Genomic DNA, 72,089 nt, shown 5'->3' on the forward strand with positions numbered 1-72,089 from the left:
GCCTTTATAATTAGATTCGAGCTTCTCATCTCATGAATGTACATCTAAACAAATGAGGTTCACCTCCTCCTAAATGCTACAATACAGTTTAAGATTCGGACATTCTTCACATCCTCGATGTCGCCACTAGGGAGTCTTTGTAAGTTCTAATGTGAATTCAAGTTAACGACGTAACCGAAGCAACCCGAATTTTCAGCGCGACTCCAGACATTCTGAAGTGCCGGACACCTGGACAGGCCACCCTGGGGGAGCACAACCTCACGGTGACGTTTGACCGCATGAACTTGACCGGTCCGCCCGTTACCTACATCCCCAACCCCGTCATCGCAGAAATACACCCAACTGTTTCAATTGCTAGGTAAGAAAATACAGTTGTGTTATCACCAAAGTTTGATGTTATCGTGCAGTTTCTATCATTCTATGTGCATTCTATCATTTGTGTGGTTACTTTGCTGTATTTATTATCGATAGAATGCAACACTCCAACCTCGATTTGATCATGACTTTAATTCCGAGTTGTGACATCTTATACTTCATTTTATGGTGCACACAATGAATCGTTTTCCTCTCAGCGGGGGTATCCTGGTAACGGTCAGCGGACAGTGGTTGGCAGGACTAGGTGCTGGACTCGGTCTGGTTGTCAATGCCGAAAGCGGCCAAATATTGACGGTACATTATTGATAATAAATCGTACATTACTTATGTGTATTGTTATTGTTTTGTTCTATTCAGTACACTACAGTGGAACTTTTATAAAAAAACGTTTTTTGTATATTATACAGACGAACGGAAAGTGTGCACATAAGGATGATGTGTTGGTATGCCACACCGGAAGTGCCGCTGTAGACCGACTTCCGGCAACAGCAATCGCGGTTTTGATGAACCCGTATGCCGCCGAAAACAATTTAAGCGTCATAACCATCCGGAATGACCCGGAACTTGGTCATGTGAACTATACACTTTCCATAATGAAGGATACCGATATTGAAATAAAAGTAAGTACCGCTATCAAGCATTGATATGGCTAAAAACTGACTCGGCAGGTCTAGCGGCTGGCGTCTGCATTTTTATTTACTTTTCATGAGTAAAAACATCACTAAAACATATTCATGTACTTATAATGTTTTGTTCAGGGTAAAGGAATTACGGGTATTCCGCGAGAAAACTTCCACTTCCGGGCCGGTCTGTCGGCGATTTGCACCGTCACTCATAGGACAGGTGCTGCTGTGTGGTGCAGGGTTAAGCACAAAGATGTCCAGACAAGCAAAGGCCTGATACTGCCTTTCAAGGTCGGTCCGCAAACTCGTGTAAACATTTTAACTGAATATACATTGACCGTCAAATCCCATTGAGTATTACCGTGTCATGCGTTTGCTTATTACAAATTAACAATCGTTATGCCTTAATCGAATGACGGGAAATCACGAGCCTGTTAAAAAATTATGTGCTATTTTCCCGCTCTAGGGCACAGTGGGTAACAGACAGTATGAGCTTGGGACGGTACGAGTGGAGCCGCTTGCGTCAAACTTCGACACTTATCTCGTCATCGCCGGCTGCTCCCTCGGCAGTTTCATCATTGTGGTCGCCATCATCTGCCTCGCCACCAAATGCTACACGTGAATAACGGATTTGCTATTTCTAACTCTAATCACAGCATACGCATATTAAAAGTTGCAACTTAAGAAAGTTAATAACTCGAAGTTTAGAAGTTGAACGTCTATTATTTATTGTCATTTTAATTGGTAAACATACGTCTAGTTTGCCACATTTCATCTCTTGAATTTCCTTCCCTGTCTTTTTACGGTATGTATACTGTCGATGTTCAATCGTATGTGAAAAGCTGGATGCAAACATTATTGACATATCTACTGCTGTATTTTATCACAAAAATTCACATCTAATCTGCCCATGCACACATCTGTACTGAGATAACCACATTTAATCTGCCCATGCACACATCTGTACTGAGATAACCACATCTAATCTGCCCATGCACACATCTGTACTGAGATAACCACATCTAAACTGCCCATGCACACCTCTGTACTGAGATAACCACATTTAATCTGCCCATGCACACATCTATACTGAGATAACCACATCTAAACTGCCAATGCACACATCAGTGCTGAGATAACCACATCTAAACTGCCCATGCACACATCTGTACTGAGATAACCACATCTAATCTGCCCATGCACACATCTGTACTGAGATAACCACATCTAATCTGCCCATGCACACATCTGTACTGAGATAACCACATCTAATCTGCCCATGCACACATCTGTACTGAGATAACCACATCTAAACTGCCCATGCACACATCTGTACTGAGATAACCACATCTAATCTGCCCATGCACACATCTGTACTGAGATAACCACATCTAATCTGCCCATGCACACATCTGTACTGAGATAACCACATCTAATCTGCCCATGCAAACATCTGTACTGAGATAACCACATCTGATCTGCCCATGCACACATCTGTATTGAGATAATCACATCTGATTTGCCCATGCACACATCTGTACTGAGATAACCACATCTAAACTGCCCATGCACACATCTGTACTGAGATAACCACATTTAATCTGCCCATGCACACATCTATACTGAGATAACCACATCTAATCTGCCCATGCACACCTCTGTACTGAGATAACCACATCTAATCTGCCCATGCACACATCTGTACTGAGATAACCACATCTAATCTGCCCATGCACACATCTGTACTGAGATAACCACATCTAAACTGCCCATGCACACATCTGTACTGAGATAACCACATCTAATCTGCCCATGCACACATCTGTACTGAGATAACCACATCTAATCTGCCCATGCACACATCTGTGCTGAGATAACCACATCTAATCTGCCCATGCACACATCTGTACCTTCATTTCAAGAATCTGCAATTGCTCACCTCTGCACCGCATTTTCTTATGTCTTATCTGCCACCTCTGTACTAAGATTACCATATATAACAGGGCTTTTTCTATAGTACCCACGGGTCCGACTATCTGACCCATTCCCAAAGCAAAATATAAGATATTTTTCCCAATCTTCAGAAAAAAATCCTAATCCAAATTTTTTTAGAAATTCTTTTAACCTGTTTTGGTTTATTTTCAACATTTTAATAAATTATGTTATGTTAATTTTTTTTTTGGTAATTGAACTCAGAATTCATTGATTTTCATCACCTTCAGAGATCTGAAATATGCAATATAATCTGTCATGATTTATTGCAATAGATATTTACACCCGAAGGATTGATATTTCAGCTATTGTGGGTCTTTTAAAGGGAAAATAAACTAATATTAAATCATTTCCTAATTTGCAGGAGACTAGACAGCTTTTTCTTTTAACTGTAAAATTTCTCAATTCCGGCATTTTCAAGACGCAAAATTTTCAAAAATGTCTAGGGTCTTTTTCCTAAAATGGGCAGAAAAAGCCCTGTATAATCTGTCCTTGAACACCACTGTACTGAGATAACCATATCTATCTAATCTGGCACCTCTGTACTGAGATTACTATATCTAATCTGGCACCTCTGTACTAAGATTACCATATCTAATCTGCCCTTGCACCCCTCTGTACTGAGATTACCATATCTAATCTGCCCTTGCAAATCTCTGTACTGAGATTACTATATCTAATCTGGCACCTCTGTACTGAGATTACTATATCTAATCTGGCACCTCTGTACTAAGATTACCATATCTAATCTGCCCTTGCACCCCTCTGTACTGAGATTACCATATCTAATCTGCCCTTGCAAATCTCTGTACTGAGATTACTATATCTAATCTGGCACCTCTGTACTGAGATTACTATATCTAATCTGGCACCTCTGTACTAAGATTACTATATCTAATCTGCCCTTGCACCCCTCTGTACTGAGATTACCATATCTAATCTGGCACCTCTGTACTAAGATTACTATATCTAATCTGGCACCTCTGTACTAAGATTACTATATCTAATCTGCCCTTGCAAACCTCTGTACTGAGATTACTATATCTAATCTGGCACCTCTGTACTAAGATTACTATATCTAATCTGCCCTTGCAAACCTCTGTACTGAGATTACTATATCTAATCTGGCACCTCTGTACTAAGATTACCATATCTAATCTGCCCTTGCACCCCTCTGTACTGAGATTACTATATCTAATCTGGCACCTCTGTACTGAGATTACTATATCTAATCTGGCACCTCTGTACTAAGATTACTATATCTAATCTGCCATTGCACCCCTCTGTACTGAGATTACTATATCTAATCTGGCACCTCTGTACTAAGATTACCATATCTAATCTGGCACCTCTGTACTAAGATTACTATATCTAATCTGGCACCTCTGTACTAAGATTACCATATCTAATCTGCCCTTGCAAACCTCTGTACTGAGATTACCACATCTAATCTGCCCTTGCACCCCTCTGTACTGAGATTACCATATCTAATCTGCCCTTGCACCCCTCTGTACTAAGATTACTATATCTAATCTGGCACCTCTGTACTAAGATTACCATATCTAATCTGCCCTTGCAAACCTCTGTACTGAGATTACTATATCTAATCTGGCACCTCTGTACTGAGATTACTATATCTAATCTGGCACCTCTGTACTAAGATTACTATATCTAATCTGCCCTTGCACCCCTCTGTACTGAGATTACCATATCTAATCTGCCCTTGCAAACCTCTGTACTGAAATTACCATATCTAATCTGCCCTTGCAAACCTCTGTACTGAAATGACCATATTTAATCTGCCCTTGCAACCTCTGTACTGACATTGACAACATCTTATCTGCCTCACACCGCTGCACTGACATCGCCAACATTTTTTCTGCCCTTGCACATCTCTGCACTGACATTCCCAACATTTGATCTGCCAATGCACACCTCTGTACTGACATTGCCAACATCTAATCTTGCCTTGCACACCTCTGTTCTGACATTGCCAACATCATATCTGCCTTGCACACCTCTGTATTGACATTGCAAACATCTTATCTGCCCTTACACATCTCTTCACTGACATTGCCAACATCGAATCTGCCTTTGGTCAGAACACCTCTACACTGCCATTGCACATCTCTACCCTGTCATTGCTCACGTTTAATCTGCCAAGGTACACCTCCGCGTTACCATTACTAACGTTACATCTGCAATTTTTACACCACTGTACCGCCATAGCACAAATTTAACCAGCCATTGCACGCATATGCACCGCTAATGCTCACATCAAATCTATCATTGCATGCACATGCATCGCAATTGTTCACATCTTATACGTTATTTGACATCTCTGTACCACAACTACTCTCATATAATCCTCCAATATTTCTCACAGTACCGCCATTGTTCACATTAAAAATATAATTTCTAATATCTGTACTTTCATTTTAATTTAAAGCCATAGCCCGTCTTTGTTCTACCGTTGCTCATATTTTATTTCAATCGCCTTTCTGTGTATCACCATCGCTCAAATATGCCACTTCTAGTTTATATACCGTCGTTGTGCACATTAAGCCTGCCTTTTTCCTAGTATGTTTTGTTTGCTTTATTGATATTGATCACAATGTATGATTGTCAGTGATAAATTATGGGACGAGCGGTACTGGCGGGGATTGGGTATTATCATAGACCACGATAGTCTGTAAAAGAACTTTGTATAGCATTGCACAACATTGATAAAGTGTAAGTGTTCTCGTTATATAGGCCCAATAAGAATGTTACGTACGAGCCTTACCGGGTGAGTTACCGAAGGGGGACGGCCGGAATCATGGACCTGGAGGGACTGTCTGAAAACCAAACATCCGAGACTGCGCAGAACAGGCAGAACGGTAGGAGGGTACATGGAAAAAATCGGATGCACAAAGAGTGGCCTTAGTCTGTTAATTAATCGATGTTGTCATACATTGTATCATTATTGTTTTGAGTCATTAACTTGAATATTTATTACTTGAGTCATACTGCATGTCATGTTAACTAAAGCTCTAACATCGTTTACGTTTAGTGTTTCCCTGATTAATGTTAAATCTAAGGGTATGGTGTAGTATTCGAAATACACGTTGTGATATTGAAGTTTCAGGGAATTTCATGTGTGTAGGATTTTTTTGTTTTAGATTACCAGAGACGTGTCGGAGAGCTACTTGGGGCGGACGGAGGCGCCTCCAAAGACACTACGCCGTTACTGCAAGTCTTTGATGACGTAACGTTGGCGACCCTCCTAGAGAAGGGCTTGCTGATTGATAGCGACCGCCTCGTGCTGGGGGAGATGGTGGGGCAAGGTGGGTTAACAGATCTAAGTGTTTCTAACAATGCGTATATAAAACAAGCTTCAAGATTACTTAATACAGATTAACATATGAATGTGTAAAACCATGCAACAGCGTCCACTCATGGTACATACATACACTAATTTAAATTATGCTTGTAACATATATATTGGTATGATCGTTAAATATGAACCAAATTATTCGGACCAGATTGATGCTTTATTGACAGGAAATTTTGGTCGAGTGTTCAGAGGGTACCTGCGTACAGTTGGAGATAAGGAAGACATGACGGTGGCGGCCAAGACTATGCACAGTAAGATATATTATAGCCATACATGCAAATTCTTCATAGCTAATACCCTCTTACTTCCGATACATGACCCATATGATTGACAACACAGATCTAAAAAGGAATTAGCTCTATTTATTCTAAAAAGCGTGATGCTTGTATTTAGGAACACGGTGTACTATTGACTCCAATCCGTTCATCCTTTTTGTCATGCCAGTCTTTGAATACTTTATCTTACGCAATGAAAGGTAAATACTCGTAAAGGGTCTGTGAGCTTTGAATGATCAGTTCCTTATAGAAAAGTCAAATGGGCACCAGACTTGACAACATAATCTAAACGTTTGGGTGCCCACTTAACGTTTTATAATATATCGTGCTATGGTACAAACGGCGGCAAAAACTTTACACCCGACATTATCTGTCGACAGGAAATAACCCACAGGACCTGGACGTGCAGATGTTTGTGAAGGAGGCGCTGATCATGAAGGACTTCCAGCACAAGAACGTGATGACGCTCATTGGGATCTGTTTTGGCATTGAGTGTCTCCCTCTGGTCGTGCTTCCCTTCCTGGAGAACGGCGACCTCCTAAGCTACATCCGGGACGTCAACAGGGTGAGTACGTAAGTGTCGCCGAGAGTTTGAACCACTGAGTATAAACGCTATTATCTGTCTTTAAAAGGTACTTGATATTTTAATTTTTGTGCACCCCATCAATTGAATTAGAGGGACTCGTTCATGGTTTTAAAGTGTTTTATTGCGAAATAAAGTGTGGCAAATAAGTAGGAATGTTAAAACTAAGATATTGACAGCTGTTAACCTTACAGCAAATGTTGAGATTTGCTCAAATATCGTCTTAGAAGACCACAATTTTCAAAAGCGATACTTACGGATTTCAGCGATTCAATGTTTGGTGACATTATCAATGATGTTATCAATGTATTTTTAAAAGGTTAAAATATACGCCGCCTTTGTATAAGTCCGTGTGGCATTGTGGTTTAAACGTCGGTTTTCTAAACAACATTCTTTCCAGCGTGGGTTCGCATTTTTTCTGCATTTTTGGTTTCATATTTGGAGTAAAGAAATTATAAAATAAGATTTTTGGATGCATTGTTTTTTGTCCAAAAACATAAGCGAGTCCCATAAACTGTCACTGGTACACGCACATGCGGACATCAATAAAACATCCGATACGAATAATATGCTAACTAGGTGTCCTCCGTTTATGTTTCAGGAGCCTACAGTCCGGGATCTGACGGTGTTTAGTGTTGATATTGTGAGCGGAATGGAGTATCTGGCTGACCTCAAGTTCGTGCATAGGGACCTTGCTGCGAGGAATTGCATGTGCGTAGCTGGGCCATCATTGGCCATACTCCTACTGTCGTAATATAGCCTGATAACGTTGGAGAATTGTTTCGTTATAACCGCTTCGTTTTCGCGATAATTATCTAATTTTCTATTTATAGATATCATAAGACTAAAAACAGGCTTGAAAGTCCCCAGAACTGCCACCTGTTACCTTTTCATACCGTACAACAATTGTGAATTTTGTGGTCTAACAGTGATAAAAACTTTCGTCGAATTTTCGTCCAGACGTTGACAATTTAAACAAAATTAATAGTAGTACGGGTGGGGTTCGAACCCACGCGGACATTCGTCCATTGGAACTTAAGTCCAACGCCTTAACCACTCGGCCACCGTACTGTTGACAGTAACCACTTGGCCACCGTACTCTTGTCAGCATAGAAGAGTATATAACAATACATATTTAGTGTGTCCGCGTATGTGTACGGAAATATTTTGTCGCGATCACAATCTAACATCAATCTGACGCCAGGTGTTTTCTGAGCAATAATGTCATATCTCACTGACACTGACAGCTTCACTCCATAAACAATGCGAGATGTGTGAGTAACACATGTTACAGTAGGCAAAATTAGATTTATCAGAGAAATGCTAAAAATGATGTTCTAAGCAGGGGCGCCTCAAGGATTTGACGTTATTGGGCAAATAGGCTCCTGGCGTGGTTGAGGGATGGTTGGTTGCTCCTCGCAGGTACATTTTGGCTTATTTTAGTATGAAGTGGTACATTTTGGTGTAATATATGCATACTTTTCTACCATTAAGAGGGGGAGGATTGCTAAGTGCTGTTGGTGAAATGTGCATTTTTGCAAGGCGGAACACGTATTTAAAATCTACCAACATACTTCGTTAAGATGCATACTGACAAAAAAGGCATATGTAACTTTATTGAAACTCAAGATTTAGTACGGTTGGGGAAGGAATCCACGCGGACATTCGTCCATTAGAACTTAAGTCCAGCGCCTTAACCACACGGTAATGCTGCGGTATAACGTATTTCAGCGATGTTTTGTAAATTTTATTGACTGTAATATTAATGCGCTACCGATCGATAAAAAATCAATTAATTCAAATATCCAAGTTTATTAGATACATTTTTTCATCTCCATTATTACGAAAACTCGTACATGTTTAACCAACATGTAAACCGTATAGAAAGGAATTCTACCGGGATTAATGATTTGAGAGTTATAGTAATTTTATTTATGTCTTAATATGTTAGAATGTATTGTTTTCATTTTATACACGTAAAGGTCATTCTTAATGAAGGTGTCTGACTTTAAATAGATATGCGCCGTCAATATTTCAATCTAACGTCAACTCAACGTCATATACGTCAGTCTAGTATCATACAACTATTGTCATATCTTGACTTCCCCAGGGTCGGGGACGACATGACGGTGCGGGTGTCCGACTTCGGCCTGTCACGCGACGTGTACGAGAAGGAATACTACAGTGCACGTGACAAGACAACTAAACTTCCGGTCAAGTGGATGAGCCCGGAGAGCCTCGAATTCGGACATTTCAGCTCCAAGTCAGACGTGGTAATGCCTCGAATAGTTAATAGTTTCTACTGTACTATCATACTATCTACGAAACCACTCAGTGTAGAATATTGAGTTTAAGGTTATATTTTATACTTCATTCTGATAGAGAAAGTTATTTCGCCTCATATTTTGTATGTGAATTGACGCTAAACCCACTCATGAGGTTTAGATTCGCTGTCCAGCTAAGGCGCTTTTTGTTAACCGTCAAAGAGTCGAACTGCATTATGACAAGATAAAGGAAAAAGACGGGATCTAACTTTCATATTCTTTATATTTGCACTAGAATAATCGATTGGTAGTTAAAGCCATTTTCTATTACATATACCAAATTTAAGCGTTTTGTATATTACAGTGGTCGTTCGGTGTGACACTGTGGGAGCTGTTGACGCGCGGGATGTGCCCGTATTCTGCCGTCGACAATTGGGACATGATGCGATTCATCAAGGATGGACGCCGCCTCGAGAAGCCGGACTTTTGCCCGGAGGAAATGTAAGATTTCAATGTTACATTTCGGGTGTCTGGTTCCAATTGTTGACCATTGTAAATCATTTAAAATCGTTATTGCGTTGGTAGGGTGCAAATAACTACAAAGTCACGTTAAGATTTTAAAAACAAACTATGATATGCATATTTACTTATTTTACAAAGTCCTTTATGTATACCTTATCCGGTCACCACCCACAGGTACCAGATCATGTTGCGGTGCTGGTCTTGGGAACCAGAGGCACGCCCTACATTCGCGGAGCTTGCAACAAACATCCCTGAACTCCTCCGTCGCCTGGAGAGGGCTTCAGAGAAGCGCCGTAGACTGGAGACCAGCCGCGAGTGAGGCCCAACACTTCATCTTCATAGCCAACCGCGAGTGAGGCCCAACACTTCATCTTCATAGCCAACCGCGATTGAGGCCCAACACTGCAGTGGCGACTAGTTAAAGCACTTATGAAACATACATGTAAATAATGTTTGATAGGCGTAAATGCCGACGTGACTATTGGTTTTGGTGTCATTGTGTCGGTTTTTAATTCAGTTTCAATCCACTGTATTTATCTAAAACACTGCATGATCTCAATAATGCTGCGCTTCACGACATATTCTGAATGGGCTGTAATAGTATCAAAATTCCCTATAGCAGACGTTAATACTTTGATAAATTCAACTGATTTTTCCCGAACTAATGTGACTTTTTGTACGAGTTACAGAAGTAAGTAGCTGTAACCTTTTTTGAACACATGGAATTTAATGTTAGTATCATGTCACGTGCAGTCCTTCAAAATCAAAAGGCAGTTATAATCTTGAATATGGGCATTAAGGCATGGGTATATTTTTATTTTCATAATCATCGTGTACATATGTTTATTTTTGAGGCGATTGTAGATACATTTTTCAAATTATACTTAAAAAAACATTTTTGGACATTAGCAGCTAGATGTATATATTAATGACTTTCAGAAAGCTCTTAACAAATTAGCTATTTATTTTAGAGAGTTTTTAACTTACAAAACTATCCTTTAAAAATCGAAATCAAATGGTCGAAACAACCGAGAGCTTTTGAATTTAAATATCTGGCACGCTACAAGCATACTACATTCACTATGGTCTGAACGATGAAGAAAACACATGTGTTGAAACGCATATCTAGATACAGGTAGTTAACAACTATAACAGACTGTACCCTCGTCTTCGGAGTCAGTAGGAACATTGTGTTTAGGGGCCTTGCTGACTGACAGTCAGTAGGAACATTGTGTTTAGGGGCCTTGCTGACTGACAGTCAGTAGGAACATTGTGTTTAGGGGCCTTGCTGACTGACAGTCAGTAGGAACATTGTGTTTAGGGGCCTTGCTGACTGACAGTCAGTAGGAACATTGTGTTTATGGGCCTTGCTGACTGACAGTCAGTAGGAACATTGTGTTTAGGAGCCTTGCTGACTGCCAGTCAGTAGGAACATTGTGTTTAGGGGCCTTGCTGACTAACAGTCAGTAGGAACATTGTGTTAAGGGGCCTTGCTGACTGACAAAGGGAATACTGGCTGAACTCCTCTAGGATTATTTCCCTTTCACAAAGACATATGAGGTCTGTTTTATTCAGAACCTATATTGGAAGATGAAATAAACAGCTAATAAACACTTGAATGGCACCATTAGTAGCATGTATATGTATAAATGTAGTAGTGAATAGAAAAATGTTAAGAGAAATGTTTCATAAGTATTTTGCTCTAGGAAGATTTTGGTTGAGTATAAAACAATTTAGTATCATAATTGGTAGAGATCGGGTTATCTTAACACGATACATAATTTGACAGTTTTATTTCGAATGCATCATATACTAATTAAAAGGAAAACTACAAATAAATCAAAGTATATGTGTAACTGTATGTAGGCACGATGAACTTACTGATTAACATTAATCACTAAACAAAAAATGAATATCACAAGACACAGAACAAGTCATATTGCACATAATGACCAGAAAAAATATTCAAGGGTACGAAATGAACAAGTAGCAAAATGAACATGTACATCTTGAGTATAAATGCGAAAAATGTCAAGTGAAATGTTTCATTATTATTTTGAAAAAAATACTAAGATTTTAGAGATGAGATTTATTGTAGGTACAAAACAGTTCTTTAAGCTTCATTATATCAGATCGTCTTTTGTACAAATTCTGCCATCGACCAAATTCAATTGGCAGTTTTTGGTTTCATGATATAAAAAGTATCAAATATTTTGTATAGCGAGACGGAAATTACTGATTATGATTAATTTTGCATTTAAAGCATTTGGGAAATATATGACGCAATCACTGACTACAACTGTGTCACCTGCATATTAAAGCATAAATAATTTAAGGTAAAGCCTTTAGCCATCAATTGTACTTGATTTATATAAAGTTTTCTCCTTTCCTGACGCCTGATGCACGTTTGAGAAACCCCTTCTGAAGTCATAAATTATGTTTTGGAAAATATTGATTATAAGTTTTAAAAAAGGTCAATTTATATTTGTATTGATTAATTTCTGCCATAAACTTACTCACCATACAAAGTAAAATGCCTGTTTGAAATCCACAGAATAGCTTTTTTTATCTAATCAAAATGCAGAATATCGTTCAGGCTCTTCAGTATGAACATGTCATGTACTGTTTAAAATTTGTTACGAAACCCTGCATGGTTCTCGATTATCAGTTAAGAGTTCTCTGAATAGATGTTAAATCTATTATTTAAAATGAATGTAAAAAGTTTGTCTAAGCAACTTAAAAGAGATATCAGATCTATAGTTTTCAGGGTGTTATTTTTTCGACTTTATTTTTTATATTTTTTTTACAAATTTGTTTAATAATGCCTTCCGTCCAACCATTTGGAAAGTATCCACTCCATATAATGTCATTAAAAATTCCACATAGACATGAAGCATAATGTGTACTATGGATTTATTGTGTTCATTAAGGATACTATCATCATCCGATACTTTACAATTAATTCCTGCTCAATAAATGACGCATTAACTTCTTCATTCATGTACTTTGGATAGTTGCATTTGCTTGCATGATTCTTTCACATTGCAAATTATCATTGTTTAAATTAGGATTACCATTGCAATTTATTCAATAAATGTCATCTAAGGAAGAAATAAGGTTACTTCTTTTAAATCAGAGTTAATGATTCTCCAAACGTTTCTAGGGTCAGATCTTTTTATGGCTTTTAATTGATTAATTTTATTTGAGTTAAACTTTTTTCTAACGGAATGCATCGCCGTCACATGTCTTTGGCGTTGACCCTGTGCCATTAAACTGGGTTAATGTTTAAACTTTTAACTACTGAACTTGTTTCTGTAGTTTATCATATAAATATATATATATATATATATATATATATTGCTTGCTTATATTTTAAGTAATGCTTATATACTTTAATGTTCCGTACTCTGTGGCATTCACCATTAAACCAGAGAATTTAGCGTGGTTCGTCAAAGAATTTCGGATACCTGTAGATATTCTTAACACGCCGTAGAATAAACACAGCATTGGCAAGTGTTGTTTTCTTAATTATTAAAAGTTTTTGCGACTTCTTGCCGCAAGGACAGTTTGTTATATTGTATAATTCATGAGTGTGTTGACGAGGTACCGGGTACTTAAATTGTACCTGGGTATCGGCCGAAATGAACATGGCACGCGCGGGCACCCAAGTACATGCCGCTGCTCTTCTTAGCTAAAAAACCCATACGGGTTATACTGGATAAAACAGTAGATCACTAGATCACAATAAAAAACCTTGTTAACACTCTAGAAGCTAAATGTGTACATGTACTTATAAATATATCTTTAAATTTTGACAGTAATCATAAGGCTTTTAACATCCAGTTCAAGTCTGAATGTCGGGTCAAAATGTGAACTTAAAGATGCACTCTTACTCCCAAATAAGATTTACCACAATTAATAACATTGATTAAATATTCCAAACAGGATGAATACATGTCGAAAACAATGGTTCTTATGAAGGCTATCGAGTTTAATTTGAAAGAAATGAGCATAACACGCGGTATTTCTACCTTATGAAACTATCGTAGACCACAGTAACTCTTATAGCATTCACCAATCATTTAATATTTTTTGCGCTTTCTGCTATTAAATACACGGTTTACGATCTTTTGTCAGTAATTAATATTAATATTCATAAAGTATTATTTAGTAAATAGTTAAATGTTTATCAGTCAAAATTGATGTTTGTTATTCATGTGTATTGATTTTGAGTAAGAGTGTCACTTTAAAGAATTAAAAATGTACACTGTTTAGGTCTACGTTAGCATATGTTTTATACAAAATATATGTCAAAATAAAGATGTGGCCATATCGTAGATTGTAGATGCTAATAGTTTTATGGAAAACATTTTTACACAATAAAGGACATAATGCATGACCTTGGTAAGAATATTTATTGCAATGGACTGTATACAAAAGTTGTTGTTATTCACAAGTGTGCGGAGGGAGCGCCGTGCTATGTACCATGAAACTAAAATCTTCTCATTCATTTAAAACTCTATTCAGTTTGCCATGTTTTAAGAGGTTTTCCACGAAAGGCAGAACTATATTCGGCTCTAAGTTATTTCCATAACAGTTGACATTAAACCAGGAATATATTGAAAAGAAATCATGAACAAGTAATGGGTCAATACAAAGTACCATCAAAAGTAATTGTTCTGAGGCACTTGTTAATTGTTTGATAATTAAAATTCGAGTACCTTGAAACGCGCAAGAGGATCATTTGGCGACCTTATTCTCATCCCCAATTTCACAATTCAATTTTGAACGGACAGACACCATTTAATATTTTTGTAACTGGATAAAAGCGATATCTGTATTAGTGCCTTTTACGTATGGGCTTTATAGGAAGTCAAATGTGACTCACAAATTGGTGTTGTAGCTTCAACTAAGAAGTGAGCTGTTGGTTGATTTACTCACTATTTAGGGTTACATTCATTGTAACATATGAGGATGGTCGCCAGCATGTGGTTCTTCATCGCCATATTAGTTTGGGCCGCGCTGTCTTGCGCCCGATATGTCCAATCTCAGAACGATGGCGAGATTTACTCTTTGTTGCTAGGCGACGATGGAACGGTTTATGTGGGAGAGAATAACGCCCTCGTGCAGTATAGGAACCACACTGTCACAAAGGAAAGTATCGTGACCTGGGTCAATATTACACGCATTGAAAGGCTCCCAAACTTCCCTTCCATATTTGACTTCGTTACCATTAGCGACATGACTTATCTTCTAGAATGTGGTTCGGGTTACAACCAAACATGTGTTCTAAGAAATCTAACAAACATTTCGTACGTCACCAAACTTTATAGTTTGAACGATGACAAATCAGAATATCTTGGAAGCCCGATTCCGTCAGTCGTGGTAGGTCGGCCTAATGATCACGATCCTGATCACGTAGAAATGTTTTCAGCGATTTCGTTTGACGTCGAACACCCATCTTCGTTTTATGCATTATCGAAAAGATTTATTTGGGTTAACGGTAGTCGATTTATCATTCAGCACGACCAACCCTTTGGCCACGGAGAATTTTACATTAAACCGAAACCGGGCTTTTCTTTGACTTTTATTCATGGATTCTATTCCGAGGAACCTGACAACCACCATTACGTGTACTTTATGAACATTCGGCGGACCACTCACGGCGGCGGCTACAGTGCATACATCAGTCAGATGTGCGCTAACGACACGTACTTCCGGTCTTACACCGAGGCGCGGCTGGAATGCAAGGGCTATACCAACCTGACGTCAGCGGTGACCATGGATACCGCAGATGGACATTTTCTCCTGGCGACGTTCGACGGCGACGACCGCCATCTAGGGTCTGTGTTGTGTATGTACAACGTCGCTAATATAGACGCGTTTTTCGAGGAACAGCATAGGAAATGCTTCCGCGATGCAGTTGGTTCCACGCCAGACTGGATACAGGGCACGGAGGAGGCTTGTACAGAAAAAATGGTAAGCAAGAAATTAATCTCCACGAGTCATCAAAATCCGTTATTGTTCTAGAAATTTATGTAAACGCTATGTCTTAAGAGATTGAACTTATTTTGACTCAGTCATTTTAAAAATAATTTTTTACTTAAATGCACATTGCTATACATTGGATCTAGCCAAAGCTTAACTGTTAAATTAACAGAACTGCTGAAATGCATCGCTCAGCCGAAATAGTCCTTTCATACGTAACGCTATCAGCATATCAGGATGGTGAAAAATGATCATATGATAAAATACTTACATAATATTATGAATTTGATTATATTAAAAATTCTCCTACCCACAATGAAACGTCCACTTTTAGCAATGGGTAATATTACCATGGCATGCAATAAGTATGGTGAAATGGGCTAAAGCTATAGAATGGTCGTAAAACCAGCCCCAGATCTTCTAAGGGGCATATCAGGATAGTGAAAATGATAAGATCATGTAATCTTATAATTATGAATGTGTTTATATTAAACAATCACAGCCTCTGACTTTGTACGTCCATCTTTAGCAATTGGTAATATAAATAATGACATAAAATATGTAAGATAAACCGGGTTACAGCTTTGTATAGAAGATACCTTGTTGTCCGAGTAGATTATTCGTGATATAAGACCCAGATCTTCAACTCCTACCCCGGAGTATTCTACACTAACATTCTTAAGTTATGGTATACGTGCAGTCATAAGGTTTGCTTGACTGTGTATGATGTCTGCACCGGTCATCTTAATTATGATATCTATTCCACCATGTTTGACGTCCTAACCGATTTACTGTATTATGTTATCTTTCTCACTGTGTATGATATCCGGAACGGTTAACTGTATTATATCTCTCCCAGAATGTATCTTTTCCGTAACGGTCAACTGTATCATGATATATTTCCCATTGTGTCTAATGTCCGTACCGCTTAACTTTATCATCTCTCCCACTGTGTTTTATGTCCGAATCGATTAACTTTATTATGTTATCTCTCCCACCGTGTATTTTGTCCGTACCGGTCAACTTGATAATATTATCTTTCCCACTGTTTCCAATGTCCGTACCGGTTTACTCTATTGCAATATCTCTCCCACTGTGTATTATATCCGAATCAGTCAGCTTAATTATGTTATATCTCACACTGTGTATTATTTCCGTACCGGTCAACAATTTTATGTTATCTCTCCGACTGTGTATTATATACGTACCGGTCAACTTTATAATGATATCTTCCTCACGGTGTATTATTTCCGTACCTGTCAACTAAATTATGCACCACTCAATTGTAACCACGCCCCCAGGTCCGGGGAATAGCGGGGACTTTGACTTTCGGTCCAGCGGAGCCCGGGTAAAATACCCGACCTGCGGGGACGAACTGCTGGTAAAATCACCGCCAAATGCCCCCGCACCCCAGGGACCCTAGGTTAGGCACATTCCTTGCTATTTTTGGTGCGAAGACAAATCCACCGCATTCACCAGGCACTGCGGGGCCACCTGGAAGGTAAAAACACGGCCCATTTCCCCGGCCATCCCCGGTATACCCCCGGACCTGGGGCGTGGTTATAATTGACTGGTGCATTATGATATCTCTCCCAGACCCTCAACAACATCAAATGCGGCTACACGGGGAAAAACTCGCGGATCTTGGCATCAATCGCACTGGAGACAGATCGTCTGCTCCTCATGCGCACTGCAACCATCTCCTCTGTTACCATGTCAACACAGGGGCCACACTCCGACATTTTGGTTGTTTTCGGAACGGCATCCGGCGATATAGAAATGGTATTTGTGATTTCCTGCAAATATATAAGTCCAATAGCAGCAACAAGATTTCTGTTTTTATCTTACAAATGAAAACATAAATAAATGCCGTGTTCAAGTCAATACAGTGGTATAGAAGAAGAAAAACAGATTTCATGAAAATGATACACATTTTCATTTAGTATACACAGTCATTTTTTTACAGTGTGTAAAAGAAACAGTTTCTAATCAGATCTTGAAATATTCTCGTGTTTTACAGATATTATTTAACGAACACTTTAACCGGTCCCGGCCTGTATACAAGATGGCGGGGACGCCAACAGAGATCCGTGGACTGACTCTGTCATCTGACATCCTCTACTTTTATCAGGAAACCAAGGTTGGTCAGATTGTCCCACAGCGCTCTGTTATTTTGATGCATTTAACCGCTAGTTTATGATTGTGATTGCTCGCGACGGATATCACACTTAAATGTTAGTTCACAAGATCAAATCTTGATCAATATCTATTTTTAATTGATAAACATAACGAGTCGTGAATATTTGTCCATATATCGCATATATCTAAATTCTGAATTTTTTCATCAGGTTACCACGCTGTTTTTGGATGACTGTTCATTGCACACCAAATGCCAGACATGTGTGACGTACAACCTGGCACGTGAAAGCTGCGCATGGCTGGCGGGCACGGACATTCCTGGTCGCTGTGTGAGCCGGTCTGCTGTTCCAGGGAATGCGACCCACATTTTTGAGGATCACTGTCCCCCTGTTACGTCAAATGTAAGCCAGTATGGGATGTCCTTTTGCTATATGCAATTTGAAATCCAGAATGAGCCCCCAAATATGTGCCAACCTTCAAACGCAACAGAGAAAGAGAAAACAACAAGGTTTAAATACACACTTACACAAATTCACACAATAATTTTACTAAATCCAAGATTTTAGAAATGTGAATTTCTTATAAAGACTTCTTATGTATTTCAAAAACATTTTATTTCTACCCAAATATCAGAGAAATTATACCTGATAAGAACGTTCCACAACATACTACACACATTTTTATTACCTTTAATTCAAATTCTATAAAATCATGTTTATTCTTAAAGTTCTATACATTTAATAAATAGAAATTTCTAATATATTCCAAAAATATCCATGGAGAATAACGTATTTAAAATTAATGAATCTATGTCTCTTTGCAGATGAAACTAGATTATAAAACAACAAAGTACTGAATTGGAAATAAATATAAATGTTACAGCAACACACGTGATACGAAGTAATATATTGCTTCTACAAAGTACCAATATCTTGCTCCCACTGAGAAAGTTCATCAGCCATTCCAATGTAATGTTTGTGCTTCTGAATTATACCACTATGATTACCAGCAGTTTACAAACTGACTAACATAATTTTCCAGTTGTCCCCCGATAGAGGTCCGCTGGAGGGCGGGACTCGGCTCACCATTCAGGGGGAGTTTGGGGACCCTGCCATGACCAAATGCGTCCACATCGGCAAGGCCTTATGTCCACACACAGAGATCTCGCAACAGCGGTAAGTTTGGCAATAGGTCGATTGTTTGGATCTTTAAAGCTAACAACATGACGACATCGTTGTGTATGTTTAAACGTTAACGTTTTGATGTTGTGCTCATATATGTAAATAAAACAAGTACAGCTGAAGCAGTTACCCTAAATCTTGGTAGAAATACTGCAGATCACACATAATACATATAACTCCCACAGTAAACATTTGAAGGTAAGATCGATGATGTTGCGGGCGTTTTAAACTTTAACAAAGTTTTGAACAATCTGCCTCATGCCTGTTAAAATTTGTAGGTTTGAATTGAAAGTAGTATTAACACACACTATGAACAAGAAGTATCTTTAAAAAAGATACTCGGCCAATGTACACCAGCGGGATTACTGAATGTCCGAATGGTTTGAATGCTCGACATGTATGTGAGATTTATTGGGTTAAAGTAATATTTATTCTAATTGTTGTTGGGTAAATCCTGGGTCAGTGCAGCTTTTTGAAAGGAATACCATAACCATTTACAGTTATACCTCGTAGTAGAAGCCAGTTTGATTGCGGCTTGCAACTAAACACTCTTATAAAATATAAAAAATATAAACTTTAATAAATATCATTATACAATTAAAAATTAACAAACTGATAGTACATACTGAAACATAAAATAACTCTTCATTCTACTTTTATTTTACTTGTAAGAATTTCCTTCGATATCGATAAGGACAGCAATTGGTCAGCAGTATCTCTCTATCGTCAGCTAGTTGGTCAGCACTTTAGCAAGACCCGAATGAAAGGAAAACAAAGCAGAACCGTATTGGCACCAAAAACAATGCGTATACTATTTTAAGCGTTTTACTCGTTGTGTATACCCCTTAAAAGATTATCTGTCTTACTTGGAAAAATCGTTCGCGGGGAAATAAAATTCTTTAACTTTTAAGAGCTCGTTTCCGATACTCCTTTATTTTATAAGACTAATTTAACAATGACCTCTGGGATTTCTAGTTTATAATAACTAACACAAGTCTTGATTTTATTCAGTTAATTTCTCTAAATATCACACGAAGTCAGGGTGAACTCAAAGGGCCTAACGGCCAAAAGATATGCCTATAGTCGAACTGGTCATTGGCATTAAGATAATACGACAAAGTTGTTTTACGTAGTTTTCTTTACAGACTTGTGTGCATCACCCCGGAAGTTCTTGTGGCGTCCAGTATGTCAGTTAGTGTCCATGTAAATCACACGGAGATGCCAAACAACGATCGTTTCCGGTTGGCGCCGATTTATGGCGAAACCTTGGATCCTGCGATCATGTTTCAATATGTGGTATTTATGCGTATGTTTTCAGAGTTTAGACGAACTGTATATAATAACATTAAAAAAAAACAAGATATCAAAAAGGGCGCCCTTTTGTTGGTAAAAATAATCGTTGACTGTATTCCAATGCCATATTGATGTTCGACAAATATTCTTTTAAGACAAGATACTGACGATGGTGACTCAGTATATAAGCTATACCTCATCATTGTTTAACCGTAGGCTCCTTCGTTGGACCCCGACCAGCGACCACATGTTCGGATATCCGGTGACACACAGCTCACCTTAAGCGGCCGTTTCCTGGATGCGGGATCCGTGCGCTCCGTTCACATTGGCGGTCACACCTGTAGCATTGGTGACCAAGATGTGTAAGAAGTTAGATTTGTATCGCTAAACTAATAAACTCCTCCTTTGTGCACGAGTACTGATGCAGTAAACACATCAGCGCCAAACATCTAAAGACAAATGGTAAATCCTTATAAATATGTGAGATTCTACAGTCAGATTGAACATCTAAACATCTGAGGCTTCACCTCCTTCTGCATGCACCTATACAGTTTAAGATTAGGACATTCTTCACATCCGCGATGTCGCCACTAGAGAGTCTTTGCAAGTTCTAATGTGAATTCAAGTATACGTAACACAAACAACCCGAATTTTCAGCGCGACTCCAGACATTCTGAAGTGCCGGACACCCGGACAGGCCACCCTGGGGGAGCACAACCTCACGGTGACGTTTGACCGCCTGAACTTGACCGGTCCGCCCGTCACCTACATCCCCGACCCCGTCATCGCAGAAATACACCCAACTATTGCATTTGCTAGGTGAGATGATACAGTTGTGCTATCCCCTAAATTAAATGTTATCGTGCAGTTTCTAGCATTCTAGGTATACATATGTGTAGTTACTTTGCTGTCGTTATTTAAACTTCGATTTGATCACGATTTAACTTCAAACGTATCAGCTAAGTTGCATTTCGTAGTGCGAACACACAATATTTCTCCCCTTTTAGCGGGGGTATCCCGGTAACTGTCAGCGGACAGCGGTTGGTAGGACTTGGCGCTGGACTCGGCCTCGTTGTCAATAACGCCAGCGGCCAAAAATTGACGGTACGTTATTGTTCATGAATATTTCATTATTTCATGGCTGAAATAAATCATTATTTGAAATGGAGATGTTTATTTAGTGTTTCAATTCATACAGTACATTCAAATGGAAACTTTTGTTTCAAACGTATTTGTATATGATACAGACGACCGGAAAGTGTGCACATACGGACAGTGTGTTGGTATGCCACACCGGAAGTGCCGGTGTAGACCGACTTCCGGTGACAGGAAACGCGTTCTTGATGAACCCGTATGCCGCCAAAAACTACTTAGGCGTCATTACCATCAGGACTGACCCGGAACTTGGTCATGTGAACTATTCACTTTCCATAATGAAGGATACCGATATTGAAATAAAAGTAAGAACCGGTATTAAGCATTAATATGGGTTAATAATGATTCGGCAGGCCTAACGCCTGGCATCTGCATTTTTATTTATTAAATCGATTTTGAAAGTAATGGCATCACTAAAAATATACATTTATAATTTTATGTTCCAGGGAAAATATATTGTGGGTATTCCGCGTGAAAAGTTCCACTTCCGGGCCGGAGTGTCGGCGGAGTGCGCCGTCACTCACATAACAGAGGCCGCTGTGTGGTGCAGAGTCATGCACGAGGATGTCCGGACAAGCCATGGACTGATACTGCCTTTCAAGGTCGATCAGCAAACTCAGGATGCCTCGTTGTTTAGACGGAATAGAATATGATCGACCGTCATACCCTCTTGATTGAATTATTACCGTTTCATTTTGTGTGGGTTTTTTAAAATAACAAAATAAACAATCATTATGTCTCAATAGAATGAGTCGAATCGACGCTATTTTTCTACACTAGGGCACAGTGGGGAACAGACAGTATGACCTTGGGACGGTGCGGGTGGAACCGCTGGCGTCCAACGCCTACCAGACTACGACATCCTCCACCAACTTCGATACTTTCATCATCACCGGCTGCTCCCTCGGCAGCATCATTCTTGTGGTCGCCATCATTTGCCTCGCCATCAAATTCTACAAGTAAATAAAGAATTAGCTTTTTTCTGTCTCTAATCACTGCATACGCTTATTAATAGTTGTAAAATTAAGAAGCCGAGGTTTAGTAGTTAAACGTCTATTCTGTATTGTCATCGTTAATGGGTAGATATACGTTATTGTTTTATTCTGTTTTGCCAGTTTTCATCTCTGAAATTTCATTCCGCGTCTTTATATACTGCCTTTATTATTTATATATCACTGCCCACCTCTGTTACAGTTGTTTATCTACCGCTTATACTTGTCCATGTTCACCTCTGAAAATATGTCTATACATCTTTAATCTATACATCACCATTGATTATTCTTATCTGGCATTGCACATCTATATACCCTTATTGATTACTCTTATCCGGAATTACACATCTATACACCGCCATTGTTACTCTTATCTAGCATTGCACATATATAGACCGCCATTGATTACTCTTACCTGGCATTACACATATATACACCGCCGTTGATTTCTCTTATTTGGCATTGCACATCTATATACCTATATTGATTACTCTTATCCGGCATAACACATCTATACACCGCCATTGATTACTCTTATCTGGCATTGCACATCTACACACCGCCATCGATTACTCTTACCTGGCATTACACATATATACACCGCCGTTGATTTCTCTTATCTGGCATTGCACATCTATATACCTATATTGATTACTCTTATCTGGCATTGCACATCTACACACCGCCATCGATTACTCTTATCTGGCATTGCACATCTACACACCGCCATCGATTACTCTTATCTGGCATTGCACATCTACACACCTCCATCGATTACTCTTATCTGGCATTGCACATCTATACACCTCCATGGATTACTCTTATCTGGCATTGCACATCTACACACCGCCATCGATTACTCTTATCTGGCATTGCACATCTATACACCTCCATGGATTACACTTATCTGACAATGCTCGTCTACTCTTATCTGGCATTATACATATATACACTTCAGTTGATGTTCTTATCTGACATAACACATCTAAACATCTCATTTGATGTTCTTATCTGGCATTACACATAAATAGACCTCCATTGATTTCTCTTATCTGGCATTACAAATCTATACACCACCATTGATTACTCTTACCTGGCATTACACATCTATACACCGCCGTTGATTACTCTTACCTGGCATTACACATCTGTACACCGCCGTTGATTACTCTTATCTGGCATTGCACATCTATACACCGCCGTTGATTACTCTTACCTGGCATTACACATCTATACACCGCCGTTGATTACTCTTACCTGGCATTGCACATATATAGACCGCCATTGATTACTCTTACCTGGCATTACACATATATACACCGCCGTTGATTTCTCTTATCTGGCATTGCACATCTATATACCTATATTGATTACTCTTATCCGGAAAAAAACACATCTATACACCGCCATTGATTACTCTTACCTGGCATTACACATCTATACTCCGCCATTGATTACTCTTAACTGGCTTTGCATATCTACACACCGCCATTGATTACTCTTATCTGGATTGCACATATATACACCTCCATTGATTATTCTTATCTGGCATTGCACATCTATACACCTCAATTGATTACACTTATCTGGTATCACACATCTTTAAACCTCCATGGATTACACTTATCTGACAATGCACGCCTACTCTTGTCTGGCATTACACATCTATACACCTCATTTGATGTTCTTATCTGGCATTACACATATATACATCTCATTTGATGTTCTTATCTGGCATTGCATATCTAAACACCACCATTGATAGTACTTATCTGGCATTACACATCTATACACTTCCATTGATAGCACTTATCTGACATTACACATCTATACACCTCCATTGATTACTATAAACTGGTATAACACATCTATACACCACCATTGATTACTCTTAACTGGCATTACACATCTATACACCTCCATTGATTACACTTATCTGGCATTGCACATATATACACCTCCATTGATTACTTTTAACTGGCATTACACATCTGTTCTTATCTGGCATTACACATCTATACACCTCTATTTATTACACTTATCTGGCATTACACATCTATACACCTCCAGTGATTACTGTTACCTGGCATTACACATCTATACACCTCCATTGATAAATCTTATCTGGCATTACACATCTATGCACTTCATTGATAACTCTAACCCGGCATATCACATCTATACACCCCCATTGATAACACTTATCTGGCATTACACATCTTTACACCTCCATTGATTACACTAACCTGGCATAACACATCTGTTCTTATCTGGCATTACACATCTATACACCTCCATTGATTACTGTTATCTGGTATTACACATCTATACACCTATATTTATTACACTTATCTGGCATTGCTCGTCTACTCTTATCCGGCATTGCACATCTATACACATTTATTGATTACACTTATCTGGCATTACACATCTACTCTTATCTGGCATTACACATCTATACACCGACATTGATTACACTTATCTGGCATTACACATACACTCTTATCTGGCATTACACATCTACTCTTATCTGGCATTACACATCTATACACCTCCATTGATTACTGTTATCTGGCATTACACATCTATACACCTCCATTGATTACTGTTATCTGGTATTACACATCTATACACCTATATTTATTACACTTATCTGGCATTGCTCGTCTACTCTTATCCGGCATTGCACATCTATACACATTTATTGATTACACTTATCTGGCATTACACATCTACTCTTATCTGGCATTACACATCTATACACCGACATTGATTACACTTATCTGGCATTACACATCTACTCTTATCTGGCATTACACATCTATATACACCGACATTGATTACACTTATCTGACATCACACATCTACTCTTATCTTGCATTACACATCTATACACCGACATTGATTACACTTATCTGACATTGCTCATCTATCTTAGCCATTTATCAAACACATTTTGTCATTTGTTTTATTTGCCATAATTAATTACTGTACCGCCATCGTTAACATTTTACCTCTACTTTGTTTACTATATTGTTATTGTTCACAATGTATGATTGTCATGTATTAGACTATATGTACTGGCGGGTGATGGATGGTATCATAGACCCCGGTGGTCTGTAAAAGTATTTTACTTAGTATTGCTCAACATTGATGAAGTGCAAGTGTCCTCGTTATGTAGGACCAATAAGCAGGTTACGGGCAACCATTACCAGGTAAGGTACCGAAGAGGGACGGCCGGAATCATGGACCTGGAGGGACTCTCTGAGAACCAAACTTCCGAGTCTGCGCAGAACAGGCAGAACGGTATGAGGGTACGGGGAAAAATTTGGGTGAACAGAGACATGCCTTAGTATTTTAATCAAAGGATGTTGTCATGCATTGTTACAATATTGTTTTATAACTGAGTCTGGAAAATCAAAGTAACACCATTAACGTAATACGTGAGTCATACTTCATGTACCTACAGCTTGTCATGTTAACTAAAGCTCTAACATCCTTTACGCTTTGTGTTTCCCTGATTAATTTCAGATCTTACGGTATAGAGCATTTCTCGAAATACACGTTGTTAAATTGAAGTTTTGGGTAAACTCAGTGTGTCTAGGATGAATTGTTGTAGATTACCAGCGGCGTATCGGACAGCCACTTGGGGCGGACGGAGGCGCCTCAAAGGATACTACGCCGTTACTGCAAGTCCTTGATGACGTCACGGTGGCGACCCTCCTAGAGAAGGGCCTGCTGATTGATAGCGACCGCCTCGTGCTGGGGGAGATGGTGGGGCAAGGTGGGTTAACAGATCTAAGTGTGTCTTAGTAGTCACAGTGCATGTATATGCTTCAAAACAACCATGCAGATTAACATAGAAATAGAAATGGTTATTCCATGCAACAGCCTGTATAAGCGGGAGGCATACCTACACTTATTCAAATTATGCTAGTAGCATACCTAATAGTATGGTCGTTAATTACAAACCAAAATATTTATACCAGAGTGAGGTTTTATTTGCAGGAAATTTTGGTCGAGTGTACAGAGGCTACCTGCGTACAGTTGGAGAAAAAGAAGAAATGGCGGTGGCGGCCAAGACTATGCATAGTAAGATCTTTATAGCAATAGATGAAAATACTTCATTTACTTTCGATATATAGTCCATATGAATGACAACACAGTTCTGAACAGCATTTAGCCCCATTTGTATATGAGGTTTGATGTTTTATTATCTTCAAATACGGGGTACAATTGACTCCAATATGTCCAAAGATATAATAATGTCACCATTTGGATGTCTCATGCAATAAAAAACTGGACGCTTTGAGTGGTCAATTCATTACGGAAACGTTAAATGGGTACCAAACATAATGTTAACATAAGGGTGTCTACTTTACGTTTCCATAGCCATGGTAAAACTTCATATACGACATTATCTGTCGACAGGAAACAGCCCACAGGATCTGGACGTGCAGATGTTCGTGAGGGAGGCGCTGATCATGAAGGACTTCCAGCACACGAACGTAATGACGCTCATTGGGGTCTGTTTCGGCATTGAGCGGCTCCCTCTAGTCGTGCTTCCCTTCCTGGAAAATGGCGACCTCCTCACCTACATCCGGGATGTCAACAGGGTGAGAGGTCTGAGTTTGAACCAATGGATGGCAACAGTTGTATCTGTCTTTAAATCTTCCCGCATATAACCTAAGATTTGTAAAATGCATCACTACATGGAAGTCACGTATCTGTAATATCGGTCTTTATGGGAGCGTATTCACTAACGACTGAAGTCTGAGTTTGAGACTCGGACTTAGAAATGGAACTTTGTGTCGTGAATTATCTTTAATACATTTACCTTTTACAGAAACTGTGTTAATAATTGTTCTTTTACACGGTATTTGCAACATTTATGACCAGTATCAGTATTACCATTAAATGTATTTTAAATCCAATTGTACAATACAATGGAAGTATTCTGTCTCGAGTATTGAGTGTCAAACTCAGACTCAAGACGTTAGCGAATACGGCCCCAGCACTTTAACTTCTGCCTTTGAGCACACCATACCAATTGAATTAGACTGTCTTTGGTACAAACAGGTGCGGATAATCAAACCCCATTAGACGATTGTAGCAAGGTGCCCTCCCCTAATGTTTCAGAAGCCTACAGTCCGGGACCTGACAGTGTTCAGTGTTGATATTGTGAGCGGAATGGAGTATCTGGCCCAGCTAAAATTCGTGCATAGGGACCTAGCGGCAAGGAACTGCATGTACGTACCTAGGCTAGCATTGGCAACACACATTTTGCTGGTAGTGTAAATGTACTCGATTCCTATAACAAACTTGACGAACTCGGCGGTGGTGGTGTTGGTGATGATGGTGACAAACATATATGAAAATAAATATATTGTGAAAATTGTCATTTGTTAATTATGTGGTCTAACAATGCTTAAACTTATCGTTCACGACGCTGGGGATGATATTTCAAGCTACCCTTTGTAATGCATGCACCAAGTGTGCATGTCAGTCTGTATTTAATGTATTTTAAGGGAGATTTTTCGTTCTTTTTTTAACCTTTTCGATGTGTCGTTATTTCCAGTGTTGAGTCTGCCCATTTCGTCTAATTATGTAAGACTTGAAGCAGGAACTATAAAAAATGTTTTACTTGTCGCTTAGTCGTTCACCTTTCTGGCAGTGTTAAAAGTATACGAGTAATCAATTGTTTGACCTGTGGTTTTGGGGATTTCTGCATGACCACATTGTCTGTTTGATATATATATATCAATTGATAAGTATAAGTATTTATTAAGTATCTTTTTAATAAAACAAGAGGATATTTATTGACTTTCTTTATTATTACTATCTAAACCCTATATCAAAGTACTAAAGGGCAATAGTTCAGTGTCCAAGCTATGTGATTGATACATGTGAGTTTAAATTAAGCCAAACGCCTTTATCACTCGGCCATCGTACTGTGGAAGAGTGGTTTCAGCGATATATTTATAAATTCCATTTTGCACTATCGATCGAAAAATATACAATAAATTCAATTGTCCATTGATACTTGGTACATCTGTCATGTAGTTAATTACGAATACATGTATAGGTATATCATCTATTTTGAAGGAAATTCCACCTTGTTTCATCTTTAATAAGGTGTAATTTTATTTTTGTGTTGTAAAACAACAGAAAGGATATTACACTGTTTAATTGTTTTCGCTTTATACAATTAAATGTTCAATATTTCAATCTTACGTCATTCCGATGTCATATACATCAGTCTAGTATCATAATAGTTATTTCATATCTTGACTTACCCAGGGTCGGGGACGACATGAAGGTGCGGGTGTCCGACTTCGGCCTGTCACGTGACGTGTACGAGAAAGAATACTACAGCACACGTGACAAGACAACTAAACTTCCGATCAAGTGGATGAGCCCGGAGAGCCTCGAATTCGGACATTTCAGCTCCAAGTCAGACGTGGTAATGCCTCGAATAGTTAATAGTTTCTATTGTAAGCTTTTATGATCAGCTCAACACCATACTTTCTACGATACCGCTCGTGTAGAATATTGTGTTTTGAAAGATGTGTGATAGTTTACTTCAGTGTAACTGTCTACTGCTTAAAGAGGTTTTGAAAACGCCGCCCGGCTGAGATGCCTTTTGTGAATCTTCATAAAGAGGGACTGATTCGTATTACATATACCATTGTAAGTGTTTGTATTCTACAGTGGTCGTTCGGTGTGACACTGTGGGAGCTGTTGACACGCGGCATGTGCCCGTATCCGACCGTCGACAATTGGGACATGATGCGTTTTCTCAAGGATGGACGCCGCCTCGAGAACACGGAGTTTTGCCCGGAGGAAATGTAAAATTTAGATGTAACATTTTGGATGTTTGTTTTCAAGTATGAACTATTGTAAAAAAGGCTTTTGCTATGAAATGCTCATTGCAATTGTATGGCGCAAATAAGTAGACACGTTATTTTACTTATTTTACAAAACCCACTTGTATTTGTTTCTACCATACACCAGTCATGTATACCTGATTCGATCACTCCCCACAGGTACCAGATCATGTTGCGGTGCTGGTCTTGGGAACCAGAAGCACGCCCTACCTTCGCGGAACTGGCAACAAACATCCAAGAACTCCTCCGCCGCCTGGAGCGGGCATCTGTGAAGTGCCACAGATGGGAATCCAACCGCGAGTGAGGCCCAAGCGCTATAGCCACACTGACAACGGCGAGTGAGGCCCAACACTACAGCCTCATTGACAATCGCGAGTGTGCCCAAAACTACATTCTCGACTATGAAGCCTTTTCTGTGTCATTGTTTTACAGTGTTGATTACAGTTTCAATCCAAGTGTATTCATCGGAAACACTGCATACTCGAACTAATGCTGAGGTCCTTTTGTCTGACATTGTATCATTATAGCCTCTATCAGACATTACTGCTTTGATAATTTCAACTGATTTTTCCCCCGAACTGTGGTAATTTGTTGGAGAATATATATAATAGTAGCTGTTACTGCTGAACACGTGGATGTTTATGATATTTAAATTATAATGTATATGAGGCATGAGTAGGTTATGCACAAATCAATTGTAACCGGGGCCCCAAGGTCCGGGATATAGGCGGGGACTTTGACTTTCGGTCTAGCCAATCCCAGGTTAAACCCGGGGACAAACTGCTGGTAAACTCCCCGCCAATTTACCACGCACCCCTGGGACATCCTAGGTATGGCACATTCCTCGCTATTATTGTCGGCGCGGGAGGGGTTACAATTGACTGGTGCATTATTGTTCGCATGGTCAAACATATAGATACATGTTTTATATTGTAAATATTTTTTTCACATTTTATATCAAAACATTACTTTAGCACCCTCATGTATATTAGTCATCTCTTAAAAAGTATAGCTATGAATATTAAAGGGGTTAAAATACAAAAACTAAAAACCATTATTGATTATCTGCAACAAATGGTCGAAGCAACCGAGTGCTTTGAAATTAAAACACTATTGCAAACGAGTTTTTAACAATTGTAATTACTTTAATTACCCCAGTAATTACATGGCATCTGAATGCGAATCGGTGTACAAATGTTACTACCTATTGTGATATGTAATTTTGAAAAGTGAATAGCAAAAATGTCTTTGACATACGATCTGATTATAAAAAGAAGGGAACACGTAACAAATGTTCAGAAAATTGTAACTTACCTAATTTGAAGTGATTACAGGGTGTTTTGTTTTGAATTTTTTGAAGCCTTTTACGACGTTCAGATTTAGGTTTAGTCTATAATTCTGTCTCTAACTAACTGCCGAAAGTATGGAAAAACCTAGTAAAGTCATTTCAAATGTTTTAAAATTATCTGGAAATGCATTGGATTAAAGTTGTAACATCCAATTTTGTCGCCGTTGGCTATAACTAGTTTACAGTTTCATAAGCTTATTTATACACTTCTTAAGAAAAATATATTGTTAAAACGTTTACATCAACGGATATCAATAAGACCGCATTACGGACGAGCGACCCGACGAGCGTCAGGATGTTGACTGGTATGGAGAACGCGCTGAAAGAGGTGGACATGCAGATTGTCTATCGCCGTCTCGAGGCGCGGAAACGGTAACTGAGATCATTTTAAAACTGTGATAAAGTCTGTGTTTCTTGTGCTAATAACTTAATATTCTGGCCCTAATTTCTCGACACTTCTTAAGCTTAACAGGTTTAAGTAGTTTATTTCAATTAGCCTAAACACATACTTAAATTTAATTTTGACAAATGAAAAATAGTTTATTTGGATTATCATAAAGATAATGAATATCTTAAGTCTGAAAACTATTTAATATGTAAATATTACGCAATAAATTTAAAAGCAAAAATAGTGAGCTTAGCTATCCTATTATAAGGGATTTAAGAAGTTTCGAGAAATTGGCGCCATTGGTAATTGGTGATTACGATTTGTTCAACAATTGACGTTGACTAAATAAAAAAGTATTTAAATAGTTTAATCATCAGTTGACAATTTGTGATTTCAGGAACATCACTGATGGCGGGCGACTCTCGCGGCGGCACATGGCGATGGCGTACCGGGGCTATCACGGGTTGGAGAGTCAATACCATGCGCTGCAGCACCTCTCCCAGGACACCATGACTGCCACCAAAGTCCGCAACGACAACATTCAGAACAGGCACGCGGAAGAGATGAAGACGCTCATCCAGCACGAGAAAATTACCAAGGAGCGCACAGAGCGCGTGTTTCAGGCTCTACGTGAGGATTTTACAGCACAGCTGGCTTATCAGTACGTGTCTAAAAACCAGAGTTTCAAAAGGAATTACAAGTCGCAGAAGCAGGATCGAAAGCCGAGGCCGGTGTCCGACAATCCTCAGCTGTATGCGGAGGAAATAGAGAAGCGGAAGTCCGCCAGGGCGGTCGGACCGCGAACGCTAGGGTCACTCCGACAGATTGAGTCGTATAAGGATGAGCTGAAACTGAATTTACCTCCGATAAAGGATTCGCAACATGGCAGTGACGGTCTCTCTCCAAGGGTCAATATGATGGGTGGAAAGTCGTACCAGGAACTGCAACACGAAACGGAAGAGCATGAAAATAAACATGACCACAAAAAGAAATTTACCACATTTCCAAACATAGAGAACGCACTGGGCGTAGAGATCAAGTACCGTTTGAGACAGGATGACGACAAAGAAAGCATGATATCCGCGCCAGCTGCAAACCTGGATGCCGAGAGTAACTACACCGGAAACAGCTCCCCGCTACCACATGAAGCCGTTCACCTGGATATGGCTCAAAATCTATTGCAACTGAAGCGCGCTGAGGAGGCGCGGTATGAGCGTCAGCGCCGCAATCTGCCGCCCACACCCCTCGGCGGACGCAAACACATACTTCCGCCACGTGATGATAAATCTGAGAAGAGAGAGGCTTGGCGTAGGATTCTCCCCGATACTCCGTCACGGTCATCTACAATTTTCCCGGGTACAGTAGATTATCATTTTGGAACAGACCATGACTTGAAAGTTTCGAACACATCATGTTCAAATATATAAAATAAATCGAAACTCCAAAAAGAAGTATGTCAATGTTAAACAAAATTATTGTTATTTTACAATCCTCTGAGTACTGTCAACTATTTATTTACAGGTACGGCAAAGAACTCCATAGGCCTTAAGAAGTTACTGGATGCGGAGATTTCTTTCGTGAGAGACCACTGGTCCCACTCGAACCATCGACAGGAAGTTGTGGAGCTAGCCAAGGAACGCAACCGGTTGAAGCTAGCGGAACACCCACTGCCCACGTTCGACCAAAAGCGTTCTACGTCTGCTATTCTGCGTGAATACAAGGAATATAAGCGACAAGAAGAGGAGAGAAGAGTGGCATTGACACACATACTGGAAGGGGAGCAGCGGGAAGGCGAACCGGTGATCGTCCGTCAAATCTCACCGCAACCACGACCCGCTTCGCCCATGGCAGCGCGCCGGACGGACTTCATCAACAGGCTGAAGACGCCCTCCACGAGACTCCGTCCGCCCTCTGACACAAAGTCACGCCCTAGCTCTGAGCTAGCACCGACAGCCGGCAAACTAAAGAGGACGGATAGTGAGAAATTCCCCTCGGTCTCCAGAACGTCCTCGTACAAGGAACTTCCGGAAGAAGAGCTGACCGAGCTTCACAAGAACGCCATGTTGACGACAGCTGAACGGTTAGATATTGAAAAAAAGAAACAAGAGGCTGGAGAAGTCCATGGGAATAAAAAGGAAATGCGTGGTAAAGGCCAACGAAAGCTTCCCCGTACTCCAAACCAGAAAGCCGACACTGATCATCAAATCGACGTTGTCGTGAAATACCAGGCAAATACTTGTGTAGCGCATATTGACAAAGACAGTGACATGATCAATCGAGTTAAGTTAGCAAACCTCGGAGAAGAGGACGGTTATGTGAAACGTAAAGGCACGCCTTTAAGTAAGGTAACTGCAGAGACGGACATAAACGCTGAACACAACTCTTACACGCCTTTAATCAAGTACCGAGAGGGCTCGGCCATCAGCAATGTACCCTTCCCGGAAGAAAGCATCCACCGGATGAAGGTTGCAAGCGCGCTCCACGACAAGGACCTCTGGCCAAAACTCGCAAAAAAGATGCATTTTAACTATGACAACTTCACGCGGTCGGCGACGGCGGACACCGCAAAGCGACGCCTGGAGCTGAAGGCGAAACAGCGCCGGAAGATCAAACAGAAGAATGCGCAGCTGGAGGAGGAGCGCCGCCGGAAGTTGAAAGAGGCGGAGGACGCAAGTGAGCGTCCGCCAACCCGCGTGTCCTTCAATGAGAACGTGATTGTGTTTCAGACTATTTGACACTATTGCTACAAAACTTTAAATTAAAGATATTTTTTTTCACATTTGAAAAAAAACACTCTTAAATAAACACAGAAAACTGTAGCGGTTTGAAAAAAATGCTTTAAAAAGGGCCATATTTTCATGTGAACGTGCTTGCGTGCGGACGTGTGTTTTGTGATACGGCCGTTAATATGGAATATAACATGAATTATATTTAATATTTACTTTCTTTTACTGTAGTTGGTTAACATAAGTAAAACTATAGACTGTCGACGTATATAGTGCCAATACATGGCCGATTACCCGGGTAATTCCCCCGCTGGTTAATGATCATAGGGTAATGAGAAGGCAGCGGCAATTAGCGTAATTTTTGCTTGTACTCTGCGTTTACTCCATGCCTGACGATATCTATATATCTTTAGCACAAATATGTTTCTTAACTAAAATTTACCATGTTCTTACATGTGAATGTCTTCTCTTATCTAGGTGATGAATTGAAACTCTTTGGTTCCAATAAATCATTAACGATTCTAAGCAAATATATAACAAAAATATCTCCATACTAGTCGTTGTATATAAAATCCAGCAATGATTTCTATCTATCGAGAGGCAGTGATTATCCGAGTAGGATAGGTAATTAACTCCAGGTGATACCACAGCGAGTCGTGGTGTTTCGGTACCGCCAGGTTTCGGGAATGATGCCCGTGTTTTAATGGACCAGTCATGACGCCCGTTACGTGAAGCTAGCTTGCAACGTCGCTGTGTTTAATAACGGAGTTAGTGAAGATATCACGGAATTTGAATTGTTCCTAGGACGTTGAACGTGATTCTCAGGTAAGTCTGTCTAGTTATTCACTGTAACGGTTGTATCAACGTTTGGCAGATAGTGTAGCAGATATTGTTCACTTATTTATCTATAGGCACGTGGCGGTCAGAGCAAAGTGCGTTTGAAAAAAAGAACCTTACGCATAATCATGTAGGTCCGTGGCATAATAATACCCTGTTTTATTTTTCCGGAGAAAAATCTAAAACACCTACATGATGAAAGGCATAACAGACTCGAAGGAACTGTAAAGATGTAAGGACTAATTAGTTCCATATGTTCGAACCAATGTGCGTCACGATCGAATCTGGTGAAATACCTGATATTATGGCATAAAAATATATTAATAGGAATATAATTTGAAGCCTTACAGTGGTAAAAAAGAGAACATAATCTAAGTGCAAGAAACAAATGAAATGTATCATTCAATGTAAGACATTGAACATATGTTTGAAAGGAATGCAGGCGAACTGTTGCTTATTATTCTGTTATCATGGAAACAGATAATAATATAGCGGGTCGGTGCTCAATATGTGCCAATACTGTAGTGTTAGTTCAGCTAGGCAACAGTAGCTCTTTATTATACAAAAATATACACATTCTTTCAAAGCGTTTACGTTTATGCACGGTGGCATGTCCTATAATAATAATAATAACAACAAGGATCCGAACTTACTGACTAAATGTGCCAAACTAAAAGCATAATTCTCTTGATATTTTTGCTTTGCGAGTGATAAGAGCACGATTCCGCCCATTCAATGATTTGTACAAAGACAAATTGTACGAGTTGTCTGTGCATTCGAAGGATCACCACTGTTAACGGTTAACATTATTATAATAACTACTTTAAATAGTCCATGCTACGCAGATATGCATACATGAGTAACACCAACAGCAGCAGCAATAACAGCAACAGTAATATCATCATATACAACGGTAATGACATTAAGAATAGCGAAACATATCGAAGCATGGATAGGGATTACTTCTGTCCACTTGCAGATCCAGTGGGTTTGGCCGCACCCGGCGCGCTCCCTTCACCTGAAATGGTCCAAGTGAACCATCTATGACAATATGGTAGAAAGCATATGCATAGGAAACATCATAACATAAAAGCCATTTTTGACTTGACACCCACCCAGGTCAAAGGTTAAGCCTATAGTTTTTTATGTCTGGCACTTGTGGTGGGGACAGTCTGAGATGCGCCCCCCCCCCCGAAGTTACGCACCCCTTAGTTAAAATCTTTGTACCGCCTCTGACGTTTACTTAAATGTTTTGAATAAGCTTTCAAGCTGTAGTTGGAGGTTTTCAATTGAAAGTATGTTAGTCGCTGTTAACGGACTATTATGGTCTAAAATCATAACAATATAAATATAAAAAAATGGTTAATAATAGTCCGTTAACAGCGACTTACATACTTTCAATTAAAAAACCTCCTAGTACAGCTTGAATAACTTAGAATAACTTATTATGCTATTTTGGTTATGTTTAGGCACTTCTATCCAGGGAATATGGACCCTACATGTTTGTACACGCTGTTGGCCGAAACCACAACGCTGGAGGATTCCGGAAGTTGGCGGTGTGAGCTAGTCAACCCATTTGGTTGTACTTCCACTACATGCCATGTGAAAGTGTTCGGTAAACTGCATGACTGTATACAGATACATTGTTGAACAATTTTGATATATTATTAGTAGCCTGTGGCTCTTCAGTAATACTAATACACGTAAAAGATATACTGTAGACATAACTATCCAAAATGCTTCTGTGTTTGGTGTTAAAGGCTTGCTTTAAATTCATATGTTCGGGCGTTTGTATATGTGGCATTGGGTTTTATGACCTGCAGATCCGGATCGTGACGTGAATGTGGCTGTTCAGGAACTTCCAGTGTGGAGCGAGCCGCTGGGGAACACGGAAGCGGCCGAGGATTCCACAGTAGACCTCATCACCTGCACTACTGACAAAGGGGAGCTTCGCGTGAAGTGGTAAAACCTTTAAATTAAGTTAAAACACAATATCCGACTGTCTTTATAGAGAAAAACGGTTAACCTTAAACAATACAAAACTGGTGTTTACAGCTGGTTAACGCTTCGTGACTCCCAGATTCTCAATAAAACTGAACTATTACTTGTTCACGGGCCTAGTATACCAATGCGCTTGTCTATTTCCACAAAATGACATAACTAAGCTAGTTAACATAATCTTTCATGTATCTCTTCCTTTATATAGGTTTCGTAACGATATACCTTTAGACGACTTCAGTCCGGACTGTGAACGTTTTGTGAAAACGTCATCAGAAGGTGTACACACGTTGACGATAAAGCGCGTGAAAAAACGAGACGCGGGAATATTCAAGTGCAAAGTCAGTAACGACGTTGGGTGGATATCATGCGACGCCAAGTTCATAGTGAACGGTAATAGTCCACATTTACATGGACGTGTCAACTCTATATCACATAATTGTTAAATCGTACTAAATGTTAGTGTTGTTAATCTGACCGCAAACCGTATCGATTGTCGAATCGGAAAATAGGACCTAAAACGGTATCGATACTCGAATCGGAAGGACTATTCCGATTTATTATAGGAGAATTGTTAAAGCAATATATTTTATTATATATGTCATTTAATAAAGCATGAACTAGGCGCACGTACATATTGGGAAATATGTATTTGTATGTATTTCTGAGTCTGTTGACTTTTAATAATAGCTTGATACAATTCAGCTGATGTCTTTCCTTTGTGTTTTGTTGAATGATGCACGCTAAATTGTTTAAATCTGTCCTGGAATGCATTAGGAATTGCAAAGTATATAGGCAAAAGATCATTTAAAGGGACTGTACACCAGATTGGCACCAACATTTTTTTTTCTGAAACGAATCAGGACAATTATTTAATAAAATTTTTTACTCTTTGATATCATAATTGTAAAAATAAATACCAAAATGTAAAAAAAATATGCGTCGGAGTCCGGGTTCGAGCCGGTGTCGCCAAAATTGCAGTCCAGTGTTGTATCCACTGTGCTACGAAGGTTAACCCTAAACAGATGGAATATTTAAGCTATTTACCTAACTTGGTAATATCACGTGATAACATCGACTAGCCAATCACGCATAAGGATTGATTTCTACTAGGTAGACATACCTAGTTTTTTATAATGGGAAAATACGAAAAAACTGCAAAAAATAAATTAATTGTAAACTATGTGGTACTTCAGTCATTAAGTTTCAATGCATTGTACACATCGATATCAAGTTTATGTCAGTTTTCGACATTTTTCTTTTTTTCCCGCTATTTCATCATACAAAGTACAGTCCTTTTAATACGATTATATCGCACAAAAACATACATGTAATAAAATCGTCGCGCACAGAATTAATATATATGCTCTATGTTTAAGCTGAAGCTGTAATTTATGCAAACCAGATTGTCTCTTCCAGATAGTCGTTATATCACTAATAAACAGTTGTGATACCTGGTGCTTTACATTAATGCAATTTTGAATTATTTTCATTTTTCTTTTTATCGTTTTTCCTTCAGCAAACTCAGTAATTCCTTACAATGACATAGAAAACGCCTTTCCGGTGACGCGGCTCATTCTGGAGCAGCGGAAGGAGTCCGTGACGTCACTTGAGCGCGAGGTGGAGCTCCTTAGCCACGACCTATGCGATACGGCGGCCATCCAGAAGTTCATGCTCAAGTGGAAGGTTGATCGGGACACACCTCTTCACTTCCCTATCCATCTAAAGAGCAGATGTGCGGTGGAGGGAACGATGGCGGTCCTCAGCTGCCTGGTGGCCGGGGAGCCGCCTTACAAGGTCCGCTGGTTAAAGGGCTCCACCGAGATCTTCGAGAGTAGTACGCACTATATTGACGTGAGTGCAATCTTAAAAACGCACTATGCATAACATGATACACAATATAGTCCGAATGAGCAGTTATGAAAATGATAGGAGTTGATGCTTTTTATTATTGTGGATAATGAATTATTAAAGCCACCCGTAACAAACTTCTTTGCCTTATCTGGTACAGGATGAACTAGCTTTAACTCCATTTTTGTAGCAACGTGGGCCAATGTTGAGCCTGACGCTGCCAAGCTGCGCCGAGCAGGACACAGGAAACTACACGTGCACCGTGCGCAACCGCGGCTCCAAAGTGTCCTCTACATGCTACCTTCAAGTCGAACGTGCGTAAAACGAGTTTTAAGTTTTGATTAATTAACATTTATCAGTTTTCCTCTTCAATTTGAAATCTCAATGACAAATCAAAGACATACAGTAATTGACTATATTTGCGAAACAAAGGGCGTGTTGTACTATTTAGTGTATAATATGGTCTCTAAATGACATTTTTAAGTATAAAAAGTGAGATCCGAAGCCAATAGAACAACAACTTTTTTAATCAATGCAGTTATTTTATACCACCTTTTCATGTATTCATATACCTTGTGGGTCTGCTCTTCTAGCCGTGTGGGAGATCACGAACGAGGTTCCGGTAAAGCCGATGTTCATGGACGGCCTGAAGCGACAGACACTCAACGAGGGCGACATGATCGTACTCCGTGTCCAGGCAACCGGAAGTCCCAAGCCAGGCTTTAAGTGGTTGGTGCAGATGTGTATATTTTGTCATACGTTTTTAGACGTCTTCAATATAATTTATATATCATGAGTTTATAATAGTTAGATTATAAAATATATATATATATAACGCAATCATTATGTCCTGAGTTTTGTTTCCCCAAATCAATGTTGTAATTTACATGTTTCGAATGATGACTATTTCTCATGGACTATTTAACACTGAAATGTGTATGCTCTTGCAACATAAGCTTTAATTTGCTTTGCGACTAGGTACAAGGACGGTCTGGAGCTGAACGACAGTGAGCGTGTACAGACGGAAGTGTCAAAGAAGGGGCATGCGCAGTTGGTGATCGCATACGCCAGTTACCTTGACAACGGGCTGTACACATGCGAGGCCCACAACTTCGCCGGGCGCGCGCAGACAATGTGCAACGTAAGGGTGAGAGGTAAGTGACTGTACAGTTATAAACTGTAAATATGCATTCGTAACCTAGAGCTTGTTACGGTAAGGTTGTATTATAACTGAATTTTGGAATTTCGAACAACAACGTATTTAGTTTAATCGATGAATAATTCAAATGTCGAACCTCAACTGTTGATTTCAGATCTGTTTGAAATGGAATTACTAAGGGAAAGGGAATACACATACACCGAAGTAAAGACCGAGGCTGATACCAATATTGTTAATGGTGACAGCGAAACAAACGACGGTGTTGATGCCCCTGTATACTCTACCCGCCAGGAGAGTGGCATTTTCGAGCACGCGCCTTCGTTCCGCTTTCAGTTACCGAAGCAACTAACGGTGAGCGGCCGGGAACGCTTCTGTCTGGAGGTATGCTGTGGAGGCAATCCGAGGCCCACCGGTAAGTATTGCATGTCTTTGAAATGTATATCAAGGATTTCCAAGAAACCTAATTGTCCATATTTGAGCATTTTTAACTGTACAAATCATTTTCGGGTTTCAGTGCGCTGGTTCAAGGAAGAACGACAGCTGTATGAGGGAGAAAACTACAATTTCCTGTACATGGGGGACTGGGCGGGGCTAGAAATCATCGACCCCATTCCCCGGGACGCCGGAAAATACACTGTCAAGATATATAACGACATGGGTACAGTGACATCATCGTGTGACGTCACTATGGACCTCCCGCTCGTGGAGGGCAAGGATATACCGACGCCCACAATTGAGGCTATAGAAGAACTGAAGCAAACGTAAGTCGTGTATGTCCTTGTGGCTACATGTAATGATATTTGCGTGTGCAAGGGATATATACACAACGCAATTTTACTTAAAGGCGTCCCATTTTATCAAAATTGTTCGGAATGGCTAAAACTAAATTATCAGAATTTCATTTTGATTTAGTTTTGAGGTTTATATTATAAATGGTTAACTAAACATTTATCCTTTGCTACATGTTTGAACACTTTGTATCAGAGATGTTTGAAATTTCATTTCCAATTTTGCTTTAAAAATGTTTCCACCCTATACGAAATCTTTTGTGTCAAAATGTCGCAAACTGTCCAATCACCAATGTCTCGTGGCTTCTTGATTATTTATTTTCATATAAGAAAAATATTCAATAATTTATTGAAATTTATAAAGTCACTTCCTTGTTTTATAAATGCAATTATCCTTCTATCACACCTCATTGTTGTGTTGAAAGTATCAAACATTTTGACACCTGGACCCATTCCATTTTTTTACACTTTTGCGTTAAAAGGAAATGCCTTTTGAGCCAAAATCTGATAAACCATTCTTTGTAAAGCTTTACAATATTGCATTGTGTATGTTTTGTCATTGCAAAAGATTGAACCTTAAATCATTATTTTATAAATTTTGCCTTTGTTCTTCAAACCCGCTTTTTTGCGATTTTTTGTAACAGATTAGTTATTGAATTCTTATGTTTTTATTATGTTTTTTGATTTGAGTCATATCATTTTCCATATATAGAACAACATGTAAATGAACATATCTTTAGTTAAATACCAGTATTCTATTTGTATGTATATAATTCTTAAAGGCACATGCTCTATTCTGACAAATGTATTTGTTTATATTTACGTAAAAAGAAAACAACAACAATACTTTGTAAAGTCGCATTAGGCCTCTTAACTATTTTCTACAACAATCATAACTTTATTTAAACGTATGTGATGAATATGAACATTCAGGGATTAAAATTTAAATGAAACACATTTTGCCAAAATTACCAAGTTAGTTTATTTGATTCATAAAAACGTTACTGATATCAAATGTCACTGTTGTGCGGTGGTTATAGTCCCCGTCTGCATTCTTGCTACCCGAAGAACTTTTTAAGTGTGACTTTTTTATTTAATTAATTGCATGTTATACGTAACATATTGGTATATAGGTTCGTCAAAAATGAGAAATATTTGATATATGATTACTTTAAGATTGCAGCTAATGTGCCTTTAAGCTGTGCAGCTTTGTGTAGGACGTATTGCCGGATTGGCAGAATTGTCCCTGTTTATGCCGTTTCTCTTTATTACAGTGTTATGAAAGAACTCCCAGTATCTGAGCAAATAGTTGAGGACAACTTACCAGTCGCAGAAATTGTTCCCAGTTATCACTTATGTAAGTTCGTCTTTTTGGCTGACAAAATTGTCGGCTCTAAATCAGAATGGCTTTCAAAAATAACTCTTCGCTTGATTACAATATCCCTGTTGACTGGTTTCTGATATATTTGCGACGTTGAGTTGATTCAAAGATCTGACCGTCTGCAAAACATTGACTTTACAATAACATGATGATATTAATCTCGCACCAGGCAATACAGAGGCTGACTGGACAACCCACATAGAGAAAGGTATTCCGTCTGCTGCCAACTGTATATATTTATATAGAACCTCACACTATTACATGCTCATTCTCCTTGCCACAGGCCTGCCCCAGAAATCCATCCGTTCGCACTGGCATGTACACACACCCTCAAACATCGTCATCCTGTTGATACAGCTCTTCCGATTCCCTTTAGCACAACTGTTTGTGATGTGAGGTCCTCGTAGCATAGAACTCTATTTACTCCACCCTGTCTCTTGTAGGATCTACCTTCAAATAGAATAGAGCCCAGAATGCGTTGTCCATGCTGTATGCTTTTTATGACAGAAACAACAGTTACAATAATATCGACACAGACATCACCATCACCAACAACAACAATCAAGACAACAACTTAACGACGACGGTAGCAACATCAAAAACATTATCAAACAGCAACAACAACACCAACAAAAACCAGCAAACCCTTCAGCAGCATCAATTACGCTTTGTTATATCCAACAGAGGTGGAGGTGATTGACGCGGACGAGGCTCCCAGCTTCCCACACGCGCTTCCACAGACGCTCAGCCCGCACGAGAACGACGAGTACGTGCACATCGAGTGCCAGGTCCGCGGGGAACCCATGCCCCAAACTGTTTGGTGGGTTGCCACCGTTGTTTATAATCTTCTTTAAAACTCTTTGTTCTCGATTTTTAACACAAGGGTTAACACATCACATACAAGCTGAACGCTGTTGTATCTGAAGGCAATTATTTTATTTAAAGGCTAAAAGACGACAAGGATATTCCAGAAGGTGATAATATCCACTGTTCCATGGACCCGAAAACTAGGATTGCCTCCCTTGTAATCGATAAAGCCACAATCAATGACAGCGGAAAGTATGCGTGTGTGGCGTATTCAGAGACGGGTGGCCATGCTTCCACAGTTTGTGACATACAAGTTTTACGTATGTATGACACACAGAATTGCAGAAGTGGTATCAAGTAAATTAAATGATGACATATAAACAATAAAACAATTTCATACGCAATTGAGGTCAAAATCATTTAATAAAAGAGCACGGGTTCATTATAATTATACTAGTTTCTGTAATAATACATGGACACTTTCTATTTTTTAAACTTGACACTTTTTTTGTTATTGACAGCCATGGAAATGACATTCGTGGACAGCGAGTGCGAGGTGTCCTCTGCCAAGCGGCTGGTACCAGAGTTCAAAGTCGCCCTCACTGACCTTGAGACAACACAGGGCTCAGAGGTCAAACTCGAGTGCGTGGCAGAAGGCTTTCCCGTGCCCAAGGTCAAATGGTACAAGAATGAAACACCAATCGAGCCCACAATTGGCAAATACACAATAACGGTAAGAACCATGATTGAGTATAATTTTGGTTAGTGTATGCATTAGATGTTTTTAAGAGTTAAAACTATGAACAACAGCAGCAACAAACAACAATGATAATAATAATAATAATAATAATAATAATAATAATAATAATAATAATAATACCAATAATAAAAATTATTATTATAAATCATTATTATAAATAATAATAATAATAACCAAATAGACAACAACATATTGCCATCTTCTAGAGCAGCGTGGAGGGAAGCCACTCGCTGATCATAGCAAGCATGCACGTGTCAGACGCGGACTGCTACAGATGCGAGGCGGTGAATGAGGTCGGCTCCGTCCAGTCCAGTGCGCACGTAGTAGTACAGGGTACGTGCGAGGCGTACTATTTCCGTTCGCTTGCGGTATTTTAGTCATTCAGGTCATTCAGTGAAGATTGTTACTAACATTCTCGTTTGAGTGTCAAAGTTCTGTAAAACAGTTTTGTAAAAAGCTTGAATTTAGATTGAGTTTTTAATATTCTAAAAGCAGAATCTGAACAACTCATCATAATTCGTGCTTTCAATACTACCGTTATTTGACTTATTTCTATGAGAATTTTAAAAGTCTTGAACAGGAAACTCTTAAAAATCATTTCATTCAGTGTTAGGTTATTATCTTGATTTTGTTTATTAATATGTGTATCGTGTCCCTGCATACAGATTGCTTATTTATTTTCGTCTACAGTTGTTCATTATCCCAAGTAGCGTACATGTATACAAGTTGTTTATATTTCATCGTCTACAGTTGTTCATTATCCCAAGTAGCGTACATGTATACAAGTTGTTTATATTTCTTCGTCTACAGTTGTTCATTATCCCAAGTAGCGCATCTGCATACAAGTTGTTTATATTTCTTCGTGTACAGTTGTTCATTATCCCAAGTAGCGCCCCTGCATACAAGTTGTTTATATTTCTTCGTCTACAGTTGTTCATTATCCCAAGTAGCGCCCCTGCATACAAGTTGTTTATATTTCTTCGTGTACAGTTGTTCATTATCCCAAATAGAGCCCCTGCATACAAGTTGTTTATATTTCTTCGTGTACAGTTGTTCATTATCCCAAGTAGTGCCCCTGCATACAAGTTGTTTATATTTCTTCGTGTACAGTTGTTCATTATCCCAAGTAGTGCCCCTGCATACAAGTTGTTTATATTTCTTCGTGTACAGTTGTTCATTATCGCAAGTAGCGCTCCTGCATACAAGTTGTTTATATTTCTTCTGCTGTGACCATTAAAAAAAGGAGTTCCATACGGGCATTTTATCTTCGCCCGTGGGCAAGATAAGAATATCTAGCATGGTTAAATTATTGGATCTACTTATCTGAGGTGGGAGAAAAACATTGCTAAGTTATTAACAGTGCTATCTGTTGTTGTGTTCAGTAAGAGATGGAATTTATGCATGTTCGGATTATTTTAATACTTGCTGGGGAGATATTTGATCCTCAGATCATTAAAAGTAGTGCATTTCATTATGAAATGGTACTCAGTATCAACCTCTAATTGACATATTTTACAAATTCTATTTTCATAGGGGTATTATAATGTCTGCCTGATTCAATTTCTAAATTATGGGCGGAACACCTAAGCTAGCTAAAGCACTTCGGAACTTTCTTATTTTTACATTATTTAAGTATGGTGCATGTCTATAATCCGTGTTCAAATTTCTGAATAGGCTAAGTTTATGAGATTCTGATATTAACCTTGTCCAATCTTGCATGTATTGGTCTTTAAGTCTTTGCACAATGTTGATCAAGAATATATTTTCATTTTGGACAAGTTGATCTATCCATACATAGCTATACCCCGTCACATTTAATATATGTTTAACCCGTGTTGTCCAGTTGCTGTGCCCCAGTTCGTCCATATATTTGAGCATATTATAAACAAGGCGCACAAATCTATCATTTGGCATATTTTATTACTTTTTTCATAGTTTGTATATACATCGGAAATCTTCCACAATCACCAAAAACTGCTATGTTTGTTGTTTTCTGAGGGACACACATATATCTTTTACACGCGTATATTTGGACAGATTCAATTGTGTTAAGTTTTTCAGTACCCCATAATTCTGAACCATATGTGAATATTGGCGCTATTTTTGTATCAAAAATCTTAAAATACGATTTTTTGTTAAGTTGGCCAAATTTGTATAGTTTTGATAGCATTGAAATAGGTGCTCGCTTCCCAGTAGTTGCGTGTTCATTTGCCATTCTTGGGAATGATAGTTGTTGTGAAAGGAAAACACCAACATATGGGAATCCGTTTACAACTTCCAATCGTTCCTTATTAAAGTACCACTTTTCAGTCTTCGAAGTGTGCCCCCATTTTTGTAGACCATGACTTTTGTTTTTTTAGTATTGACTGTAAGGTTAAACTCCTGTGTAAAATCTGATAGTTTATTAAGTATTCTTTGAAGGCCTACTACAGTGTCAGCCATTGAAGCTAAATCGTCTGCGAATAGTAGGCATAATATTTCTCGCCAATCAGGGAAGAGCTGAATAATTTTGAGTTCGCTATTCTCTATTTGTTTAACAAACTCATTGACAAAGAAAACGAACAATATCGGAGAGCAAAGGCAACCTTGTTTTAAACCGGTTGGGCAATCAAATTCATTCATTAATTGATGTTATTATTAGATCGGACTCTGGCTCTAACTTTAGTATACATTGCTGTTAGGGATTTATATAATCTACCGTATACACGATTGGATGAAAGGATTTCAAACAATTTATGTCTACTGACTAAGTCAAATGCCTTGAGAAAATCGACATATGCTACGTACATTTTGCCCCCCTTTCAGCTCAATTTATTTTCAATCAAACCCTGTAAAATAAACGCGTTATCAATTGTACAGTACCCCTCTCTAAAACCAGCTTGTGGCTCTCTTATTTTGTCAAAAATATTCGCAAAAAAAGTCAATCGTCTATTAATATTACTTGTATAAAATTTCCCTAACACGTTGAGTAATGATATACCTCTGTAATTGCTGGGGGATGTGCACTCCCCCTTCTTGTATATAGGTACGATTATTGATTCACACCATTGATCTGGGAACTGGCCCTCCTTAAATAATTTGTTAAAAATTGTCCGTATAATCGGTAAAATTAAATCAATTGAATGAATATAGAACTCTGGGATTAATAAATCATTTCCACCGCTTTTACCCCGTTTTAGGTTTTTTACTGCTCGTAATATTTCATCATCAGTAATTTCATCATTAAACAAATTATCTGCTATATCATTGCTGAACTCAAAATTGGTTGGTTCAGGCAAGACATTTTCTTCATTTATATTACTTTTAAATAGGTTTTCAAAGTGCTCTTCCCATTGTTGTATTGATATTGGGTTACCACATTCGGTCTGAGTTGTCATTCGTTTAAGTTTTACCCAAAAGTACTTTTGATCATCGCATGTCGATATAAGTTCATTTAATTCTTTATCATAGAATGTTTGTTTATTCTTGTCGCATGTATTTCTAAACGCCCGTTTTGCTACTAAGTATTTATTTAGATTTGCAATTATGTTATTTCTTCTGAATAATCGCAATGCTTTATTTTTAAGGTATTTCATGGATACACATTCGTAATCAAACCATTGGGGTTGTTTAGTATTTTGTTTAACAAGTTTTTTTGCACAAACCTCGCCGCATCTTTTAAGATCAGCATTAAAATCGTTTATTACCCTATATATGCTTTTATTTCCGTTATTAATTTCATGTATATATTGTTGGGTATAATCTTGATTAAATCAATTTGTAATCTGATTTCTAAATTCTAATGTGTTACCCCACTAAAGTTGAACTTCTTAAATGGTGTAGAGTCTATGTTGACCTCTTGTATATATGCATCACATTTAAATGAGAACATCAGCGGCATATGGGCTGAATTACTCTGTTCACTTATATAGAAATTGCTAATAGTGTTAAAAATTTCGTCAAAACAAATAACGTAATCGATAACACTGCATCCATTTGGACCAATGTATGTGTAATCTCCCTTGAATTTATCAGCAAACAGTCTACCATTGAATATCTTTAAACCAAACGTTTTGCAAAATTCTATCAATTTAAGGCCAAAGTAATTAGTCTTAGAATCTAGTGACGATCTAGCAGGAATGTGTGAATCATCTAAAATATCTTCATATGGTTCTAAAATGTTAATATGTGGGTTAAAATTTAGTGTTTCTGTTAACGAACCAGTGGTGTGTTTATAAATGGGAAAAGTTGCCCATGCAACACATTTATTGCTACTTTGAAATCTGTTGCTGTCTATCTGTTTCCAGAACAGTCTGAGATCGACAGGTCCGCCGGCCAGGAGCCTCATTTCGCGAATCCCCTGCACAGCGTTACCGGGGACGAAGGGGAGACGGTAGTTCTCTCTTGTTTAGCCAATGGAGAACCCATCCCCGTTATCACATGGTAAAGCATGGGTTTAGTTTGTCATTGTTTTGCACTCCAAAAAAGACTTCGTATGTTTGAACTAACAATTCAAATGAAATTGAAGTAGTTTTGCTCCTGTACATGTGAACCGAATGCAGTTAATATGTGTTTAATCCTGTACATACAGCGCTAAAACAATTGAAGTAGTTTGCTCCTGTATAATTATGTTACTCCAATTTAATTTTATTTTGCTCCTAAACATATAGCTCCAAGCCAGGTTCAATAGTTGGTCTCCTTTACATAACACATCAAACAACGGTAACATTTTTGTTCCTATTAATAAACCGCTTAAAACAATTTGAACATTTTTGCTCCTGTACATTTACCTCCAAATCAGATGGAACATTTTTGCTCCTGTAAATATATTTACCTCCCAAACAGATGGAACATTTTTGCTCCTGTAAATGTATTTACTTCCAAAACAGATGGAACATTTTTGCTCCTGTAAATATTTTTACCTCCAAAACAGATGGAACATTTTTGCTTCTGTACATTTACCTCCAAAACAGATGGAACATTTTTGCTCCTGTAAATATATATTAACCTCCCAAACAGATGGAACATTTTTGCTCCTGTAAATATATTTACTTCCAAAACAGATGGAACATTTTTGCTTCTGTACATTTACCTCCAAAACAGATGGAACATTTTTGCTTCTATAAATATATTTACCTCCAAAACAGATGGAACATTTTTGCTCCTGTACATTTACCTCCAAAACAGATGGAACAGTTTTGTTCCTGTACATTTACCTCCAAAACAGATGGAACATCTCCTGTACATTTACCTCCAAAACAGATGGAACAGTTTTGCTCCTGTACATTTACGTCCAAAACAGATGGAACAGTGTTGTTCCGGTAAATATGTTTACCTCCAAAACAGTGGGTATATGTTTGCTCCTGTTGATATATTTACCTCCAAAACAGTTGGAACAGTTTTGTTCCGGGTAATATACTTACCCCCAAAACAGTGCGAAATGACTCATTTGTTTCATTGTAAATTAAAGTGCATGAGGCAGGGGAGACAACTCTTTTTTAAAGAAATATGTATACTATAATTAAATAATAATATCTTACATTTAATTATGATGTCAGTTGTTTCATTTGTATGAGTGTCTGGACATATTTCCGCATTTGTATCTATCGGATCAGATGAAACTGCCTCATTAACTATTCATGAATACGATATATCCCTAACCAAATCTCCCACGGTACACGACGTAGCATAGCCTGTAATGTATCGGGGGTATCCGGCGATGATATATCTCTTTTAAGCAATTGAACTGTATGTGTATTTTTGTTTCCGTACATATAACGTCCAACTCAATTGAAATAGTTCTGCAATTGTACATAACCACAAACACAATTAAAATATATTTAATCCTATACATATAACCCCAAAGTAGTTTGAATATTCTGCTCATGTAGATATAACTCCAAAACTATTCAAATCTATTTGCTCCTGAACCTGAATTGTTTGGTGTCGGTGTGTCTTTATTCTTCGTTGGGTTTCAGGCGTCGGGGTGACGTAGAGCTGAAAAGTGGCGACAGGATCGAGATATCTTGCGAGGGAGGGGCGAGTTCTCTCACAGTCCGCGGTCTCGTTCCAAACGACGGGGGTCTGTACATCTGCTGCGCGAAGAACGCTAACGGACGAGTGGAATCGTCTGCTTGTCTCAAAGTTAGAGGTTAGTTTGAATAAATTTTGAATTTACCATCCAAAAAATAAATATATGATATTACGTCTGCCATGTTTATTCAAACACAATACATGTCAATTCACGTTGAATAAGTCACAATGTCCTTTGCAAAATATTTTGACATAATCATTCCCCTAAATTAAGTGCATGAAAACCATTTGCAGAAAAATCAAAAACTGTTCCGGATGAGCCAAATGCAGTGATGATCAGCAAGGAGCGAACGCCAGTTCAAGAGGAAGGAAATCAGAAGTCAGAAAATCCAGAAGAGGTTTCAATGGAAACTAAACCAAAGCACGAAGGCAATAAGGCTGTCATAGGAGATCTGATCAGTGTAAAGACAGAAGAAAATGTTGAACACATCAATATGGAAACTAAGTCGACAGTTATAGCCGAGACTATCGGAAGTGCGGCGCCGGGACTTCTTTTCGACTTCAAGCGGATGCCAAAGGTGGTCACACAGCCACTCAACACGTGGCTCAAGGTCGGGGAGGGCCTTAAACTCCAGGTGGAGGTCGTCCAGCGACCAGAAACACGCGTGACATGGTACCACAACAACATGCCCATCGATATAGAAGGTGAATATATATGCACACGATGGTAAATGGTGAAATTTCTGGTTTTATCCTATCATTTTTGTAGCAAAAAAACGACGTAATGGCATTTTGGAATAGCTGTAATCTCGTCGTTGGTGTCGTTGACTGTGGCATAACGGAAACACTTTCAAGTTATTTCCGTTAAAGTGTATACACGTGTAACCAATAACCAACGTATACATGTTAAGCAAGGTCCATAAGTTGATCCCATTGATCGACTTCAAGAAGACGAGCATTGACATCCGAGTTTGCACCTGCTCATAATACATTCCAATGCGAAACTTCCATTATCTTTTTTGACATTTGTACGTCCAATGTCCAAGTATATGTATATGGCAAAATCGAAGGAAGATAAGTAATCTTATGTTGTCATTGCCTCTTTGGAACTTAGAGTTGCTTGCTTTATTGCAAAACTAAATAAATTATCTACTTTTTGGTCACAGATACAGTACACATTTGTATAAATACATTAAATGTATGTTTGTTTATTTTTCAGGTTCTGAAAGATTTAAACTCATGATAAAAGAAAGATGCTATGAAAATTGACCAAGGAGTCTTAGAGGAGACCTTGGTAGTTAGTTTCTAAATGCGTTTCGAAATTGGATTGAGTGAAAGAAAGCCATTGACCAAAGATCGAGCTGAGCGCATAATGAACCGTTGATATATAAGCCTGAATTTCTTTAGTATTTTGTTTATTCTCGGACTATTCAGTCGTCATTATAACGCATTAACTGCCTAAAATGTAACGTTTTTTATTTTGTTGTTGAAGTAAAAATTTTCATGAAAATGTCTTTTGTTTTCTTTGAGGATATGCTTTAATTAAAAGAAAATTGGATATGAATTTAACTTCAAAAATGAAACATGTTACAATGTTAGGCTATTTTTATACAGTAAATAATATGTTTATTTTATGTTGAGTAAATTGTAATCAATTAATTGAGCGTTCTTCATTGCATTAAAATGTCTAATAAGGGAAACATATGTGTAGAAATGTGTAGCGCAAAACAACTAATTCGGTCATATTTGTAGTTATATTTCCCAATTGTATCTTTGTGCAAAACTAAGGCGGACAACAGCATTTAACTTAATTTAAGTTGTCTATCTTGTGCTACATGCGTCCAATATGGCGAACATTATGACTAGTGCGCATGCGCAAATCATCTTTCGCAATACTGCACGAACGAAACAGGACGCTTGTTTTCGAAAGTAAAGGACAAGGATCGTCTCGTGCAATAAGGACATTACGTTTACAACTCGATGTGATCCAACCAGATCAAACAACATAGCAGTGTATATTTTGTAAATATTATGATGATGACTTACTTTTGTCTTGAATGATTCCCACAATACCGTGTTCCAATAATTCATGACCAAATTGTTTTTTCCTCTTATTATTCTTTAGTTGTTTTGAATAATTCCTGTGCGGGATGTTGAAATAAAAATATTGAATGTGTGTCGAGTTTTTTTTACTGAAATAAACGATTAAGGCAGTCATGAACCCTTTTCAAGAAGGCTCATTATATTGTTTATTAATGCATGCGTGCATGCATGTGTATTGGCACTTAAAGTGACACTCTTATTCAAAATCAATACATACATATGTATAACAAAAATATATTTTGAGTGTTAAATTTTTAACTGCTTACTAATTAATGCATTTATGGCAAATATTAATTACTCATAACATGATTCTTACCGTGTATTTAATAGCTGAAAATCCAAAAATATTAAATGATTGGTGAATGCTAAAAGATTTACAGTGATCTACTATAGTCTCGTATTTCTGCACATTTCTTTAAAATTAAACTCGGAATCCTTCATAAGAACCATTTTTTTCGACATTTATCCATCCTTTCTGGTATATTTAAACAATTGTATTAATTCTGGTAAATCTTGTTTGGAAGTAATAGTGTATCTTTAAGGTCACCAGTTGCCAATGATTTTATAAACCTAATTAAATACAAATTAATGATATAACAGATATATCATATTGATATTAGATTATTTTTTTTCGAAAAGTACAGACTTCTGAAAAATATTGATCTTTTTCGATGTTAATAGTCAGGATAAATCCTGAAATAAGAATTGAGCGCTTTCATTTTAGGATGGTTATATATTTCTCAAAGTACCGAACATAAGCATTGATAGTATGGGGTACCTTGAAAATGATTTAAAAAAAATAAAAATCGATCTACACTCTCTCTCCCGGTTTGGGACTGAATCCCTCATACTCAAACGGTAGTTTCGATCTGTTCCCATTCCTGCAGATGACACAGAAAAGGTCAATATTTTAGTTAATTTCTATCAATTGCAAGCTCTAAGATGTTGCCAAAACAAGAGCTGCCTCCGATCGACCACAATACTATTACCAAATATCAACAACCCACATACAACAAGAAGATATCATTTCTTTCATAATGTCATTAACTACTAGCAAAGCGACAGATTCTGACAAACTCAACATAAGGGTGCTGAAGAAAATCCCCGCTAAGACTAGTGACCATTTCTCTATAATTTTAACTACTCTGTTTTAACATGTCAAATTCATACACAATGGAAATTCGCTAGCACATGTGAAATTTTCGAAAAGAATCTTCAACACTAACTAATATTGTCCAATTTCTCTGCTTGCCAAAATCCGCATGTTTCCACAAGTACATGTTCGGTTTCCTTATTTCAACGATCGAATCCCCCCATACAGAGTATGGCATAATAGTAGGCCATAACATATACTGGAACATAAAGGTATTCATGGTCCTATTCTTTGTTGATATTCAAATCATCTTTTAGACATCTCACAGAGAATAATCTGTCACGGATTAGAATCAACACTTTTACACCACATGGCTGGTTGAACCTATGCGCCAAATGTTCGGTTATTACTTTTTATTAGTTTCATCACTGGTATTATTGAACACACCCAGTCGGCAATACGTCTCATCGTGAACGGTACAAGTTAATATGTTGTTATTGAAGAACATGTATGTTAATGCTAAAACTCCCTTATAGTTCGCATTAAGTTGACCAATGACTAGTTTCTTTCAATCCACGAAAACAGATTCACTTATTAAAACACACAAAAACAGAAAATCCACCACCCTGTCCGTTTAAATAACACACAGACATACAAGAGGTATACATACGAATAACCTAGTAAATAAAAAACAAACTTATTCACCCTAATGGAAACGTTTTATACCTTATAATACATGTTACATACAGTAATACAAACCGAACCATAATCAACCATGTTCACAACTTATATCCACCTCAAAGAGACTCTAGCAGGTCTTCCTCGGGTTTCTCTGTATTTCGAGTAAGGACAAGGCACCACATTCTCGAAATTATGTAGTTATTACTCAACTGAATACACTAATTAAGCACAGTGTATATATATATACTCTAAACAGAAAGAATATATATTATGTTATTCAAATTTTCCATACGCTATCGTAGTTTTTCTACCAGCATACCTTTTCAAGTAATTAATCATAAGATTGCATGTACTAGTTTATGGATATACAAGTTTCTTTCATTCAAAACCTCTCGCGTAGCTTTACACCATTCTTCATTGTACGCATAGTTTTTAACCATTTCATACCCGTTCACGTAGTTAATCGACCATTCAAATAATTCTTTTTCAACTATTCATACCTATTTACGTACTTTATATACCAATAATACCTTTCATTTAGTTTTCTTCACCATCCATAACCATTCACGTAGTTAACCTACCATTCCATAACAAGTCACGAAGTTAATCACCCATTCATGATCGTTTACGTAGTTTATCTACCATTCATAATCGTTGACGTAGTTTATCTACCATTTCTTAACATGTCACGAAGTTAATCTACCATTCATGATTGTTTAGACAGTTTATCTCTAATTCGTGACCTTTCACGTATTTATCTACCAGTCATAACCTTTCACGCAGTGTATCTATCATATCTAACCTTTCACGCAGTTTATCTACCATTCATAACCTTTCACGTAGTTTATCTATCATTCATAACCTTTCACGTAGTTTATCTATGATTCATAACCTTTCACGTAGTTTATCTATCATTCATAACCGTTCACGTAGTTAATCTACCATTCATGATCGTTTACGTAGTTTATCTACCATTCATAACCTTTCACATTTTAACTTTCTACTTTTTCCCTGTTTACCAATCGACATTCAAACAAAGTAAATTAATCATTGCTAATACTTATCATTTATGCATAATATGTCTGCTCTCACTTACAATAGTAGTGCCAAGTAATGTTACAATTGCATTCTTGAAATGATGAAGTTCTGTTTAATCTCAAAGCAATATTTATTATAAAAGGTAAGAAAAGTAGAAAATAAATAATATCCGCTCTGCGCAACCTTAACCTATTCTTAAGATATTATTAAGGATACATGTGTTCTGCAATTTATATTCAGGAAATAAATGAAAACCCACTAAGAGCACCTTATTGACGTCAGCTTAAGTTAACAATTAGTAACGTTAGTGTTACTATTCTTTTTATTAGTTTACTTAAATATTTTTCCAAAATATTGAATTGTTAATCATCATTATAAAACACTGGAATTATCAAAATTCTCAGATCACACTCTCGCGCAACACTGTGCCAACGAGAGTGTCTGTTATTATAAGTTTATATAACCTCCTTCAAAATCGTTGTAAATTAAATAAAGTTCAAACTAAAGCACTAGAAATGCCATATCCCGTGCATTTGAAAACTGTTTACTAGAAAGCTGTTTATAATCCTTTCTGCGATTAGCGGGTATTACACACAATTACAAGCAGCATCTGCCATAAATCTCTTTGACACTTGTAGATTCAGTGAGCAGAAAACGTATTTATGAGCTTAAACATTCTTGCAGTGATCGTGTGCATAGGGTTTGGTTTTTTATGATATTGCACTGGAATGAGTGCAGAGATGGGAGCACCTTACAGCAAAAGGTAAAAATGTTCAGAACTTAGAATTAGTGGTTTACAATGGTCGGCACTTCAAATGATCTGGCGCTGTAGTCACATCATGTGTTATTTCTAAAATATATTTATGAACATAACCAATGAAAATATCAGTCAAGCGGTAAAAGATTAGCTAAGGGGTTTGTAACACGTGTATTTTGACGATGGCATTAGAAAATACGTATAAAATACATAAATGACGGATTCACTTAGCGCCTCAATCCACAGTTGCCATATTCAAAACAAGCCTTGTGTGCTGTTTTTCAAATATTGCAACTATGGAGGCGCTAGTTGGATCCGTCATATATGTTTTTATACGTTAATTTCTAATTCACTATCGTCAAGTTATTTTCTTCTCCATCACAAACTTGTAAATAATTTAAAACCCTTAACTGAGTTCTCTTACATATAATGAATATACAATACCACAGATGACAACTATAACGAAAGAGCTGCATCATACTAGATGGGTTTCTGTCACGTCGACGACTGGTATTCTGTGAGCACATACGTCCATATGACACAACGAAGTTAAACCTATTTAACATGCTAATAAGTCCATACCTACCAATAATCAGCTTGCAATTTCACGGTTATGAGTGATTAAAGGTCTGTGTGGCTTGTTTCGGAATTCTTTGATATATGAGCAGCCACAGCTGTGGTTAACAAGGAAAGGATTACATCAGGGATGCCACATGTCCAGGTATAAAACCGACCGGGAGAGAGGTCCATCGCCAGTCTCCCTCGGATGATTTGTGGTCATAGAGTTGGACATCTACATTTCAATAAGAAGAATTGCGTCTGATTTTCTTTAACATTAAAACATACAGGAGATATCGGTAGTTACTTACTACCTCTCTAACCGGGCACCATGGCTTCAAACGTTGCCATAGTGCTGGCGACTCTGGTGCTATACCAAACATGTGGTAACTATCGTTAATACATCAGTTCATTTAACGTTATCTTACAAAATATAAGGTTGTTAGTATGTGAGTGAACATATGATGTGAGCATCTGTCTTGTCTCTTGCAGTGGAGGGAACATACCTACCTTCCTCAACGGGTACTAGCGGCGGTGAGTGATACTTTTATTCTATTTCAGACACATAAAATGTTAGCACTAAACGAATATATAACAAGAAGTTTGGTTTCACTTAACATAACACATCAGTGCGTATACAGTAGCGTATATGATAAACGTTCTACAGAAAATAGAAGAGCCCAAAAGAGTCTTTCTATTATCTGTTAACGTTATAAATATGTACCATCATATAAAGTAGATGCACTTATTTGTAACCAATATAAGAATCGGGTCTTCGGAGCCAATGACGTCAAAATTTAATTAACCAACTTTTCAAATTAAGTTAACTATTCCTGGATCGGTCAGTAGGGACCACGACTTACTGTTCACTAGGTGTAATTTTTCGTAGGTTCGAACATCACCATACCATCGATTTTTCTTAATTGAATTTACTTAAAAAATCATGTAGATGTAACCTGGTCAGTCAACAAAATATCAATGACCAAAATTTATATTGAATATAAATCACGATGATTCTAATTGGTTCACAAAAAATCCCTAAAGTAATTGATAGAAGATAATTCAGGGAATATCTTAATGAATAAGAATGGGGGGGGGGGGGGGGGGGGGGCGAGCTAGCCAAGAATTTTACCTAATATGTCCTTAATCTCTTATGTAGGATTATGTGTCCAGCAAGCGGGGAACTAAATGGTAAAATCATGTCTGTTAACGTGTAAATCTACCAATCTTAGTGATAAACTGATAGGTGTTTTCATTGGGTAGGACTTTAGGGAAATGATCTTATGCAAAGCGGAAGGTACAGCATCCTTAAAACAATTTCAATATGTGTTAACTAGCTGAACATCCTTTTTCGACTTTGTCTTTAACCCAATAACTTTATTTCAAGTTAATCCAAATAATACATGGATAAGTTCGATAAATTGTAGTCTGATAACTCGCCAAGTCGACATTAAACAAGTCGGCAAGACTACATGATCACATCGTCACTCTAGACTGTTTTATTATAAACTGAATATTTTTACTTTATTTTTAATCGAAAAAAGTTAAACTTGTTATGAAGCAATCGGCTTTGTCAAATCGAAAAATTCGGCATTCCTGTAAAACAAACAAGTCGACATAAAGTCACATCATTTTGACAACTAATTGTGATATAACATGTGAAATCTACATAAAACAAGTCAACAAATGTCACGAGAACAACAATATATATATATTAAATTCGCTTTCATAAGTTAATTGCCTGATCAACAATAATCACGAAAAATAACATTTAATCAGGATCACTATTTAGAATTTTCATTCACAATGGTCATGTCATTTTCATGTGCAAATGAGTCTTGTTTCCTACAGACTCTAATGCGGGTTATTGGGAGATGTGGGGCCGTTGGTCCGACTGTCCTGTATCTTGCGGGGGAGGCTACAGATTCCGGAAACGCACATGCATATACCCGGAACCCAACAACCCTGGGAATGCTTGTACTGGGACCGCACTTGACATGCTTGAGTGTAACACCGATGCATGTCCTGGTAAGTCAGGAACTCGGCTCGGGGATTCGTGCAATTTTACTATAGTATATTTTACTTAAGTTCGAATATTCTGACCACCTTGCACCAGCCTTTTTTGGATTTGATATTACAAAAATGCAAATTAAAATATGGTTCGTTTCATTATTTGATATAGTTTCTTAATGTTCTAAAATGGCGATCAATGCCACAATAATTAATGTGTATTAATGACGAAACTTTATTTTCTTTATAGGTAGTGGCGGCGAAGACAACAGCTCTAGCGACGGTATGTTGCATTTTATTCAAAGAATCCGTAAATAAACCGCACACAAATTTTAAATGTTTTCTTTTACATAGCATGTGGTACATTTGTTTAACGTTTACACCAGTAAAGGTTAAGCAATTATCGGCGGTATGATTCGCTAAGTTTGTACTTATACGTTAATTGTAAAGGAAGGTCGGGGGAAGGAGTTTGGCTCTAACTTCTCGAACGTATTGTTAAGTACTGGAAAACTGAAACTGTATCACACTTTGATTTGAAGAATGCTGTTTTACCTTCATACAGGTACAGTTCTTTAAATAAAAACGATACGTGAGAATAAATAATTTGGTGTAATGTCCCTTCAGCAACACGAGTGCTTTGATTATTTTTATTGCATTTTTTCACAATTCAAAACATTCGTTCACAATTATTTTGCGTTCTTGAGTTTCAACAAAACTTATTCATAATGTATACATACACATATATTCACATAGCGTAGAGCTATATTATAAATATGTGAATGAGCTTAGTATGGTTTAAGACAAACGTCAATTTTTGCGTAATATAGATCAATGAAAAACACGCATTTCTTCTGGAATAATTACGTATTTTTGTAAAAAAATACCGAAATTTATACAATGCAAGGTTAGACATACTTTTTTGGCTTCGGGCGATCGATCGATAGCGCTCCCTGACTTTTCGAGGATCGATAAAAGTGATCTCCACTCAAAGGTATCTGAGCAGTGAAAGTTGGAGTAAGGTTGTGTGGATTTTTCGACATGCATTGCTGGAAGATGCATACCGTGTAACATTTACCGTATATGTACGCAGTTTGTTTGCAAAATAAATAATCTCTTGATCCAGGTAAGTTAGTTTTAAATGTAGCGTCGACCACGTCTATTTGCATTTACTCAATCGACTATTATGTTTATTATAGCTAATCAGAAAAGTATGTTGCATTTCCTTCCATGATAGAAAAAAAACCTAATATGTTTTATTTCGATATAGCAAAATATTTTTTTAACTCAGAGTATAATGTTGAACTATGACATGTAATTACAAAATGTAGAATAGTAAATATATCAATCGTTTTAGCTAATGATACTTTTATTTAGGTCTTGACAAGAGTCCTGAATTGCGGCAAAGACGCTCGATGCAAAATAAATGGGCCACAAAGTTCGGCAGCACGCACAATAAACATGTTTCAAAGTTTGGCAGCACGCACAATAAACATGTTTCAAAGTTCGGCAACATGCAAAATAAACATGTTTCAAAGTTCGGCAGTAAGCAAAATAAGCAGGCTCCACAGTACAGCAACATGCAAAATAAGCAGGCTCCACAGTACGGCAGTAAGGAAAATAAACATGTTTCAAAGTACGACAACATGCAAAATAAGCAGGCTCCACAGTACGGCAACATGCAAAATAAGCAGGTTCCACAGTATGGCAACATGCAAAATAAGCAGGCTCCACAATACGGCAACATGCAAAATAAGCAGGTTCCACAGTACGGCAACATGCAAAATAAGCAGGCTCCACAGTACGGCAACATGCAAAATAAGCAGGCTCCACAATACGGCAACATGCAAAATAAGCAGGCTCCACAATACGGCAACATGCAAAATAAGCAGGCTCCACAGTACGGCAACATGCAAAATAAGCAGGCTCCACAGTACGGCAACATGCAAAATAAGCAGGCTCCACAATACGGCAACATGCAAAATAAGCAGGCTCCACAGTACGGCAACATGCAAAATAAGCAGGCTCCACAGTACGGCAACATGCAAAATAAGCAGGGTCCAATATATCCCAGCTGGCATCTTCGGCAGTCTGTAAAGGGTAATGATTTTTGAGGATTAGTATAATACAGTTTCATCAAACACTTCGACAATCCTATTTCCAAAATATATTGCGTTATGTTTCATTTAAAATGGTAAAAAATAGTGAATTTATCTTTGTTTAAAGTCTTCATTCGAAGCAAAATGTTGCCTTCCGACGTAGCATATATAACGCAATTTATCACGTGGTATACATGTTAAAACAATGTATATTATTATTATGTTACGTTCGCAGCAATAATAAATGTATATAACGATAAGTTTTAGAAACACATTATATAAACCTAATTCCTAATGGAAACCTTTCACTGATAAATCGATCCATGCAATTACTTAAGTTTATAATGCACATTATATCTACTTAGAACTGAAGATTATTATGGAGTTAGTATTTTCTAAGAATAATTTATCTCGAAACGTGAAACAGTTTCTGCCACACCGTAAATTAATGTTTCCGGTGATTCATCTATTAATTACAATACTAATGCATTGAAACTTAAACAGTCGTAAATTATTCTACCATTTTCAGGAAGTCAAAATGGTCATTCTTTTGGAGCAAGCGATGGTAAAGACGGTCACGGCGGCTCGAGCGAAAGTACGTTTTTACGCCAAATAACTTCTTAAAATTGATGCCCTATCTATTTTGATAACCTAAAACGATTAAAATTGACATGGGAACTCATAGATAGTAACAGTATTATATTGCGTTGGTCACCATCATAGTGAAAACTGAGGTTCGGACTGTAGATGGTAATCATTTGCAGAATGAGGCTACTTCCTGTATAGATATATAGCTGTTGACCATTTAATTGACTGCAAGTAAAATCGAAGTATTCATCCGTTTCCGCTAACTGTAAGATTCTAAATGGAATAATTTATTTTGCAATCCTTTTAAGTAATATATGAATTACAACGTCATGGAATTTAACAATAATTAATTTTGTTATATATAATTTAAACAAAAATTTAATATCTGATATTGAGATCGATACTACATTCTTTGCTTAAACTTGCTGAATAAAATAATTCAGGAAGTCGAAACGGTCACTCTTTGAGAACAAGCGATGATAAGGACGGTTACCGCCGCTCAAGCGATGGTGGTAAGTATTTACTTAATTCAACCACTCGTGTGAAAAAAAATTCTGTTTGATTATTGACGATGTATAGAAATTAAAAACATGGAAACTCTTGATTCGTGGTAGACTTTAATAATTTTGATGTCTTTGAATGGATATATGTTAACAAAATGAATATGTTAGAATTATACCTACAACAATATTGTAATTACTAGTTCCTTGTACGTTCGATATAAACTGAACTAAATTAAAAACACAACATTGAATTAGTCTAACTCTGTAAATATTTATAAAGGTAAAACAAAAATTGAATATAATCATCATGTTCATGAAGTCAAAATGGTGAATGATACCACCATTTTCAGGTAATCAAATCGGTAATTCCGCTGGAACAAGTGATCACAAAGACTATAAAGGTGGCCCACACGATAGTAATAGTCTATGTACAGTTACTGAAACAGCTTCCAAACACATTTTCCTTCTTGATACTTTAAAGCACTTAAACCTCCGATTTCAATGAAATCATTAATTTCAAGAAATCAAAACGGTAGATAAATATTTATATGAAAAACTACAGTAACAATCTCAGTAGCCGCAAGTTTAAACATTAACCCCGTTTAATGGCACGGGGTAAACGCCAAAGAGAAAGAACACAATGAAAGAATTAAAGACGTAAAGACTGTACGGATGATTAAGTGATAGTGAATGTTTATGATATGTAAAACGAATAGAAATAATAACGTTTCTTTCATGCTTTACGATGAAATATGGGGTTTTAACAGCGAAATAACAACAGTGAAAATATCAGTTTGATATTTTCACTGCAAAATAAGGAGTGAAAATATCAACTTTCAGAACTACTTTTAAATTCCTTTGTTGTTACATGTACTTGCCTTGATCAAAACAGAACACTGGTCTTCAGTAAATTATGTCAAAAAATGTTAACAAAAAATAAAGAAATATTTTATAAATTTTAATAAATATATAATTGGAAATTAACAACTTACCGTTTATTACCGGTTATCCCGTTTATCAAACATTTGACTGATCTTTGAAGCTGAATATGTTCGAACATTTGCTTTCATACCAAACAATTTACAAACAAAAACAACTGTTCGAACATAAATAAAATCATATATCATCGTTCAAATTTATTTTGAACTGTTAACCGTTGTAGTACGTAAAATGAGCTTCCTGGAGAATTCACACAACAATTTACAGATAGATCCGATATTTTTTTACCCCACCCACACCTCAAAATGTGTCAACAAACTAGCGTGGCATTTACTCTTTATCTGGAAAACAAACATTTTAAAGCGAAACAGACAGGTCTCTGACAGTAAAATGACTGAATGTTTATTAACTTACTATAAAAACACACGTACATGCAGTCTTAAACTAAGAAGAATGGGTAAAATCCAATGAGTATCCACATTTGTTTTGCTAACACATTTGACCTTCCAAATTTTCATTCTTTAAATAGCGGCGTAGTTAATTGGTTATGTATTCATGCCCATCTTAAAACAAAAAGGGTTTTCATTATTTTTTGGAACATATGTGCACTAATAATACTTCATTGTTAACTGTTCATAAAGCTTTGCAATAAAAAACGAGCGAATATTAAACTATAAGAATGAATGGCAGAGAACTATTTCTCAGCAAACCGAAAGTAGAAAAGTTGACAGCTATAATTATGCATGAGGGGCGCCCCACGGGTAGCGGCGTAAAGCCAACCCTTTTCAAAAAAGGGGGTAATTCAGAAATAAATAAAAAACAAATAAAACTCCGAAAATAATCATAAAAGAAACAGAAAATTTGTTTATTTCAGTGTAAGATCGTATTTTTATTTCACTCGTGATCATAAATAAAATACATTTTCACTCGTGGCTTCGCCACTCGTGAAAATATGTTTTTCTATGACACTCGTGAAATAAAATACGATCTTACACTGAAATAAACAAATATCCTCTATTTCTTTTTTCTTTTTTGAATATGTAGCTTTCGAGTATTTATAAAGAATAACTAAAGGATATCATCATTTCCAGGAAGTCACAAAAGTCATTCAATGGGTAAAAGCGATGATAAAGACCATAACGGCGGCTCAAGTGATCGTAAGTATTAACGTAAATCCCTCAATATCGAACTACTGGAATATAAGTATCATTTACCCTTGTGCGAAGAAGATCGAATACTCCGATCGGAGGGCCCGTGCGGTTGCCGATAACTGAGATTGCCGAGGGTCATTCCCGCATACATGTGAATTATAATTTTCTTGCTTTCCTAAAACGTACAATTGCAATAACAGTATATGTTGTAAATGCTGTGTTTATTTAATCCACCAATGACGCCACGACGCGCAGCAATTAGAATCAATATTGTCGTCAAATAGTTCCAAAGTAAAATTGCCCTTTTTTATGTAAAATACTTGTGGTATCATAAATAACATAAATTTGTCTTTATTTGATAGTGCCGTTCCGAATCGGCAAACTATTAGACGTGTTGGGTTAAGACATAATTATAAAACAGATGATGCACGTTAGTTGGCTTCCCGAGGGTGGGGACACAGTATATTTATATACCTGGTAAAACACTGAAACACGTGTCTTCTATGCAAGACAATATTGCCAGCATTTGACAATTTACGATGAATTTAATATAAAGAAACTTAAGTGAATAAACTTACTAATTTCACGAAGTGGAAATGGTCATTCATTGGGATCAAACGATAATAAAAACTATAACGGCTGCTCAAGCGCTAATGAATATTTACCTAGTAAAAACAAAAGACATACTTTATTTCTCAACGAGCGTATCCCGTGTTTGATAAATTAAAGATGTATTAAGGCCACACCAAATTAATGTTTTGTTCCTCGGATTTTTGCCAAAAAAAATTGGAGCGAGCGAGCGAAAAAAAAAATAAAAAAAAAGTTTGTCAGTTTTTATAAAAACCGAAGCGAGCGAAGAGCGAAAAATATATTTTTCCTTATATTCAATATAAATAAGAAAGATTGTTCAAAATAATTGCCCTTAAACCCATTTTAATGCCATCTTGAACTGAACCTCTAATGGACATTGGGAAAATGTCTGAATACATACTATTTATTCATCCGTGTTTAGTACAAACATTATATGGATAAATCTAATTTCTTATATAATTAAAACGTACTTTAATATGACGATCATTCATAATAATAAATAACCCTGCTTTTAGTAAAAAGTTTGAAACGACTTATATAAATCTACCTGAATCAGTTTAACATAATATGCAACTGTTTTTAGACATAACTTAGGATTGATTTTGGATTTGTAAAAAATTATCACTTACACAGGCATCATCAAACATCAGACTCCATATAACATAAGGCTAAATTTTGTTTTTATTATCACAGGAAATGCAATGACATGTGTTTATTAAAACAAAAAGAACAAGGGTATTTTTCAGAGTACATTTTTTAGTTATTTAGATGTTTTTACGCACCAACCAATTGTATATGCCCCCAAATCCCCACAAGTCCAGAATAGCGGGGACTTTGACTTTTGGTCTCTCAAAACCGGGGTAAAATACCCGACCTGCAGGGACACACTGCTGGTAAAATCCCTGCCAAATGGGCCCGCAACCCCGAATACCTATGTTAGGCCCATTCTCAACTATTTTCAATATGAAGACAAAACCACATTCACTAGGCACTGCGGTGCCACCTGAAAGGTAAAAACACAGCCCATTGCCTCTGCTGTCCCCGGTATACCCCTGGAACAAGGGCGAGGGGTGGGCGGGGCAGTCTTTACAAGAGCATTACAATCCCGGATTATGCTGCAAATAAAAACAAAATATAAGGTGATAAACTTAAGCTTACTTATGTTGAGGTATATCCAGACCAGTGTTTATATCGCTATTTGTGAAAAGATATGTATTAAAAACTGTTGTTTTGTCAGAATTTGATCAAAAATGAGCTTGATACATCAATTTGGACCAAACAATGACTCATATTCCAGTTAAGTTGACCTGTCATTTTCGGCATCGTCGTAACGAGGTAAAATTTTGATCCCTTCTTTTATGACTTGAATAAAATAGTACTAAGTTGATCATTCCGATTTCCATTCAAAACGAGTCACTAATTACGCAATATAATCGCTACCAGTCTTAGATACACATGCTTTATTGCATAATGATTGCTTTAAATAATGATCCTTTAGTGCATGAGACGATCAACAATGACGTCAAGCATGCTCAAAACATATTTATTGTCAAAAATAAGATTTAATTTCCAAACTTCGAGCCACATTGTTTATACCGGAAGCCGCCATTTTGATTGAATTAATTGAAACCCATGCTAAACCGATCGATATACAGTATAAAAACACTACGCATCGGTAACTTCCCTTTACAAAAAACACGAAAACTAGCGTAGAAAAATTATACTTGATTATTTTTAACCTTTAAATAAATTATTACCTGAAAAAATCTGCTTGGGGATCAAAATGGAGGTGCGGGCGCACAAAAAAAATAATTTTTTTTTTTTTTACATTTTCAAAAAAATAGGAGCGGTAAATCCGCGGAACGAAATATCAATTTGGTGTGGCCTAAAGATATCAAAACAATCAATTAATAAAATGACTTATTTCAGGAAGTCAAAATGGTCACTCTGTTGAAACAAGCGACGAAAAAGATCACTACGGCGGCACAATTGATAGTAAGTAAACTGTTTCAATTAATTTCCAATTACCAACTGCAAAAGCCGAATTTTCGCTCTTCTGGAAGTAACATTTGTAAAAAGTTTCATTGTATTTCCACATTAAAATAAGCACATGAAATCACCATTTTCAGAAAGACGAAACAGTCACTCCGTTGGAAAAAGCGGCGCCAAAGAAAACAACGGCGGCTCTAGAAATAATAGTTTGTAATTTTTTTCTTTTTACTTCTATTAACCAACTGCTTAAGCCGAGTTTCCCTCTACGAGAAACATTCGTTCTTGAAATTTCAATGAAGTTCCACATTAAAAAGGCGCATGAAATCACCATTTTCAGAAAGTCGAAACAGTCACTCCGTTGGAAGAAGCGGCGACAAAGATAACAACGGCGACTCTAGTAAAAGTAGTATGTAAATTATTTCTCTTTACTTCTAGTAACAAACTGCTTACGCCGAGTTTCCCTCTACATGAGATATTTATTCTTGATAATTTCGATGAAATTCAACCTAAAGATAAAAACATGAAATTACCATTTTCAGGAAGTCGAAACAGTTACTCCGTTGGAACAAGCGGTGACTTTAGTAAAAGTAGTATGTAAATTATTTCCTTTTATTTCTATTAAGCAACTGTTTATGCTGAATTTACCTCTACGATATATATTCATTCTTGATAATTACGATAAAGTTCCACATTGAAATAAGAGCATGAAATCACCATTTTCAGGAAGACGAAACAGTCACTCCGTTGGAAGAAGCGGCGACAAAGATAACAACGGCGACTCTAGTAAAAGTAGTATGTACATTCTTTTCTTTTACTTCTATTAACCAACTGTTTAAGCCGAGTTTCTTCCTACGAGAATTATTCCATATTGATAATTTTAATGAAGTTCCATATTAAAATAAGAGCATGAAATTACCATTTTAAGGAAGTCGAAACAGTCACTCCGTTGAAACAAGCGAAGACAAAGATAACAACGGCGACTATAGTAATAGTAGTATGTAAATTATTTCCTTTTACTTCCATAAACCAACTGCTTAAGCCATGTTTCCCTCTACGAGAAACATTCGTTCTTGAAAATATCGATGAAGTTTCACATTAAAAAGGCGCATACAATTACCATTTCAGGAAGTCGAACCAGTCACTCCGTTGGAACAAGCGACGACAAAGATTACAACGGCGACTCTAGTAAAAGTAGTATGTTGATTTGTTCCTTTTACTTTTATTATGTAATTGCTTATGCCGAATTAACCTTTATGAAATATATTCATTCAAAAGCCAAATCATCAAGCAACTGAAAATATCCATTCTTGTTAATTTCAATAAATGATTACTATGGCGGCTTAAGTATCAGGTTACACAAATCAATCGATCGATCTTTTGTGGGAAATCCTTTCCACTTCTTTAATTTAGATTTAAGATAAACTGAAATAAGTTGATGAATACAATCACTAATTTCATAAAGTCAAAACGATCATTCTTTTTGAACAAGGGATGGTCAAGCGATAGAGAGTATTTCTATATCAATCAAAGTCTGGACAATATCGGTCGGAGGTTTAAAATTAGGTAACACGCCTTGAATTAGTGCCCTTTTCTTCAACCAATATATCGCTTAAGGGCGAGTTACATTGTATGTTGGTTGTTTGTGCTGTGTCGGTGTTAAAAGAGTACGATGTTGAAATGATAGCTGGAAGACTAATTAAAATAAAAGAGCGTTTTCATATGTGAAACGAATTTTAAAACAAACTCTGCACAAACGGAATGTTTTTTTCGATCGTCATTATTGTAACACATGAAATGCACATGAATTTAATGTATGTAATCAAGTGTTTGAAAATTAACAATTAAAATAGTTATAAAGTTATTAAATACTGCATTTGTATTGGGTTAAAAGATTCACGCTTCTAAATTTACGCATATTCCTGTATAAGCTTCAGTTATGTATGCACTAAGTACTGCTTCAAATCTGATAATCTGTTGGCTATTGGATAAAAACATTAGCATTTTAGAAAAAAAATCATACAAATGATTATATGTTCATTTTTTTCTATTCCAGATTCAAATCACTTCTTGGTGCATACTGACTGGAAGCTAAAAGGATATGAAAAAAGAAGTGAAACGAAAATGTGTTTAGATAGAAATATTCTTAAAGTGTTGACTAACATTGACATGTACATAACTATATATGTATTTCCCACATGTGCCGATTTATTGAGCTTTCCCAACGATAAGTACGTATTGCGCTCTTGTACAAATGTAATTTTAAAGTTATTTATCATGTTTGTTGATCAGAATAAGAGGTTTAAATCAAATTTTGTCATTTTGTTTATTTAAAAGGTACCAGTTAAAATACAGCAACTCATAAAGAGTTGTTGTTTTAACAGAACATCTTAACACTCGGTGATGTATTCCCTGTGTAATTTAAAAATAACATGGGACAAGAACTGGTTAGGGCTTTCATATTATTTTCAGAGTGTTTCCTAAATAATAGACATCGGCTAACATGATTGGCTGTATACAGCTCTCCGGATGCGTTTTTTTTGCAAATAAACCTATCGAAGCGTACTCCTTAGTCAGTTAAACAAAATGTTATTCATATTTTAACGTCTCTTCTTTGGCTTCTGATGATCCAAGCATATATATTTCTCAAAATAATTGGATTATCACCAATTTCAGAAAGTGAAAGCAGTCAATCCACGGCTACCAGCGATGCTGTTGGCTCAAGCGATAGTGCGTATATGCATTTAGATTTTTTTACTATTAACGCGTAAAAGTAAAGCAATCACACTTTTAAAATGAATGGAACTATAGAAGTGAGCATTAAACATTGACAACGCGATAGCTATAAAAATTGAGTGGAATGAAAACAGTAATTTCAGGAAGTGGAAATGGTCACTCTATGGGTACCAGCGCAATGGTGATTATTTACAGAAAAGGACTTTGGAAGCCATCAGGCTTTACACTTTATAACATCTATAGCAATACACTTTTTAAATTATTTAAACTAGAGCTTTAAACATTTATGTGATTTAAACATAAGAAATACACATTCAGAATAAATAATACCACAATTTTCAGGAAGTGGAAATGGCCACTCCATGGGTACCAGCGTTGACAGTAGCTCAAGCGATGGTGATTATTTAAATTAAATGGCTTTGGGGAAACTTGTTTTGTTCGATTTTTTTCTAAAGCACCAAGCTGTGCACTTTATAATGTTTACATCTATAGCAATACACTTTTTAAATCATTTAAACGAAAGCTTTAAACATTTAAGTAATTCAAACATAAGTAATACACATTAAAGATTAATAATATCATCATTTTCAGGAAGTGGAAATGGTCAGTCCATGGGTACCAGCGAGGACAGTAGTTCAAGCGATGGTGATTATTTACATTAAGCAGTTTTGGGGAAACATTGTTTTGTTCGATTGTTTTTCTACAGTATTAGGCTTTACATTTTATGATGTATGCATCTATAGCAATTCACTTTTTAAATTATTTAAACTAAAGCGTTAAACATTTTAGTGATTCAAACATAAGCAATACACATTAAGGATTAATAATACCACAATTTTCAGGAAGTGGAAATGGTCACTCCATAGGTACCAGCGTTGACAGTAGTTCAAGCGATGGTGATTATTTATATTCAATGGCTTTGGGGAAACATGTTTTGTTCGAATTTTTCTAAAGCATCAGGCTGTACACTCTATAATGTTAACATCTATATCAATACACATTTTTAAATTCATCAAATGATTCAAACATAAGCGATACACATTAAAGAATAATAAAACCACCATTTTCAGGAAGCGGAAACGGTCACTCCATGGGTACCAGCGAGGATAGTAGTTCAAGCGATGGTGATTATTTACATAAAGCAGCTTTGGGGAAACTTTTTTGTTCGATTGTTTTCTAAAGCAGCAGGATTTACATTTATAATGTATTCATCTATAGCAATGCACTTTTTAAATTATTTATACCTTACCGTATAACATTTAAATGATTCAAACTTAAGCAATACAAATTAAAGACAAATAGTACCACCATTTTCAGGAAGTGGAAACGGTCACTCTATGGGTACGAGCGATAGTCAAGAAAAGAGCAGTTCAAATAACGGTAAGTTTATTGAAAGTACAAAATGCGTCAATAATATGGTTGATTCTCCCCCTTGTTTTTCAAATGATGTTGTCATTTGCCTTCAGCCGCCGTGACCGTCTTTTGGGTTAAACCGTATATATTGTACGTTAAGCAGAGCCATAAGTTACATATACGACCGTCTTTTGAATGAAGTGTCCATAAAGTACATAAAGATACCAATAATTTATTCGTAATTTTGTTTCTAGGCGATTCGAGTTGCACTGACTGCAATATGTGTGAGTACAGCCGGCATATTTCCCCATTATCCCCATATTTTTACATTGATCCCCATATTTTCCCGATGATCCCCATATTTCCCCATATTTCCTCATATTTCCCGATTGATCCCCATTGATTCCATATTTCCCTATTGATCCCCATGTTATCTAGGCACTGTTCCTAAATCATGTTGTATCATAAAACAAACATAACTCCTTAAATGGTTTACTGTTTAAATATTATTATTTGAAGCTGTTTATTTAAATAGAACAGATTAAACTGCATGACTGCCACGTTAATTGTTTAGCATAGCTTTTTGCAGTTATATATCCCTTTTTAACGACCCCTACTGGCGTAATTTTGACACACTTTTGTCCATTTTAGCTCAATCCATGAATTCTGGCAGTGAATCAAGTAAGTGGTTTTGAAAATTTAGATTATTGTTAATACCATTTCGACATCAACACTTGTTCATTATTTATTTTTTCATTGAAATAAACACTGTTGTGATACTTATTTTTTGAGTATATATCGAGTAAAACTATTTTTAACATATGTGTGTGTGTTATTCAGGTGGAGAGAGTGGCAGTAAATCAAGTAAGTTTTTTGAAATACAATAAAGAACTCTTTAACTATATAGTTGGTCATCAATTAGTACGTTAACGTAGATGCTTTTTCGCGTTCATTACAATTACACAAATAACAAAGAATATTAAGTAGTATCGCCAGTATTTTATAGATGTTCTTTGCAAACTGATTCATGTTTTCACAACGAAGGATTTGTTACAACATTGTCATCGTACTACACGTGCCTATGGTAACACGATAACACTTGCACTTCAGGTGGCAATTCCTTGTCATCGTTGTTTTCCTATGCCTCTGGAGCAACAAGACCTCAAGAAGGCTAGTATAATACACAACGAATATAATATTTCCGTTCAGTCGAACGTTTGCTTGAATCAGTTATGCTCTTCTCTTGGAAAGATCCTCAAAGGGTTTGTAAAGTTCACGATTGATTTATAACTATAGAAACATAATCAGCATATAAGAGCGTTAACGAAATGCTTCAACCATGCATTCATAGAACTAACAAAGCCATTCTAACAATGCTTTGCAGAGTGCGGACAGGACCCCATCACCGAGGTGTGTTGTAACGGAAAGCCGTCTCAAAGGCGCGGCCTGAAGACGTGCTGTTGTGGGGACCAGGGTACCTTCGACCCTAACTACTACATTTGCTGTGACGGACAGGTCCATGACAGGAAAACGTTTGAAGGAGGGATTTACAATGACACTGACTGCTGCAGTATGTTTTATTTTCAATAAAAAAACATGAGCTGGAAGGAGTTAAGTTGTAATGAAACGATTTTATTGGACAATGGTTTATTCGCAGCGAAGAACTATACTTCATCGTATACAAAGTTATTTATGCGTTTTCGGAAACACTTTATTTTAATATTCAGCCAGGACAGGTCGAATATGTTTGACAGCAAGTTTTCGCACACATAAAGTATTATTCCCCATGGTCTTCCCTCTTTCAGCATGCGGTATAACTAAGGCCGATATTGTGTTCATCGCGGACCAAAGCTCGAGCATCGAGAGGGAGAACTGGCATCTACTTCGTACCTTCATTGCCGCAATCATCGACGGTAAGAACATGATGACAACCATACTCAAACTCAAGCCTTTTCCAATTAATGGATAACTTAATGTTACCTGTCATAATGCTCATGCATTTTAAAGGCAATCTTTGCACATATATGTGTTGAGGTGTTATAATTGACACGAAAGTCCTACATAAAAAAAACGTGTGGTTAAAGCTTGAAATTGTCAATATATGTTGGTTTCAGTCCTAATAAACTAGTTTAAACACCAAATTAACTTCCGTTTCACTGACCGTTCGACGGCGGTAACTCAAACATTTGCTATGACACATTGC

General features: G+C 37.4%; 4 protein-coding genes and 1 non-coding gene across 7 annotated transcripts in view; 4 read left to right on the top strand and 1 right to left on the bottom strand.

Annotated features, from left to right (window-relative positions):
* LOC128218304 (hepatocyte growth factor receptor-like) overlaps nucleotides 1–11,629 on the top strand; it is a 19,002-nt gene extending 7,373 nt beyond the window's left edge. For both annotated transcript variants that reach the window (XM_052925952.1, XM_052925953.1), the window contains exons 9-21: nucleotides 197–358; nucleotides 573–669; nucleotides 783–995; nucleotides 1,134–1,289; nucleotides 1,465–1,616; nucleotides 5,745–5,869; nucleotides 6,152–6,316; nucleotides 6,534–6,617; nucleotides 7,022–7,206; nucleotides 7,826–7,935; nucleotides 9,335–9,497; nucleotides 9,853–9,989; nucleotides 10,185–11,629. In XM_052925952.1, the coding sequence (XP_052781912.1) occupies nucleotides 197–358; nucleotides 573–669; nucleotides 783–995; nucleotides 1,134–1,289; nucleotides 1,465–1,616; nucleotides 5,745–5,869; nucleotides 6,152–6,316; nucleotides 6,534–6,617; nucleotides 7,022–7,206; nucleotides 7,826–7,935; nucleotides 9,335–9,497; nucleotides 9,853–9,989; nucleotides 10,185–10,329 (1,894 nt within the window). In that variant the 3' untranslated portion in view covers nucleotides 10,330–11,629. The remainder of the gene's footprint in view (nucleotides 1–196; nucleotides 359–572; nucleotides 670–782; nucleotides 996–1,133; nucleotides 1,290–1,464; nucleotides 1,617–5,744; nucleotides 5,870–6,151; nucleotides 6,317–6,533; nucleotides 6,618–7,021; nucleotides 7,207–7,825; nucleotides 7,936–9,334; nucleotides 9,498–9,852; nucleotides 9,990–10,184) is intronic.
* On the bottom strand, nucleotides 8,213–8,295 carry Trnal-uaa (transfer RNA leucine (anticodon UAA)). Its single transcript has one exon. It is a non-coding gene; the product is annotated as a tRNA-Leu (tRNA).
* Nucleotides 11,630–22,655: 11,026 nt separating the features above from the next.
* Nucleotides 22,656–30,612, top strand: LOC128218351 (hepatocyte growth factor receptor-like). Its single transcript, XM_052926000.1, has 9 exons — nucleotides 22,656–22,725; nucleotides 25,940–26,064; nucleotides 26,378–26,542; nucleotides 26,767–26,850; nucleotides 27,190–27,374; nucleotides 27,898–28,007; nucleotides 29,059–29,221; nucleotides 29,470–29,606; nucleotides 29,805–30,612. The coding sequence occupies exons 2-9, from the start codon at nucleotides 26,004–26,006 to the stop codon at nucleotides 29,947–29,949; spliced, it is 1,050 nt and encodes a 349-aa protein (XP_052781960.1). The 5' UTR covers nucleotides 22,656–22,725; nucleotides 25,940–26,003; the 3' UTR covers nucleotides 29,950–30,612.
* Nucleotides 30,613–30,961: 349 nt separating this feature from the next.
* On the top strand, nucleotides 30,962–34,316 carry LOC128218356 (uncharacterized). The gene is made up of 3 exons (XM_052926007.1): nucleotides 30,962–31,365; nucleotides 31,779–32,737; nucleotides 32,903–34,316. The coding sequence occupies exons 1-3, from the start codon at nucleotides 31,289–31,291 to the stop codon at nucleotides 34,114–34,116; spliced, it is 2,250 nt and encodes a 749-aa protein (XP_052781967.1). The 5' UTR covers nucleotides 30,962–31,288; the 3' UTR covers nucleotides 34,117–34,316.
* Nucleotides 34,317–34,746: 430 nt separating this feature from the next.
* LOC128218355 (muscle M-line assembly protein unc-89-like) lies at nucleotides 34,747–51,876 on the top strand. 2 transcript variants are annotated; one of them, XM_052926005.1, is made up of 20 exons: nucleotides 34,747–34,932; nucleotides 36,414–36,559; nucleotides 36,768–36,906; nucleotides 37,151–37,335; nucleotides 38,462–38,796; nucleotides 38,984–39,107; nucleotides 39,387–39,522; nucleotides 39,772–39,947; nucleotides 40,107–40,364; nucleotides 40,467–40,713; nucleotides 42,015–42,097; nucleotides 42,291–42,329; nucleotides 42,806–42,941; nucleotides 43,067–43,248; nucleotides 43,450–43,661; nucleotides 43,895–44,021; nucleotides 47,975–48,110; nucleotides 49,646–49,818; nucleotides 49,995–50,405; nucleotides 50,920–51,876. In XM_052926005.1, exons 2-20 carry the CDS (start codon nucleotides 36,433–36,435, stop codon nucleotides 50,967–50,969), a joined length of 3,276 nt encoding a protein of 1,091 aa, XP_052781965.1. In that variant the 5' UTR covers nucleotides 34,747–34,932; nucleotides 36,414–36,432; the 3' UTR covers nucleotides 50,970–51,876. The 2 variants fall into 2 exon arrangements, with proteins under 2 accessions (XP_052781965.1, XP_052781966.1); XM_052926006.1 differs by lacking the exons at nucleotides 42,015–42,097; nucleotides 42,291–42,329; nucleotides 42,806–42,941 and having other exon boundaries at nucleotides 34,748–34,932.
* Nucleotides 51,877–72,089: the final 20,213 nt, after the last annotated feature.

This window comes from Mya arenaria, chromosome 14 (assembly GCF_026914265.1).
Source record: "Mya arenaria isolate MELC-2E11 chromosome 14, ASM2691426v1".
Classification (NCBI taxonomy): domain Eukaryota; kingdom Metazoa; phylum Mollusca; class Bivalvia; order Myida; family Myidae; genus Mya; species Mya arenaria.

What these genes read in the sequence shown, in the direction of transcription:
- LOC128218351 (XM_052926000.1), top strand. Translation starts at nt 26,004, where the DNA reads ATGGACCTGGAGGGACTCTCTGAGAACCAAACTTCCGAGTCTGCGCAG. An exon ending in GGGGGAGATGGTGGGGCAAG is followed by an intron (nt 26,543 to 26,766) that starts GTGGGTTAACAG and finishes TTTTATTTGCAG; the next exon opens with GAAATTTTGGTCGAGTGTAC. An exon ending in GAGTTTTGCCCGGAGGAAAT is followed by an intron (nt 29,607 to 29,804) that starts GTAAAATTTAGA and finishes CACTCCCCACAG; the next exon opens with GTACCAGATCATGTTGCGGT.
- LOC128218356 (XM_052926007.1), top strand. Translation starts at nt 31,289, where the DNA reads ATGTTGACTGGTATGGAGAACGCGCTGAAAGAGGTGGACATGCAGATT. An exon ending in CGTCTCGAGGCGCGGAAACG is followed by an intron (nt 31,366 to 31,778) that starts GTAACTGAGATC and finishes TTGTGATTTCAG; the next exon opens with GAACATCACTGATGGCGGGC. An exon ending in GTCATCTACAATTTTCCCGG is followed by an intron (nt 32,738 to 32,902) that starts GTACAGTAGATT and finishes ATTTATTTACAG; the next exon opens with GTACGGCAAAGAACTCCATA.
- LOC128218355 (XM_052926005.1), top strand. Translation starts at nt 36,433, where the DNA reads ATGGACCCTACATGTTTGTACACGCTGTTGGCCGAAACCACAACGCTG. An exon ending in GGGGAGCTTCGCGTGAAGTG is followed by an intron (nt 36,907 to 37,150) that starts GTAAAACCTTTA and finishes TCCTTTATATAG; the next exon opens with GTTTCGTAACGATATACCTT. An exon ending in TGCTTGTCTCAAAGTTAGAG is followed by an intron (nt 49,819 to 49,994) that starts GTTAGTTTGAAT and finishes AACCATTTGCAG; the next exon opens with AAAAATCAAAAACTGTTCCG.